The sequence below is a fragment of the Lathamus discolor genome, chromosome 6, assembly GCF_037157495.1.
Source record: "Lathamus discolor isolate bLatDis1 chromosome 6, bLatDis1.hap1, whole genome shotgun sequence".
NCBI lineage: Eukaryota > Metazoa > Chordata > Aves > Psittaciformes > Psittacidae > Lathamus > Lathamus discolor.
In genome coordinates, this window is record NC_088889.1 from 15,453,999 (window position 1) to 15,526,087 (window position 72,089).

At 45.0% G+C, this 72,089-nt stretch overlaps 1 protein-coding gene across 1 annotated transcript; it reads right to left on the reverse strand.

Annotated features, from left to right (window-relative positions):
• Nucleotides 1-20,243: 20,243 nt before the first annotated feature.
• BMP4 (bone morphogenetic protein 4) lies at nt 20,244-23,133 on the reverse strand. The gene is made up of 3 exons (XM_065685565.1): nt 23,010-23,133; nt 22,257-22,633; nt 20,244-21,304 (listed from the first exon to the last, which is right to left on the reverse strand). Exons 2-3 carry the CDS (start codon nt 22,624-22,626, stop codon nt 20,463-20,465), a joined length of 1,212 nt encoding a protein of 403 aa, XP_065541637.1. The 5' UTR covers nt 22,627-22,633; nt 23,010-23,133; the 3' UTR covers nt 20,244-20,462.
• Nucleotides 23,134-72,089: the final 48,956 nt, after the last annotated feature.

Here is a 72,089-nt window from a genome sequence, read left to right on the forward strand (position 1 = left end):
TGAAATACCCGTGTGAATTTCCAGTTTCCCATCATGTAAGGGGAGACAATAAATTCTGAAGTTACCCCGTTTGCCTTTGGACTTCACCACAGAAGAAGTAACCTCTTGTCTGTTTAGACTGAGTATCCCAGTGTCCCTCTGTGTGCCTCGCACCACAGCAAAGGTTTGTGCTGCCCGCCGGGGCTCACTGCGAGATCAAAGCTTTGGGCCACTCACAATAAAACAAGAGGGTAAAGCCCAAAGAATCAAAGAAACAAAGGAAAGGTTTAAGAGATAAGGATCAGCCTCAGATATGATATTTCATCCAGATCAGATCCGGTGCAGAAGTTCAATTCAAAGTTCATAAGACAAAATTACAAAGAGATCAGCTTTAAGGTTTTGTTGCTCTGTATCTCTCCATGCTCTCACCAATATTCCCATCTTCCAGGCAACAAAGATTTTGCCTGCATTATGCAAAACCATACAACTTATCTCATCTCCTCCCCCAGGCTATGCACCTACTCTAAAATATGTGTTTCAAGCATTTCTAATATCCTCACCCAGCCCTAAACCAAACGCCTCCAGCCACATCTTGCAAACAAGGTGTGAAGCCATGGGGCAACCAGCAAAACCAGAAATCCACTCCCTTCCTTGGAGAAAGGCACTTCTCCTTTCACTGAAGCTCATTATGAATACAGAGGAAGGACAAAACCCAAGCCAACATGCTGAAATTTCTGTAGTTTAATCCTTTAAAGACCAGGAAAAAATGAGAAAGGAGAAAAATCCTCACCTCTAGATTTCTCAGTGGTGCCAAAATTCTGTTTGCCAAACCTCTGAATACCAACAAATAAATTATATTTACGGATATAATTACCTTAGCTTACAGGGGAGTGCTTGGGAATTACTTGTTTGAAAAGTCTGTTTATCAAGAATTTGGGAATTGGAGGTTGGTGGCTGAGGAAGTCCGTGGGAGCTTGAAGGCAGAGAAGTCTGTTTGGAACTGAGATGTCATTGCCCTCTGGCAAGGTGCACACTTGGCACTGCCCCTGGGAGCAGCTCATCTAAATGATGCGAAAATATCACTGGTTCTTGGTTGGGAGCAAGCAAGACTACAGACAGTGCAAGGTGCTGTGCTCCAAAAAATCCTATAGCACTTCCTCACATTTATAAAAATACATCAACCATAGCATATTCCTCAAGGTGTTATAGACCCTTATCTTTTTTCAGCTTCACTTTTGCTTCATCCAGGTCCTTATTACAGTGTGAAATTCACCAAACCACAGCCAGAACCACCCAACCACATCTCATGGATGAATGGATGGATGGATGGATGAATGGATATTTCAGGGGTGCAAATCCCACCAGCAGGTCCCCCGGACAGACCCAGCTGCTGCCAGACCAACACAAACCCTTTGGGGCAAGCAGGTCAAAATGCACCTGCCAAAGCTGGGCAGTGGCCATCCACAGCCACACAGGAGAACAGCAGTGGGCGATGGAGGGATGCCTTGCGCCTGCAAACAAAGAGCTCTTATGGATGTAGTCTTTGGAAAGGGTTCCGTGTGAGTATTTACCTTGGTGTTTTGAAACAGCTACTGCCTGAACACCTATGTGAATATATAACTTGCCAGTTTCATGCAAGGTTCTCCGGACACACAATTATCTCAGACAGGGGGGATCAGGGCCTAACAGGAACCCAGGTCTTCTACCTGAACTCGCATCTAGAACAGCCTGTTCTTCGCAGCTTCAAACCCTTTTGCTCACTTTCCTCACCCCCTGCTCAGAGTCACCCAGTTTCACAAATATTTACTAGAAAATATTTACTAGAATACCTACAAGCTGTTGTTTTCACCTCATTGCAAAAGAGAAAAACTCTCTAACCTTATAAAGTACAAAATCAAAGACAGCAGTCAGATGCAGTAGATGAGGAGACAGAAGAATCTAGAGAGGTTTGCAAGGAGCGACCAGGACCCCTGTGTGCACAGCATGGAGTGAATGGTGCTGCTCCTGTTGGCTTGTAGGCAGAGCTGCACAATGCTATGGGGAAGAAAAGCTTGAAAAAGGGAAGAAAAAAGTGTTTAGAATAGTGCAAAAGCTAAAATAATTAGAAGATAAAATTCTTAAATCTGGGCTTGTGATCAGGTCAAGCCAGTTAAACACGTGCTGCATGTGGAGCAAATGGGTCAGGGCACAAAACAGCATCCATTCCCTTACAGGGATGCTTTTGGCATTAAAATGTTAAAAAGTGAATTGTCAGGCCTTGATGGGGTGGGAGAGTAAACACATCCAGTGATGATGCGACTGCAGTCGAACTATGGAATTCACACAAAGGGGGCTGCAGCCTTGAAGCAAAGTCACCCTGGTGGCACGGGGGCAAAGACAGGTTTTCCAAACTAGGATGCAGCTTTCCCAGGCACCAGCGTGGCTCTGCATTATCCCACTGCATTTCCATTGAGGAGGAATCTAGAAGTCAGATGCCAGTCCCTCCCAAAGGAGCCAGGCTGTACGCAAGGGGAGAACATGTTGCATGAAGGAAACCAAGTGACTGTTTCGGTAACTTCTGCTTTGACAGGTTTGTGAATAACTCACACACAGTCCCCTGGCATGCAAAAGCCCTGGAGAATCAGAGGCAGCCTAAAGCATGAAGACTAACCCTACTGCTGTTTATCTGATGCAGCACAAGTACGTCAGCTCCAGAGGTTTCATTTTGGCCATGGGGGATGATGGGTCCCTGTCAACACCACATACAAGTCGATTTACTCCAGGGTGTGGGGTTTTTTTCATTTTGCCTCAGAGATCACACACCTTCTGAAGTTTCCTTACAAGTTGTCTCATCAGCTGCTTTCACAACATCCACGCCTCAGACACATCAGCCAGCAACAGCCGAGCATAATTCCAGTCTCAGAAATCTTCCGGCAATTGCAAGGCCTCAGTCGACCTCCCTGTGAGATAGAACAAGCGCTGCATCGTGGCGTCATGATGGGATTCTTTTTTTCCTTTTTTTTTTTTTCTTTCCAACAAACCAAGGCTGTGAAATGACAACTGCGATGAGCTGGTCAATGGTGCTTCTCCTACTGAGCTGTGCTCTTAGAATCATAGAATCATAGAATAGTCAGGGTTGGAAAGGACCTCAAGATCATCTAGTTCCAACCCCCCTGCCATGGACAGGGACACCTCACACTAAACCATCCCACACAAGGCTTCATCCAACGTGGCCTTGAACACCGCCAGGGATGGAGCACTCACAACCTCCCTGGGCAACCCATTCCAGTGCCTCACCACCCTAACAGGAAAGAATTTCCTCCTTATATCCAATCTAAACTTCCCCTGTTTAAATTTTAACCCGTTACCCCTTGTCCTGGCACTACAGTCCCCGACGAAGAGACCCTCCCCAGCATCCCTATAGGCCCCCTTCAGATACTGGAAGGCTGCTATTAGGCTCAGGGGCGCTCCAGGATTTCAGTCCTTGCTAGTGACAAGATGGTCCTCAAACATGAAATGGAGAGATTCTGCAGCTGGCGTGCAGGGAGGGTCAGTACCTGGCACTTATACAACAGATTTTCTCATCTGCTTTTTTTCTAACTCATCTGTTTTTACCTGGGGTCTTGTCATGGTCTCCCACACCTGCTGGGCTTTTGAAAAGGCTCAAAACATCAGGTGGGGTTGAACAGAAGTCAGAATTTCAGTCCCCTGGAGATTTCCAATATCATGCCACCTGCTTGGATATTTGTTAAAAAAATGTAAAAAATTAAAATATCACAAAAAATGTAGAATGAAAATGTCGTGGAAATTTCTATATGAGAATCCCCACCTTTAAATTAAACTAAAATTTTTAATTTTGCATTGAAACAACTACAGCTTTCTGGAATTTCAGAAGAGAAGCAATACTAAATTTTTACATTTTCTCTGACCAAATCCCATCTTTTGCTGGAGAAAACGTCAGTTACAAAAACTGCAAGTGAATCTGTTAAACTGATTTCAGTCCCCCATGAGCAAAGGTGAAACAATATCCTTGTCCACAATCCCATGGAGCTCACAGCAATTACACGCAACTGAAGGAGCATTTGTAGTTACATACTTTTAGATCCTGAAGGATTTCATCCTTCCCAGCCCCAGGATACTGAACCAACCCTTCTATTCCTTATTTCCTAAAACAAACCACAGAATCATAGAATGGTTTGAGTTGGAAGGAACTTTCAATGTTCATCTAGTCCAAGCCCCCTGCAAATGAGCAGGGACATCTTCAGCTACAGGTCCAACCTGGCCTTGAATGTTTCCAGGGATGGAGAATCTACTACACCTCTGGGCAACCTGTCCCAGTGTTTCACCACCCTCATTGTAAAAAATTTCTTCTTTATATATAGTCTGAATCTACCTTCTTTTAGTTTAAAACAATTACCCCTTGTCCTATCAAGCAGCACTACTTGTGATCCACCAGGGACAGATGGGGGACTCCACTTATTCCTGAGAAAGGGAAGAAATCCCATATATCAAGAGCTCAGCCCCATGGCAGTGCTGGGTGGCAGCCAGGTAAGTTCAGCCGCATGGCAGGCTCTTGACAAGCCATCTTACTGCAAGTGCATCTTGGCTCGTGAGAGATTGCCACTGCTGGTCACCCCATAGCTAGGGAATGCAAGAGAGAGACAAATTACCGGATTTCACTGCCTGATGCATGCTTCCCTTACCAAGTGCTACAGGAATGAAGTCATGGGTACCCTGCACTCACTGCACAAAGCTCTCAGACTTTCCTCTTTCCCCGTCAGCAATGAAAAGCTGTTTGGGTTAGATGGGCAAACAGCTTCCTTTTGAAAGCTCTTCCTTCTCCAAACACATTACTGCGCTACTGGAAAGCGTTCAATTTAGCTAAGTCATTGAGTTAAGTCATCTGAGCACATTTTTTCAGAAAGAGGAGGCTGTGTGGTGGGCTGGTTTGGGAGAACAGCTGGATGTAAACCTCCCCAGAAAGAACAGATGCTGATGACATGTTGCTATCTAGTTGGTTTTCATGCAGCACCATCCACTCCAGATCCCATGTTTTACTGCAGCCATTTCACACCAGTGAAACACAGCTAATAGGGTGTTATAAAGCCATCTCTACATCTGCCCTCTGCCAAGGCTCATCCCAGAGCCCACCATGGGGGCCTCTCTCCTACCTGGCCCAAAGAAGAGTAGCTTTGGGGTTTCTCTATGTTACACCAGAGCAATGTGATTATTATCAGTACTGTTCAGCACAGCTGAGACATCTTCCTAACCAGATGTTTGCAGGATGTGTTTGTGCTCACTTCACTGATGCATGCAAATAGCCACAAAACAAGATGCTCAGCCCAGCCAGTATGCCACAGCCTAAATAGCAGCCTTTATTTCCACCTCACCTGTCCTCAAAACAAGACTTTTTCTGTGATTTCCTGTGTGGGTAACACAGCAGTGATTGTTGAGTAAACAAACAGGAAGCCCTTAGGTCTGATGATGTTGCTCAAGAAAGGCACAAAAGCAAAAATTCCACTTATCTGAGCATCCTTCCCAATTTTGCTTCCCACACAACCTTTTGGGAGATCACGTTTGCATCAGTTTCCTCAATTACCACTTCTATCACTGCTTTGATTCTTCAAATGACCTCCCAAGGGTACCCCAAAGATGACCTAGGGGTGGGAGGAAAGGGGGTGTAGTGACTTAGCTCTTGTTTTCCTGAGCACACCGGAGGCCATGATTTTTCAGCTCATGATTTAGTTGGGTTTCCTGTAAAGATAATTCCTCAGATCTTCAACCTACACCTTCCTGCTAGCCGTGCAAGCACTGGCAATAACCCACTGCACAGCAAAACCACGTGCTTGTCGCACATGCATCCTTGGGATGCCATCACCCTCTCTGGCTGGAAGGGTTTCCGCTGCCCATCTCATGGGCTCCCAAGCCCCAGGGCTTGCTGCACTGATGAAGGTGGCTGAGATGGGCAGGGTCAGAACATAGAGGAGGTGAGACTGAATTATAAAATCTTAGAATGGTTTGGGTTGGAAGACACCTTAAAGACCTATGGCAGTTCCAACACCCCTGCCATGGGCAGGGACACCTTCCACTCAATCAGGTTACTCAAAGTCGTGTCCAGCCTGGCCTTCAACACTGCCAGGGATGGGGCAGCCACAGCTTCTCTGGGCAACCACTCTCACAGGAAGAACTTCTTCCTAATATCCGATCTATATCTCCCCTCTGCCAGTTTAAAGCCATTCCCTCCTGTTCTATCCCTAAAGGCCCTTGTCAAAAGCCCCTCTCCATCTTTCTTGTCAGCCCCTTTAGGCACTGGAAGCTGCTTTGAGGTTTCTTCAGATCCTTCTCTTCTCCAGATTGAACAACCCCAGCTCTCTCAGCCTGTCTCCATTGCAAAGGTGTTCCAGCCCTCTGAGCATCTTTGTGGTCTCCTCTGGACTCACTAGAGCAGGTCCACATCCTTCTTGTGTTGGGGGCCCCAGAGATTAACGCAGTAATAGAGACTGAGCAGACCTGATGCATAGAAAGGGACATGCACTCATGCAAAGGGAGCAAGAGATCCAAAATCCTTGAGCGTGCTATGCAGCCAAAGGAAATCAGAGCACGGGGTTGAAAGACCACTTGGAAAACATTAACAGCTCATTACTGATCGTCTGTTTAAAAACCCACATTAATGTATACATATATCCCTGGACAGCACGTTTACCCCCAGCTAATGGTACTGAGTGGAAGCTGGAACAATCACTGCATAACGACTTCAGCAAACTCCCAGCCCTCCCTCATTTACAGTTTTCCTGCACAGGCTCCTTCTGACCTCTTCAAATCCCATCCCAATTACAGCCTCCCACTTACCCTTCAATGTAAATAAATCCTGCATGGTGGGGATTGCTGCTACCAGCACAGATAAAAGCAATGATGTTGATGGAGGAAAAGCGCAACCTGCAGCCAGTTCTTAAGAAGGGCAAGAAAACAAAGCACAGGCAGGCTGGTGAGGCTCACTGAGGCACAGGATGGGAGGTGACACCTGCAGGCATGCTCAAAACTTGGCCATGACTCAGTCCTCTGGGGGGGTCATGGAATCATTTAGGTTGGGAAAGATCCTTAAGATCATCGAGTCCAACCATTAACCCAGCACTGCCAAGCCCAGCTCTAAACCATGTCCCTAAGTGCTACATCTACTCATACTTTGAATACCTCCAGGGACAGTGATTCCACCACTTCCCTGAGCAGCCTGTTCCAGTACTTGGCAATCCTTTTAATGAAGGTGTTTTTCCTAACATCCAACCTAAACCTCCACTGGTGCAAATTGAGGCTTGTTTCTCTCATCTCATCACATGTTACTCAAGAGAAGAAACCAACCCCCATCTCGTTACAAGCTCCTCTCAGGTAGTTGTAGGAAGCAACAAGGTCTCCCCTGACCCTCCTTTTCTCCAAGCTGAACAACCCAAGTTCCCTCAGCCTCCCCTAACAAGACCTGTGCTCCAGACCCTTCGTCAGCTCCATTGCCCTTCTTTGGACATGCTACAGGACCTCAGTCTTTCTTGGAGTGAGGGGTCCAAAACTGAACACCAACCTTGCAAGGAGAAGCTCCGAAGTAGCATAAAGCTGTCTGTGCCAAAGAGATAGATAGCCATGAAATCCCTGCAGGACATCCATGCAGCTGGGACTTCACCTTTCTTGTATGCATAGGACATTTGCTTTGGAAACTGCCTGATTTTTCTGCTAAGATGCAAAGGGGCTGAGATGTCCTCATCCACAGCACATTGGAGGATGGAAATTCCAGGAGGATCATACAAGGTGTTGCTTCAAAGGAAGGATTTTGAACTATTTCCTCAGCAGATGCAGATCCCTACAATGCCAGTGGCTTCAGTGGTGTTATGCTGGTTTTACAACACTGAAGCACTGGATCTTTTTCCCTTGGGAAAAAAATGTTACCTCCTGAAATGTATTCAAAGAGGGCTCAGAGAAAAAAAGCTGGATCTCTATTAGCTTCCCGGAGCATCTTTAGGCTGCTGCTACACTAGCAATATTTTCTCTGTATTTTTAGACACTTAAGAGCATTTTTGGACAGAGGGTCTGGATAAATGCCAGATGAATATTCCTCCCAGCACAAGGCAAAAAGAAAGAATGAGCCAACCAAGCCCATCCAGGCTCTTCACTCCTCTGAAATCTCATCTGTAAATGTGTTTTCCTCAACTTGTACCCAGCCTCATCAGAGACTGGGCAACCTTGGCTGCACACTTGTCCTGAGTTGGGATGCTGGTACCTCACACTGCAGTTTCCCCACCAGTCATCACTGCCGTTGCAAATTCAAGTGCAATATCAGTGAAGCAGGTCTTGGGTTTTAAGTTGCTGGAGACTGGGGGTAGAAGGGAGGGGTATTGTACATTGTTTTTTGGATTTTTTCCTTACTTGTTGGCTTAATGCGGGGTTTGTCTACTGATCATGGAACAATTACCCTGTGGTTTGAAATTGTTTCTAGTGAGAAAGGACTAAATGATCTTAAAACGGTCTGGAACTGCCAACATAATATATGGGGCTGCATTCAGCATAAATTATAGGCAGTTTCCATGCCACAAAAGCCGCACAAGTTCACGGATCCAGTCAAAATATTCAGCAGAAAGGTCTGCCAGGCCGCAGGGCCCGTTTGCCAAGACATGCAGGTGTACACCATGGAGAGCAGCCCGTCGCCAACTGCGATGACTCCACTTCTCCCACCCAGCCGCCCTCTCCTTGGATCACCAGAGCCAAAGTGATCCCAGAAGACACAGAGGGGACTTCTGAAGCTGTGCCAGCTCTGAGATGACATGTATTCCCATCTGCAGGTGGAGGACCTCTGAGATGCAAATGGGGCACCTTGGCTTGGTGCCTTGGACATCACTGCAGCTTTGTCTGACTGCAGTGACATTTCTTTCTTTCTTATGAAGCATCATCTCCCATTTCTGGAGGGCAGGTCATTTGGATACTGAAATATCAGGGGACACATTTCACACACACGTACCTGAAGACAGGACGCCTAGCTCATGCACATAGACACAAGACATCTGACTTGGAGAGTTCCTTAACAAAGACCAAGGCCACTGCTCTGCCATCATAGGTCACAGATTTGGGGTATCTGCAATTGAAGTTCCTCCTTCAGACGAGATGTGTGAAGACCAGGATGGCAGTGCCTGCTGAACAGGCATTCTGCATGAATAAGCCACCTTCGGGAAAGCAGCTAAGCCATCTGCTGTCGGAACACTGAGGCTTTGCATGAGTTCAGTGCAAGGGAAATGTTTTTTCATGCGAGTCTGGGTTGTATTGTCATGTTTTTCCAATGTTTCAGAAGGGCGTGGGAACACTGGGAAGCACACCAGGCACAAATCTGTCACATTCACTCCATGGGATGGTGCCTCAAGTTCCACCTGTAATCCCCAAAACACCACCACAGGCAGAGGAAACCCCATCTGTGTTCTAACCACCAAGAGCTCAGGGGTTGCGAAGAGCTTGCTTTGTTCCTCACTGAGATGGGAAGACATCCCCAGGCTTGCTAGAGTTTAAGAGTCATTTGGACAATGCCCTCAATGACATTCTTTAACTTTTTGTCAGCCCTGAAGCAGTCAGGCAGTTGGACCAGACAATAGACGGAGGTCTCTTCTACCTGAAATTCACTTCTACTCCAAAGGACATCCAGAGCAGCAATGGGGAACCACCAGCAGGTAATGATGTCCCACCTCAGCATAAATGTTGGCTTCATACCAGCCTGGAGAAATAATGATCAAATAATCATTACTTTGATTGCACAAAGGGCACTTGGTTCTCTGCTCACCCAGGCCTACAGGCACAGGGTATAGACCAGCTGAGGGCTGCTGGGAGCCAGCAGCTTCTCTGAAGTCCTTCTCTGTAGGACATCTTCTCCTTGACCTCCCTCTTCTGTGCATGCCACAAGGATGGTGGACTCCAAAGCTAGGCAGAAACCCCAACATTTGGAAATGCTTCTTACCATGACTCCCCAGCAGTTGGGAAAGTGGTTCTGCCACCACCCAGCCTCGGGGAACATGGGACATGATGGAGTCACACCAGCATTTCATGGCCAATTTGTCCACCAAGTGGGGACTCCTCCAGATGGGGATGAAAGATTTGGGAGCATTTTTGTGGCAGATTCCTGCACTGCTTTGCCTGGCCGTGCCTTTTCCAGGGAGCAAAGGGAAAAGTCCTGTGTCATCATGCAAGAGCAAGGTCAGGAAATACTTACTCCATCTCTGCTCCTGGTTTTGCTGAGTTTAAAATGAGTTGTTCAGAACAAGATAAGAAACCAACAGCAGCGGATGTGTGCTGGAGGCCATGGGCTCCATGAAAACATCCTGTTGGCCTCTGCACTGTAAAGCAACAGGGACGAACACAGCTCATCAGAGCTGACACTAGACAAACTGTCCCATCTCTGCATCCCTTGTGTCAGGGACGTCTTTTATGATGTAAAAACTCCCTATCTGCAATCTCATTTGAGTAGCCTTAATTTCTGGGTGGACTAAGCTTGGTATCAAGGGCCCTTTGGAAACATTAACTCTGCAGCAGAGACAGCCCTCCTGAGGAACCAGTCCCAAAGCACAGGTAACGCAGTTAGCTCTTCTAGATGTCACAGTCCACGACACAAATGACACTTTCCTAAGGAAAACACTTCCCAGCCCTTCTCTTCAGCACTGCTAATCATCACTCTCTCAGCCTCTGGATCAGGCCCAAACCAATCACATCTGTGCCCAAAAAGAGAAAACGTCCGCTTGTGTCTCACTTACTTTTATGGGAGCGTTAACACATTTCAGTCACATAAAACCTTCACCTTCAAAAGGGAAAGGGGAGAGACAGAAAGGAAACCCTGCTGCATAAAGTAAGCAGCTTAGCCCCAATTACATGCTGACTGATACCAGCCTGGGAGGAGCTGACCTGATGCAGGAGGGTTTCTCTGCACGGTCTTCAGATCCAGCAGGAGTCTGGGGATGCCAAGTGGCAAACAAGGGGATAGAGAAACAAAGTCAGGACCATTGCACCCCGGTTGTCAACAGGATGTGGGCTATTGCCCCATTCCCAGCTGTCATGGCCATCCTGCAGCTGCAGGCAGCTATCACCACCCCATCTGTGGGGTCTTACGTTGGTGGTTTGGGATTTTCTTTGCAGAAGATGCTCCTAACCAAAACCAGATTTGATTCCCAAATAGCCCCAATCTCCTTTAAAGCTTACAAATCTTCCACACCTGTGTTTGCTCATTCTTGCTGCTCAGCCCTGCCTTGGGAAGGACAATGTTTATTCCACTCCTCCACAGTTATTTACAGTGGGGTTTTTGGATGGAGATGGAGTACATATTTGTCTAATGGCAACAGGGCAGTGAATTTAATTCTCCATGTTAGCAGTCATCAGCTTAATTGGAAGCAATAAAAGACTTTTAAGTAGCAGTTGCTTGTGAGATATTGTGTATCACCATTACTGTCAGCAGGCTGGGCGCATTCCTGGCCTGTAAAGGGGGAAACTGAGGCATGAGGCAATTTACTGACCCACGCTGGACCACAGAGATGGAGGTGGAAGAAAATCCAGCCCTCCTCTCTTTCGTCCAGCAGCCATGCTGTCCCAAGGCCACACAAGCCATATTGTTATTATAAGCAAATATTCAACCCACAGCATAAGCAATCTGTGAAGTATGCCATACAATGCTATTTTCAGTACCCAAGGGAGTTGCAGCAGGGCACCCCAACATCTTTCTGCATCCATAAACCACCTCCAAAATCTCTTTGTCTGGCTGGGGGCAGCAGCTGCCCCTTCTCATGTCCCTCCCTACTACCCATCAGTCCAGGAAAGGGCATTTTCTACCCCCATTCTGCCAATGAGAAATAATTTTGTCCGAGGTCGCCCCTCCTGTCCTGCTGTGGCAGCAGGACCATGACCACTATTCTTTTGACCACAGCCGGTGACATCCATGGTGACACTTGGGATTGTAGGTCCTCCCTGAGTGACTTTGACTTCCTGGGCCCAAACCTGCAGGGACCCACCAGGAGAGGACAGCTGCTCTCTGCTGTCCTGAGGACCGTGTTTTGCTTTCCCATTGGTAAAGAGGAGTCACCTCCAAACAAGGACAGATCTTCATCCTTGGTAGTCCTGTTGAAATAGCCCATCTGGGATCTTACATCTGATAGCTGGAATTTTTTTCCCAGCTCCTCAGATGTCCTTACTCAGAGATAAGCAGCCCTTCCCTCCTGTTGGGATTTACCCCACAACACACACACAGTTCCCTTCCAGCCGCAAATTTTCCTGGCAGAACAAGACCAGGCTCTTCTCTAAGATCATTTCATCTTCACAGCAGTCCAGTAAGGTCTGAAACATTACCATGAACGCAGGCATCAGAAACACACCCAGTATTTTAGCCCCGTCTTTGCCAGCTCTAGTGGAAAGTCCTCACTTCATCTATTCCGCGCTCTGCCCTTGATCTCTCTTGAGTTGTTTTCTGGTCAGCAAAGACCCCAGGTCTTTGTTTGCTGCTATGTCCAAGACAAGAGCTGCTCAGATCACTGTGCAACCCTTCTCACTGCACTTTGTTGCTTGTACCATCAAATTTTGCTCCCAAATTCCATCTTGCTACTGAGGCACATGTAGGTCCCTCTCAGTGCTAACATTGGTTAATCAAATTAAAAACATTCTTTCCAAACGATCCTTGGGGACTTCTTACTGGGAAACTGTCCAACTCCACAAACTGTCTTTCAAGGAAGACTGCATTGATTATTTCTAATACTTTTAAACACCAAAATAAATAACAACTATTCAAGCTGCATATGTTAAATCTCCTCAAATGACATCTGGAAATACCTGTTTCTGATGCCCCAAGTCCAGAAACATGAAAGATCAGCATGTTTCACAGGATGTCTTGCTCAGTGCCTCTTCCAGACCCGTTCATGACCCAAAGACCCTTGAGTAAGAGTTTCTGTGATGAGGAACAGAAGCACCATGCCTTGCTGGGTTGGAGCTCTTTTACTCAGACACCCAAGCAGAACCCGTCCCCATCTCACCACTGCACCTCACCAGTGCAGGCAAGTGTGTGCCAGGTTGGCCACTGGGCCCATGAGAATTGAATCATGAATAAGGGCGTGTTCTAGAGCCATGATTTTCCTTTTCAATGTAAACCAACAGCAAGGATCTCTCCTCCAGGACCAACCCAGCAGGATGGGTTTCCCCCATAGCAGATCCAAGGCACAGACCCCAGAGCCCAACCACAAGAGCAGCCAGTGCAGCACTGATGGGGCTGTGATGCTTCCACCAGCCCTACATTCAACCCACAGCTTCAGCTATTCACTCCTTCCTCCACAGAGAGTTTTTGCCAGCCCGAAGAGGCATTTTACCTTTGCTTAGGCCTTACCCCATCATGACAGGTGCAGACTCTTTTCGCAGCTCTTTCATGCTTCAAGCAACAGGTCCACCAGTGTGGTCACGGCCAAAGCTGCAGCAGGCAACGGCATTGTGACTGGTGCATCCTGCATGGTTGCCTTGGGCATGCTGTGCAGAGCTCAGCAGTTGCAAGGACACCCCCAGCAAAGGGACAAGCTTCTACACAGCTCCAGCTCTGTCACCTCACTGACCAGCAGGAAGAGCTGTCTGCATCGCACAGAAGCACTTGACAATTGAGCAGCATATTATAAGCACATACACCATTGCAACTACATGCTGCTACAGCATGTCGACTGCATCACACAGCTTGATGCCATTGGCAGACTTGCTGAGGGTGCACTCAATCCACTGTCCATGTTGCTAACAAAGGTGTTTGTTAAACAGTGTCAGTCCCAATGCCAATCCTTGAGGAATACCACTCATCACCTATCTTCACTTGGACATCGAGACATTGACCATCTTTGAGTGTGATCATCCAGCCAATCCCTTATCTACTGAGCAGTCCATCCATCAAATCCCTTTCTCTCCAGTTTAAAGACAAAGATGTCTTAGCTAATCCTGGCATAAAGGACTTACTTGACTTCAGTACTAAATAGCAGGTGTGCATTACAGCACAGACAAAATGAGCAAAGCCCATAAAAGCAATGCAAAATGCCTACCATTCTCCAGATAATCATAATCTCCATTTAATATGTAAAACAATGCAGCCTGTTTCAGGCAATTACTTCATAGCGAATAATCTCCCATTACTGGAGGAAGAGGTGAGGGACAGGTGGATTACTTGGAAAAGCACTTGCTCTTTGCCTGTGGGACTCCAGGCCAAGCATCCATTCAAGTGTGAGGGGAGTAATTCGTGTTACCAGACCACATTCACATGATCTGATCAGGAAAGGGCAGAGCTAAAACACGCAGGAGCTCAGGAGGGTTTTAAATCTGTGCCATAAATGCAACACAAAGGCAATAACCTGAGGGTGGTGTGGAAAGTCCTGCTCCAGCCGGAACACACCCAGCAGCATCACCTCCATGAGCAGCCAGCACAGACATCAAGACTGGCCGGAGAGGAGAGTGCAGGGGTCCCTGCCCAGCCCCAGACTGTCTGGGGACAGAGCTGGGAGGCAGCTGCCCGCCCTACTCAGCGGCCTGGAGGAGCAGAGGTCCAAGCAACACCTTCACCTGCAAAGTGGTGCAAATCCCTCTGCAGCGCTGCAGAGGAACTCCAAGCTGTATGTGCACACTGTTGTGTGCAATGGAACCGCCATCAGTCAACGAGGCCCTTCCAAATTTTAAGATACAGAATGATGCATTATTTTTTGTAGGCCCAGATGCCTGCTTTACAAATGCATTTTTATGATTTCACCAGATTTATTAACTTGACAAGGGACCTTATTTGTCTCCAACCTCCACCACCGTTGCCCAAACTGCCAGAGATGGCACTGCTGGAATAGCACTGAGAAGGGTGAGCATGAGCAAGGACCAACTTCCACCAAAGCAGAGAACTACAGGTCTTCTCGGCCTGGTGAGGGCACAGCAGAGGACAAGGGTGGCAGACTTGGCAGAGGAGATGTGATCTTTGGGGCAGAGAAGAGGAATGGGAAGCAGGGGCTCACAGTGTCCAAAAAACTACAAGAACTATGGGGCATGACTGTGAACTTCTAGGTGATGGTTTCAAAACTAATAAAAGGAAGCAGTTCAAAAGGAATGTACAGGCAAACTAGAAATCACTGGCACAAGATAACACTGATCTGAAAAACTGTAAGGTTTATAAAGCAATTCTGTAAGTTTCTGGAAGTAAAATTCACTCTGGCCTGTTAAATATGACAACCTTAATTTTGGCTCCAGAAGCTGTGATGTGTAAATGGCTGGAGGCTCACACGTGTGCTCCAGAAAAACATTGATACAGCCTTGCTGTATTCCTACCTTCTCCTACAGCACTGGGTGGACTTTTGGAGAGAAATAGCGCAGCCTTTTCCCCCCCCCATGAATGTAGAGTAACATCAACATTTTCCATCCATAATCTGCTAGAACTGGGAGCCAACTTCTCCTATTGAAACTGTGTACACAGTTTCCCTGCATCTGCACATCTGCCATCTCCAGGAAAAGGGGGAATCGAACCAAAGGAAAATCTTCATTTATAAACAGCTCATGTGCCAGCACCTGAATGAGAACTGGAAGAAATGCTGATGATGTAAATACAACCAGCCAGCTACAGAGTACCAAAGGCAGGTGAGCATGTTGAAGTGCAGCCATGTCTGTAGTATATGAACAGATCCAAAGCATAGAGCTGGGTTTGAATAAAGCTTTCCCTGGTTCCCTGATGTTGTGGAAGAGGCAGTTTATCACAGGTCCTTTCTAGGGTGAATCCTACTGGTGATGGCTTTCACTTATGCAAAAGGACCAGGCAACCCTTGTGGTCTGACTCATGGCTGATCCAGAGCTCCCCACGGCCTCATCCCTCCCTGAGCTCTGCTAAGGCACAATCACTAATTGATGGATTTTCCCCTTTACTGCTTGTGTCCAGGTGGATGTTCTGTGGTCAAATGAGGAGCAAGTTTGAAGTGGTCTTTAAGAAGCCAGGTGAAAATAATGTATTAAAACCTCTTTTTTGACACTTCCAAACTTGAATGCAGGATCCATAAGGGGAAGGAAGTATCCGGTGTCTGGGTCATTGCTGATACTCCCTGTCATTATCATGCCCGCCTAGAGAACAACATGGATGTTGTACCCTCCTCTTTCATTATATTATGCACTGGTTTGAGGTTAAGTGATGGATCTTCAGAAGACTCGAGACCAGATAAGAGTTTTGTGTCAAGATCACAGGACAGGGACTGAGGTGGTCAGATAGCTTTTGTGGCTCTGCCTGTTCTCCATACGTGACTGTGCTCAAGTCTCTTCATCTCTCTGTGCCCAAGATTCTTATCTATGGGAGGGCAGTAATATCTCCTCATGCCTGCTCAGGTCCTGTGATTTCAGACAGGGACTATGCACAGTAGAGGAGCTTCAGACCTGCTATTATGGTACACAGAATAAAAAGAACAAAGCATCTGTTGTTGCCAGTATTAAACAGGTTTTCAAGCTAGACTGCACTAATGGTTATTGTCGTAGTTTGACAGAGGTGTCCAAGCACTGAAGTGAAAATGAGACGGGCCTCTGTCTTCCTTTGCTAGCTCCGTAGCAAAGCCTCTGTGTTGGTCCCAGAATAGCAATGTGCAAACCTCGGCGCTTCTCTTCCAAACCAATTTGCATTTTTAGAAACCAATTTGCAGAGCCTCGGACCCTGTGGCTCTGAGCAAAGCCGGGCTGTCTGCGCAGCCTTCCGCAGCCACGGCACCTCCGGGACAGCAGCTTTTCTCAAAGCGGTGCTGTAAGCTTTGACCTGGGGGTGAATTTTCAACTGGGAGAAGAAAGTTCTTCTGGAAGACTCTTGGGATCCTATAAGCCAAGAGGGGAGGGGCTGGGGATGGGATCAGGATAACCACAGGTCTCTGGGGGGAGCTCCTGATACATGGCAGAGCCTGGGACCCCTTTTCCAGCACACCTTACCCCATGCCTTCACAAGTGCTCAACAATGTTATAGCATAATGCCTAGTGGCCCTCGTGAACAGCCACTGCAAACAGGAGCCAGAGGAGGTGAGTAAACCCCACCGAGGTATCTGCCTCATTTCCTACATCCATAAAGCCATACAGACTTCAGCACAACAGTACTTCTAGGTATCAAAAGTCACAGCTTTCCTGCCATAGGCACAAAGCCATGGTGAGCTGTAGAGCATCTACATCCAGCTCACACTTCTTTGGGTGCTGCACTGGGCCACAGCTGCCAGGAGGACACTCAGATGGGGGGAAGCAGCTTCAACCTGTTCGCTTTCATTCACAGCTAGGACTGAGTAAGAGCGGGGTTAAACTGATATGCCTTATCTCACACCTTCCAGGGATTTCTGTATCAGCCACGGCAAACAAAGCACTCGCTCTGAAATAAGTATCATTTGCAAATAATACATTCCAAGGTCACAGGAATTATTGAACTTATAAAGCAGATATATTCATCAGACTTTTAAGCAAAGCGAAACACTGGCTGAGACTAACCCTCCACTCCAGCTCTTCTGTGCCGCATGAACAAGGTAGTTTCTAGCACAAATAAGCCAGCAAGAAACCAAATCAGTATGTCTATGTCAAGCAGTACTCGGCAAACAGGACCAGCCACCACACTAATTCCAGAGTGCAGGATTAAACAGCACGACTGCTGAAACAAATGCACAAAACAATGGCCAGAAACACTGCATGAAATTCCTGTGTCTCCCCACAGCAGTGCTTAACTTGCACCTTTCCAAAGCAACCCCTCTCCCCCTTGCTGGGGTGGTGAAGAGAGCTCTGATTATCACCAGCAAAACCCAAAGTAGTGGGAAAAACACTGCTGGCTATGAGCTGGAAACTAGGAAGGGACCTGGACCTGCTTTCCCTGACAGTTCTATTGGATTTTCCTACTTTTAAACAATTCAGGGGATGAAGGATTTTGCTAAATGCCACATGAGACCAAACAGAGCCTGCCACCAGTGTGGCACAGAGGGCTGTACACACACGGGAAGGGGGGAACCCTCAGCCCCTGCACTCTGTTTTAGATGCAAAAGTTTAGACACGCTCCACTGAGTAAATTGCTTAATGCATCCATGACTATTCTGTAACACATCATACTTTTACTGTCAGCTGGTTTGTATCCACAGTTTAGATTCTTAAACTGAAATACTTTGATTTTTGTTTTTATAAAAACAGTTGGGATTTTTCCTCCGCTTTCCAAGCAGAACACCCCATGTAGGATCTCACCAACTCACAGCCCAACACCAGGGCAGGAAGACCAAAGCAAAGGAAAATCACCCGAAGGCCATGCACACATCAGGACTATCTCTCCCCTCGCAGCACCTGTAGAAAAGCAAGTCCCTCCATTGGGCTGGGGCTTCGATTTCATCAAGATGCAATGCGAAAATAAGTACCTAAATGAACAGATCCATTAAGCAGCAGAAACACAGCAAAGTGGTTGGAGACTTCTACAGTGAGAGTGATCTACACCCAAGAGGCGCCTGTGCCGCTTAGCTTTGTAATACCCTCATGGCCTTCAGCCTCTGGGACAGCCTGGGATGCACTGATGGACCAGGAAGCAAACCTGGGGGAAGCCTCTTTCTTGATTCCTTCCTTTTGGAAGGAGCACGGTGATAGTTTTGTTTTCCAGGCACCCACAGCCCCCAATCCCAGGCTGCAGAGGGGCCCCGGGACCCCTTTTCCCGCAGCAGCCGGGGTTATCGGCAGCAGGGCAGGTCTGTGGAGCTGTAATTGCCCTGTCAGGCAGCTGAAAGGCGCTCACCTTTAGCTGATGCCACTTCAAAATGAAATTCTTTCTTTAGCATGGCTATGTCTGATATGCAGGCATCAAAGGGGAGGCAGCAGGTCGCCGATGCCCCAGGCCACACATTTCCTTTCTAAAGGCAGGAATGAGAGTGTCAGCTCTGGGCCGAGGGGGCCCCCAGAGACCCGGCAGCAATAACCCCGGCCCCCTACACAGCTCCCCAGCCATGGGGTGATCGCTCCATCCACCACAGCCCTGTGAGTGCTGTGCATCCCTGTGAGCACCCACACGGAGCCCTGCCACACTAGGGACAGAGTCAGTCCCTGTAGCAAGCACCCATTGCAGCCTCGTGCGTGCCAGCAGTCTGTGAGGACCACACAGCACCCAGCTGGGGAAGCACAGAGCCACCCTAAGGCTCTGTAGCGGTGGAGGGAACTCTGTAGTCTGCTCCTGTGCACCCAGTGAGATAAGGGGTGGAAACACCTCACTGGCACAGCAGAGGCTGAGGGCTGTTTTTCTGTTTTGCAGGGCCATGCCTGTCTCCCCCTGCAGCTCCCATCTCCTCTCTCCACCTGCACTCTTCAGGGAGCCAAGGCTTTTGGCAAGCTTTCCACTCCAGTTTTTACTGGTTTCAACTAAGCTGCCCCTTTCAAGGGTTGGAAAGCTCCAATCATTAAAGAAATAAAGAAGAAAACAAGCATCATGCACCCTCACCCTCCTGCCCTCCCTCCCCACTCCCCCAGTGGTCAAGGGCACAAGCCCCATGCACATACCCTGCTGTGCCACCCAGCCCAGGGCACAGCTCCCCACTTCCCAAGCCGAAGACAGTCAGTCAGATGCATTTGAGCCAGAGCTTTCAGGCCCTAGATACCTCCAACCGTACCTGCTCAGGTCTGATCACCTTCCTGCTCGGAAGCAATTTGGAAAGGACACAGTGCAGGTAGCTATTAGCAAACACATATTTAACTGCTGCAGATATCTTTTTTTCTCCTCTCTCTCTTTTTTGGCATTGTAATGGGGCGATTTGATCTTCAAAGGACCCGTGCAAACCTTTGAAGCTTCCCAAAGAAGTCAATCTCCAGTGGGAAGGGGAAAGGGGGCTGGGGGGGTGGGGGGGGTGGGGAAATGTTAATAGTTTTAAAACCTGGGGAATCCTGAAGACAGAGGAAGGGTATAAAACCCAGTGGGTTTAGCATAAAGCCCTTGGGTAAATCTTCACCTTCTTTTCAAATGCATGTTTGGTGGGTTGCTTTGCAAAGGCTTGGGCCAGGTTAGCAAGGTCGGCTCTATCGCCAGCAGCCGGGAGAAGCAGCTCTTAATCTCCAGGGACCCTCATCTCCCACGTGGCGCAGCCCCAGCACAGGGGGATCCGCGGTACCTCGGCGAGAAATAGAAAGACTGAAATTTGCAAAGCCTTTAAGGAGAAAAGGGATGAGGGGAGAGCATGGGGGAGGGAAAGGGGGAAGAAGATGGAGAAGATGTTCCCTGCTGCACTCCCAGCCAGCACAGCCGCAGCAGCACCCTGAGAGGGGAGACACAAAATGCATTTACCTTTAAAATAATGACTCATTTTATTTTTTTCTTTTAATATGTAGTTATAAATATATTTTGTCAAAATATATGATCATTATTGTCAAAAACATTTGCACATAAAGTCATAAATAAGGTCAAGGTGAACATTTAGTTTAGAGAAGAGTCCAGCTATAGCAAGCAGTTCTGGGGTGGGATGGGAGGGTGAGAGAAGGGGAGGAGAGGGTGGCAGGGAAGGGGGTCAGCGGCACCCGCACCCCTCCACCACCATCTCCTGGTAGTTTTTCAGGACCACCTTGTCATACTCATCCAGGTAGAGCATGGAGATGGCGCTCAGCTCCGTGGGCACGCAGCAGGCCTTGGGGATGCTGGAGTTCACGGAGTTCACCAGCGTCTGCACGATGGCATGGTTCGTGGAGTTGAGGTGGTCGGCCAGAGGGAAGGGGCAGTCCCCGTGGCAGTAAAACGCCTGGTACCCCGGGGGTGCCACGATCCAGTCATTCCAGCCCACGTCGCTGAAATCCACATAGAGGGCATGGCGGCGGCAGTTTTTTTTGTTCTTGCGGGAACGCTGGTGCTTGGGGCTCCGGCGGGCTCTGCGGGTCAGTGCGTGGCCTCGCCCGTCGTGCCCAAAAGTGACCAGGAGCGGCCGGAGCTGAGCCCAGTCCCCGTGCCCTTGAGGTAAAGATCGGCTAATCCTGACGTGTTTGCCCTGATGAGTCTGTGCATGGTGGAGGTGCGTCACCTCGATCACCAGTCCGTGGTTCGGTTGCTTGTCCTTGGTCCACCGGATCACAGCCGGGCTCACATCAAAGGTCTCCCAGCGCGTCACGTTGTGGTGCACCAGACGCGTGTCCAACAGGCGCGTAATGGCCTGAGCGCGCTCCGACAGCGGCTTCATCACTTCGTAAATGTTTATCCGGTGGAAGCCCCTCTCCCACGCCGCGCTCGGCTCCTCCACCTGCTCCCGGTACAGCCGCAGCTCCGCCGACGAGATCACCTCGTTTTCCGGCACACTGCTGAGGTTGAAGACGAACCGGATCCTGGGCGCCTCGCTGGGACCCGGCACGGTCTCCAGGTGCTCTGGAGGGGAGCAGGACGGGAGGGAAGCGGTACAAAAACCAAACAAGAGCACATCAGCCTCGGGGCATTCAGCCACAGCCTCCGGCGCAACCACAGCTCGCACCCTCGCTTCACCGGCTCCTCTCTGCTCCCCAGCGCATCCCTCCCGGCCAGACCCGGAGCAGATCCCGAGCCAGCACCGCTCGCTCACGCCCCGCATGCCTGCGCCTGCACCGGGTCACCCCTTTCAGTCTCACTTCCCCTTTCGGGGAGGCTTTTCCCCTTTTCTTCTACCCCCAGTCTCCCTAAAATCACCTCCCCGGCAAGGTGCAGTGCCACGGAGCACAGAGGTGCCTTGTTACAGGGCACAGGGGGAGAAGGAGAAGCAAATTCCAACGCAGTAATGATGCGGCTGGATTAATAATTCAGATTTACTTTGGAAAAGAAACATCCGCTAGGAAACATTTGGATCAGATTACAAGGGCCTATTGAATAAACCTTATAAACACACAGCTGTAAGTATTAAATTCGAGTAGGGTTTTATTTTATCCCCCCCCCCCCCCCCTTAAGAGCAAACCCAGGCAGCAACCGCTTTGAGAGTTCAAAAGAAACACACCAGGGGCGAGATCCCGCCCTCGCTTTACTCCTGCATCCGATCCAGAACCATTAAATCCACGCGAGCCCAGGGAGTGACCCCGCGGCAGAGGCACTGCAGGAAACTCGCTGTTGTCAACAGAAGCGAAAGCACCTCAAAATACGGTCAAGCTCGGGTTAAGCACAGGATGCTGGAAAACACAGGGAGCAGCGCGCCTGTCACCCGCACACGGCAGCCGGGGGCGGGGGGGGGGGCGGTTTTCCTCCCGTAAATTTAGGGCTGGGGTCGTCCTGCTGCTAAAAGCATTTGTGAGCTTCCAAACGCAAGGAAATCCCGATCGCTACCGGGGCTGGGGATTTACCTCCTCCCATCACTGACCTTCATGGTGGAAACTCCTCACGGTGTTTGCCCGGCTGGTCGATCGCTCAGGGTACTGCAGGCTAATTTCCTGGAGACTTTCCTCCTCTTCTCCAGACTGGAGTCGATAGAGATCCAGCATGTAACTAGGAATGACGGCTGACTTGCTGGGCTGAGGCCGCCTTCGCAGCCCAAACATCTGCAGCAGAGTTGTTTCGAAACCCCGCAAGAGTTCATGGCTTTGGGCAGAGCGGCGTCCGGATCCGGCTTGTCCCTGAAGTTCTGCGACTTTCTTCCTGCCGGTCTCCGGTATCAGACTAGCATGGTTCGTACCTCCTAGCAGGACTTGGCATAGTAGGATGACCATCAGCATTCGGTTACCAGGAATCATGGTGTCTCTGGGGGGTAAAAAACGCAACAACAAACAACAAGTAAAGTCAGCATGAGAAGCAACCCCCCTTCCTCCTCCTCTTCCGAATAAACTTCAGGGGCAAAACGACACTAGAAGCAGCCCCGGAACAGCCGTGCGCCGCCCGGAGCCCCCGAGGGCCGACGAGTCTCCGGCGCATCCCGATGCCGACCCCACCGGGTGCGGACGAAGCTGCGGCAGGGCCCCGGCTCAGCACGCAGGGCGGCCACAGGTTCGCGTCCCGGCGCCGGACCCCGGGAGCGGGGACGGCGACGAAACAAAGTTTTGAAACCCCCTAAAATCAAGAACCGCGCTGCAAGCCAACAGCGAAGAGCGGAGCCGAGGAAGAAGAGGGCTGTACTCACTGACAGCAAGCAAGGCATATCAGCACAGTCCATGATTCTGGAGAGCCAGCCCGGACCCAGCGCGCCGAAAGCCTCGGGGCAGCGGCTGCCGAGCGCCTCCCGCGATCGCCGCCCGGGCGCAGTGCGGCCGCCGCCGCCGCCGGCCCCGGTTTTCTGCCGGCCCCGCAGTCACGTGGAGCCCCGCTCCCCGCCGCCCGGCCCGGCCCGGTCCGGCCCGCCCCTGCCCCCGCCCGGCCCGGCCCCGCGGGGGACGGCCCGGCCCGCCCCGCCGCCCGCGCCAGGCTCCGGGCCCTCGGCGCCCGCCGCCCCGGGGAGGGGAGAGGCGGGGAGGACCGGGGGCGGCCGGCAGGGGAGGGGGCTGCGCCCGGGGTCGGGACCCGCCGGTGCTGGGGCTGAGCGGCGGCGGGTGTGGGACCCGGCAGCGCGGTCCCCGGGGTGGGGAGGGGGGAGAGAGACCTCCGCTCCGCTCAGGTGCATCCCCGGGGGACCGGCGCAGCCCGCGGCCCCTCCTGCCCCTCGGTCTCTCCGCAGGACCGCGAGCACCGTCGGTGTGGGGGCCCCGGGTGCGATCCGCGGAGGAGCCGGGTCGGGAGGGGAAACTGGCAAGAGAAACTCGGGCAGCGCCTCTCCCCCGAGGAGAAAGGGGGTAGCGCCTGCGAATGAGAAGCAGCTGCACGGAGGAAGGGACGGCGGGGGCTGCCGGGGGCTGCGCTGCCAGGCCCGTGGATTATCCCTGCTCCTTGCCTGGGTTCCCACTCGCCCTCTGGGTTTTCCCACCCTCCTCCTCCCCCTTCCCTCCCTGGATGCCGCAGTAACTGTCCCCGCTTCCTGCCCGCCAGGTTCCCAGACCCCTACCTGGATGAGAAGCCGGCGCCTTGCCAAGCCAGCATGGGCTGTGTGTGGGCACGACTTAGCTGCTCCAGAGGGGCACGAACAGGGGTCTCTCGGAGGAAGGATGCTCTACAGTTCAACCCCAGCGTTGCCCTGGGCCAGCTTTGGGATTGAGACCAACAGCCAGGCTTCCCCAGGCTGGAGGCTGCTCACAGGTTGGGTTTGGACAGGCTGGTCTGCCACTTGCACACATCAAGTGGGCACGCTGGAAGTGATGTATGAACAAGACATGGAGAAGGCAGGTCCTGGACCAGAGGAGGTAATGAAGATGCTCAGAGGCCTGGAGCATCTCTCCTATGGAGACAGGCAGAGAGAGCTGGACTTGTTCAGCCTGGAGAAGGCTCCAGGGAGACCTTAGTGTAGTGTAGTTTGTCAGTGCCTAAAGGAGCTGACAAGAACGTTGGAGAGGGGCTTTGACGAGTGCCTATATGGATAGGACAACGGGAAAGGCTTTAAACTGACAAAGTGGAGATTTAGATTAGGTATAGGCACTGGCACAAGTTGCCAAGAGAAGCTGTGGCTGCCCCATTCCTGGCAGGAATTCAAGGCCAGGTTGGACAGGGCTTGGAGCAACCTGGTCTAGTGGAAGGTGTCCCTGCCTATAGCAGGGGGTTGGGGCTGGATGAGCTTTAAGGTCTCTTCCAGTCTAAACTGTTCTATGATTCTATGAAAGACCCCCTAATGAAGAGCACACACTTTGGAGAGACAGAGTGGACTGAATGACCCACAATAAATAAAGCTAACTTCACCAGGGCATTAAAATATTGTCTTTCTGCCCCTTTGTGTTGGGCAAACTGTCATCCACAGAGAGAAAAGTTAGTTAATTTATGAGACCAAAAGATATGATCGTGGAGTGGCCACAGGAACTCCTAAGTTCATCAATTAACCACAACCAAAAGCCAGCTCAGAAACAATGACTGTGAACCAGCTGGTTCCCACAAACCACCAGGCCACTGTGCCCAAGGGCGCGGAAGCTCACAGCACTCCCTCACCACACTGCCCCAGAACTCACACACAATCAGATATGACTTCTTTTAATATTTCTCTTTACTTTGAGCTCCGACCTGACCCATGCATTAGAAAAGCTCAGGGATGTCACCGAAAGGACATGCACAGATAAAAGGCAGTGCTGACACTATAATATCTCTGAGTTATTCCTATACCGCTTGGAGTTTAAAAGAAACATCTGTTAGCAAGGTATTTGGACTATGAATCCATCAAAATTTGTGAAATATTGCTATCGCCATTTCAAATGTATCACACTGTGTGTTATTTTTAACAAGGAAAAACAATTTTTGGAGTAGCTGCTGTGCAACTTTTTAAAGTTAAATAACATTTTCATTGAAAATACTCCAGTCTATAAACAACGTTTACGCAAGGGCCTGTATAGCACTGCTCTTAAAACAGACCTCTGGATCTGGAAAAGCAACTTGCTCCCTCTTTGTGGGAGCAGCAGCAATATGTTACATTCTTTGTCTAAAGACCTTGGTCAGACTTTGTTAGGATCAGAGAGGGGTCGTGTTTGAAACGTTTGTCACTGAGGAATTCAGTCCCATGGCATCCTGCGCCTGCTCTCCTAAGCCATGCCTTTAAACCCAGATCCAAAAAGTCACTGAAGTAATGCTGGTTAACCTCTGTGCAAGGAGGTGGCCAGCTGGGGACAGAAAGCCAGAGGAGAGCAGTGTGGTTTAGGCTCTTGTAGGAGGCAATAGCGTATTTGAGTAGCTTATTGGTTACTAAGAAGTGTTAGTCATGGGGAAAGCTGTAGTATTTATTCCGTAAAATGTAAATACATAACCCAAACCACAGAGGAATAACCGTGGATGGAAATAGTGTAGCATTTACGGAGGAAACTGAAATGAATTCCTACAGAAGCTGTATTTCCTCAGCCCCATAGAGAGTAATTCACCTTGAACGTTGCTTCTGCTCAAGCCCATGGAGTTACACATAGGCTGAATTTGGTCCAGGCACACTAAACAACCAAGTGTGTTATATATTCCAACCCAAAAAGTGAATGCCAAAATAGAGCTAAAAATACAAATGTGGAAGGTTTGCAAAGCAAACACTGCTTAATTCAGAGGCAGATACAACATTGTGCATTTTAAAGATCCAGCACATCAAAAATAGAGAACATTATGTCTATGCCCAATGCAAGACATACCACCCCCCTGCACCACATCTCGCGTGGGGGACAAGGAGGACTGGTGTGGCTCTTGCCTGTGGTACAGTCCCAGCCATATTTAGGGTTCTGCTGACAGGTTTTTCCTTCTCTGACTTTTGTGAAAAGCCTTCTGAGAATCTCTGTGCCTGGCAAGACCATTGGCCTCCTCTGGAAGCTAAGCACCAGGTCACTGGGGATGTCACACTGCGAAGAATGGCCAGAGAGCTGGTTCAGGTATATACAGAGCTTGACTGTGACAGAAGGCTTGCTTTGTAGGTGGGAGCAAGAAGCCCAGGAGCTGGCAGGTCTCCTGGAGTTCACGTACCCAGCTCTGCTTGCAGGGCCCACTAGCTGAGGGGCAACTGTTTGTTCTCTTTCGTTTTGGCCCAGTAACCATGGATTTGCACAGACATGTTCCTGATAAAATCCCATCGACTAACATTTGACCTGTTTCCAGGTTTCATGTGCTCAGGACCCACCAGCAAACACTGCAGGTTGATGTTCAGCACCTGTAAAAATCAGGCCAGCTCTGTTTACAAGGCAAACTTTTCTCCTAATGGCAACATTTCAGGAGATGCCTCTGGACTAGGGCAGAGAGAGACCTTCCCAAACCAGTTATTGCATCCTATGTTATTTTTAGAGCAGCTGCACCTTTTGGGCTCCAAAGTTTGCAAACAACCCGCCTTGGGAAAAAAACTTGTCTCACCAGATTTGTGCTTGAGCAGAAACAAGCCTAAAACCATAAATAAATAAATAAAGACAAATGTCAAAGATGTTTTAATGACATGAATTACAGGAGGAGATGCCAATAAGTGTGCTAAGATCAATTCCCTCCTACCTTTCCTTTCAACTGCCTAAGCTTGTCAATTAAAACAAAGGGAACTGAACAAACAACTCCAAGGGATTACATTTTCCAAAGCAGCTCTTCACTAAAGAGCTGGACTACAACTGGTGAAAACAAGTGCAGCTGCTTGAATTGTGAAAGGAAGGGACTTTTACAATCACTCTGAGATTTCCATGATTGCTCTGAACACTTCAGAGATGGTCTGTTCTACCAGAATTTTCTGCCTTTGCTTGAATAAAGACAATCATACTTCTCCTGAAACACAGGACTGGGCCAAGCTTGGGCTTTATTTCTCCTTTAAAGTGTCTCTGCTGAGGTGTCAGGTCCATGTCTAGAACCACTCCTGAGCTAAGAAGAGAATCAGGTTCAGGATTGCTGTTTTATCCCAAACAGTTGTTTGGATTTTGTTGCAAATACATAAAAAACCTCTGTGTGGGAACATTAAAACAAAAAATGTGTCCTTGATAATGAGCTATAAAAATTGAGTCCTTGATAATCAGATACACAGCAGCCAAAACAGCAGGATTGTCTGCTCTTTTCTGGTTTAAAGTTTTTAAGGATTATTTTTATTGTTTTTCAAATGCCATTAAAAGGTTGTCTGTCCACGCAGAGAGAATCTTTAGTTGCTTTTACTTGATTCCTTCATTTTGTCACTTTTCAAAGAGGCCCAAGACTGAGCAACCCTAGAGATGTCACCCTTTGCTTTTCATACATATGTTGTCTGTCTTCTGCTATGGGAATATAAGGTGTCTGCTGCTAAACATTGTTCCCTAAGAGACACTTGGGCAGTGCATCAAAACTAGGAGGCCTGGGTCTTAGGGAAGTGCTTCAGCAACATGTAAAATCAAGGCAGAGCCACTTTAATGGTCTGTTATTAAAATTCTCCTGAACTGTGTAGGGAGCACCTCTTTAAGCCAGCTGTTATAAAATCATCTACGCATCAATTGGTTTCCTTGATCAGCGTTACAAGAAGAATATGTAGTGGTCTCACACAGTTTCTGGAAAGAAATGTTGACTTTAGAACACATTTGCTTCTGCACTGTATTGCTCCCCGCTCAATCAAAGCCTCATCCCTGAGAAGCAAGAAGGACCTCCAGATGAAGAACGCATTCCTCCTGCTCTGAAATTATAGCAGGTACTAACAAAGACCGTCATTCTTCTAACATACACCATACAGCCATGTGGCTATCGTTTTGGATCTGCTGAGTCATTAATGCTTTTTGAGAATACCACAAGCGCTGGCAGCTCCCTTACCATACATACCACTTCAGTGTGTCTCTAGCACTGATTGTGCCTTTGTTTGAGTTCAGCTGTGACTCTGATATTTCAAATGCTTTGCTGTTTCTCACTGTCTAGCAAGACTGCCAAAATCTCCACACAACCATGTAGCACCTCCAGGGTGCCAACATTTGTCTTTGTGCTTTAATAGTATCTTGAGATCTGCTATCATCAGAAGCTTTTTGTGTTCGCAAATAATCATCAGACCAAGGATCATTCTTAGAAAGTACTCACAGAATAACTTTACACAATGAATGTGTATGAATAGAGCATGAGCCTCCCACAGACATGTGAGTTTCTGAGGGAAAAGCTCCTTCTCCACACACACATATGAGGTGAAAGGTTGCATGGGTTTTGTAGGTATTCCTTGTCAAGCCACTGTCCTACTTCTCACTCATATGCACTTTTATAAATGTTTGTGCATTTAAATGTGTACACACAAAACCACACAGATACACACGTATTCACCACGTTCAGCTAAAACATACTCAGAGCAGCAGGATCCTAACCAAGGTGGGACCTTGATGGGTTATTCTAGTATGAAACAAACCATGTTAGTGCAGCAGCTTTGTCAGAACAACTCAGTTCACTGAGAATAAACCATGACAAGTGCAAGGTCCTACACCTGAGTCAGAGCAATCCCAGGCACAGCTATAGATTGGGAAAGAACTGATCCAGAGCGGCCCTGCAGAGAAGGACTTGGGGGTGCTGGTCAGTGAGAAAATGAACACAAGCTTCAGTGTGTGCTCACAGCCCAGAAAGCCAACCGTATCCTGGGCTGCATCAAAAGGAGCGTGACCAGCAGGTCGAAGGAGGTGATCCTGCCCCTCTACTCTGCTCTTGTGAGACCTCACCTGGAGTATTGTGTGCAGTTCTGGTGTCCTCAACATAAAAAGGACATGGAAATGTTGGAACAAGTCCAGAGGAGGCCACGAGGATGATCAGGGGACTGGAGCACCTCCTTTATGAAGACAGGCTGAGGAAGTTGGGGCTGTTCAGCCTGGAGAAGAGAAGGCTGCATGGAGACCTAATAGCAGCAGCCTTCCAGTACCTGAAGGGGGCCTATAGGGATGCTGGGGAGGAACTCTTTGTCAGGGACTTTGTCACTTTGTCACTTTGTCACTTTGTCACTTTGTAGTGACAGGACAAGGGGTAATGGGTTAAAACTTAAACAGGGTAAGTTTAGATTGGATACAAGGAGGAAATTCTTTCCTGTTAGGGTGGTGAGGCACTGGAATGGGTTCCACAGGGAGGTTGTGAGTGCTCCATCCCTGGCAGTGTTCAAGGCCAGGCTGGATGAAGCCTTGTGTGGGACGGTTTAGTGTGAGGTGTCCCTGCCCATGGCAGGCGGGCTGGAACTAGATGATCTTGAGGTCCTTTCTAACCCTAACTATTCTATGATTCTATGATGCTAATATCCTACAGGTTTAATCCTTATGAAAGGGGTTAGGCCTTGTGCAGCAAGTGTGGAGCTACAAGAACCTGCAGTCCTTCCTGACAAACCTTTTACTAGGACCTACTTCACTACCGTGTGGCAAGGCTCTCTGTTTTATTATTGATAAAGCAAGCTAACAAGTGAGGTGTTAGCTGGGTTTATTTTCAAGGTAGAGACATTCTTAGTTACTGTTACATGCTCTGTTCTGGGGCATCAAAACCACTTGTAAGCAGAATCAAAACCCACCTCCTCTCCCAAAAAATTACTGCCCAAAAGCACCTGAGTGGGGGCACAGTTTGTGTCAACAGCAGTGAAAACTGACTTCTTTTTTTGGCTCTTTTCTATATAAGCAATTAACTATTTTTCCCTGCACTGCTTCCATCATGCATAGACACTGACTCAACAGCCCAAAGGAGGCCTTTAGCTGCTTGGGAAGTTCAAAGGCAATGGATTTGGTGCAGTGCTGCAAGTACTGAGATGCCTAAAGCAAGATTGGCCTAATGGTGGAGTTGATTTGGACTTCAGAAGGTCTAGGTTCATTTGTGCTTCTGTGATACTGGCTGAATCACTGGGAACCTACTTTATCCAACTGACTAAGCAAATGCTTTACAGTGAAGAGGAATTTAAAGAAATGGGGAAAGGAGGCAGTTAGAATTAAAAGCATGTCAGTGCCTCCATTCCAGAACAAAAGCATTTTGCACCATTCTTACAAATAAAGCAAAAATAAACATTAGTTCTAAACAGGTCCTGAAATTCCAACCCAGCAAATAAAGGTTTTCAAACCATTTCAGTGGGGCTCCCATGTTATTGGGAAGAGTAAAGTGACAGATGCTGTATGATCTCTTATTTACAGCATATGAAATGAAAGTTGTACTGCCCCATACATTGTGGAGAGACATGCAGCGATTCACATCTCATCTACAGCAGAAAGACCTGGGCTGACTCTCTCCTGTCACACCCACTTGAGAAGGAGAACTGAAGGGAATCATTGCTGTGGGACATTCTAAAAACTCCATAAGGAAGAAGCAAATGAATATGCCTGGAAACTAGGAATTAAACACATTGTAGTCAGAGGTGGGTTTCCAGCGATTTCCAGAAATAGTCATCAGGGCTTTAGATTACTGGCTGGCTGCCACACAGCCCATGAACTGAAAAGAGGCCAATTTCTTGACCTGCAGGCTTCAATGCAAAGACAGTCTGTACTCTCTGATACCTTATCCAAACGATGTGGGCAAACCAGCGTTGTACGTGTGTACCGTGCTTGTCTAATCCCAAGGCAAACTGAGCTTTCTCTAAAGGCCTTTTGAAGGATCTACTTATTTTATTTTTTTCAATGCCAGTCACCAAATAGCTAATGGAGGAATAAAACTGAGGAACAGGCTCATGGAAAAGGGAGAAAGAGAGCTTTTAGGAAAGGAATATCTAAAAATCAGTTTTAAGAGGAAAAAAAAATGAAATGGCAGAAAGGGAGCGAATCTGAAGACACCCCCTATCTCCCTCTTATGTTTGAAGGGAATTTAGAAGTGAGGGGTTGCTCAGCCACACAGAGGTCAACCTGGGCAGAAGAGTTTATAGAGCCAGACCCCAGAGGATAAGCAGGAAGACTGAAAAGGAGAGAAAAATGATATGGGAAAGAAGTGAAAATCAAGAAGGCAAATTCAGTCTGGGCAAAGGGCCAAAGCAAGGCCAAGTGCAATTCTAGAAAACGGGACTGAAGCCAAAGGCACCAAGGTGTCATGATAGGCTGGCACTGGCCTGCAAAGACAACCCAGAATGACGCAGCTGGCAGGTGCACAGCATCACCTGGACATGAAAAGAAATAGGCTTAAAACTAGACTTTTGGACAAAAGGCTCAGGATGAAGGGGCTGAACCAGCAGTTTCTACTTGTACAGGATCTAGGGTTGCACAGGTATCTCCCAGGACCAGCACGTGGGCACACCGTTGTTACGCTTTGAGTCACAGAAAGCAGAACTAAGTTGCAGCAATTTCCCAGAGAACCTCTTTGTTCCTCTGGTTGCACCCTGCAGTCCTGCATGTTCCATCTCTGTCCTGCTGACTCTGCTGCCTTTTCCCACCCTCTGTACCCATACCTGATAAGACAACAAGACTCCAAACCAGATATTGTATGTAAATGACACCACACCTGAATTTGAAGAAATGTTGCAAAGAGCAAATATACAATGTCATTCATAGAAGTGGCATCACCTTATCAACATTCTTCACGAAGACCCAATACTGAGCTAACTCCATGGCTGCCAGAAACACAGTCACCCATCATGCCTCCAGAGGCCCTCAGCAAGTCACCTCATTTCCCATCAGTCTTTCCTCACATAACAGTTAGGTGCAGAGGCAAAGCAGAGCAGGAAATCCTGATGTCTGTCCACTTCAGACCAGGCTGAGCATGTGAAGGACAGAGAAAAGGCATGGGGATGGGTATTGAGAGACACTGGATTAAGAGCGAAGATTAATATCTGAAGAGCGAAGAATAAAACGAGAAGGCCAAAGAGCAGTTACAGTCAATGAGTATTGACTTAAGTCAGGAAGAGTGGAGACAAACCCCATATCCAAAGCACAAAATAGCAGCCACCCAAGATGAGCCTGACAGAATCTCTCCTAGTGTGTGCCATAAAGAGAGCTTGGACTTGCAAAGATGTTATGTGGTTCATTTCCCTCTCTCAGGACCACTGGCAGCCACCAGCACAGCTACTATTCCTTTTTCAGAGGTTCCACAGGTGGTAAGACACAAAGAGCCCAAGAAGAGACCAACACAAGGAGGTGTCTTGAAATGGATGGCACAGCTGGATCACTTCCATCATGTTTTCTGCTAGGTAGAGCTACTTGAAGCAGGTGCCTGAATACTCTGCTCTGGTGAGACCTCACCTGGAGTACTGCACTGCAGAGCTGGAGTCCTCAGTACAGGAGAGACATAGGCCTGTTGAAGAGGGTCCAGAGAAGGGCAACAAAAATGATCAAAGGGATGGTACACCTCTCCTATGTGGAAAGGCTGAGAGAGTTGGGGTTATGCAGCCTGGAGAAGGGGAGACTCTGGGAAGACCTTATTGCGGCCTTTCAGCTCTTAAAAGGAGCCTATAAGAAAAACAAGGAAAGACTTTTTAGCAGGGCCTGTTGTGGTAGGATGAGGACTGATGGTTTTAAACTGAAAGAGGGGAGATTCAGGCTGGACATGTAGAAAAGATTTTTTACAAAGAGGATGGTAAAATACTGGCACAGGTTGGTGGCGAATGCACCATCCCTGGAGAAATTCAGGGCCAGGCTGGATGTGGTTCTGGGCAACCTGATTTAGCTGAAGAAGTCCCTGCTCATTGCAGGGAGATTGGGCTAGGTGAGCTTTGAGGGTCCCTTCCAACCCAAACTGTTCTATGATTCTATGTATTTAAAGGGTTGAGAATGGCTACAGCCTGGGGGCAAAGCAACAGTCACCAGGAAAGTGAGGACCTAATTTAGTGTGCCTATGCTTGCAGGATATGTAACTCTGCTGTCTCAGAGGTAGTTCTCAATCCACTATCAACCCTTTTCAGGATACAGAATTTATCTCACCTAGCACCATCCATTCCCTGTTCACACAGGATCACCCTTGCCCTGCTGGGCAAAAACTCCCTTCACCCAAACCTGCAAAGCTCAAAAGCCCAGTCTGAAAAAAAGAACCCAAAACAAGAACCCCAAACAAACCAAAAACCACAGCCAGTGGATGAAAGGCATCTCAAAAATAAAAAACAAATAAAGGCTGGGCTGTCTTCTGTTGTTTGAGGCATGTAAATGCTGTGTTCATACATTTCAGACTCTTCCCAGCAACAGAGCTCCCAAAGCACTTGGTCCCCACAGAGTGAGCAGCTCCATGTCTCCCATGGCAGAGGGCACACATAGTGATCTGGCTCGCATTACTAAGCAGGATCAGATGATAGGTGACGATCCATGATGCTGAGCAGCAGGCACAGCTGGTCAGCAGCTTACAGGTCAAAGTCTTTTCATTCTGTCTGAAAATCCTCCAGCACCTTTCTTTTCCAAGGTAAGTAGAAGCCCTTCCTTCTCCAAAGACTTTTGTTGCTACCAAGCTTTATGTAATTACACATCTCTGCATGAGCAAGACTTCAGCACAAGGACATTGGCACACTATGTTTCAGCTCACACAATTTTTTTACAATCAGTTGTTTTGTAAAGCTGTTCATTTTACTGCCCCATGAGAGATGAATAGTAAATCCAGCCAAAAAAACTTGCCCCATCTATGGGTCTTAGGAAATGTAGATTTGTCACCCTTCACTCTCTTTGTATGGTTAGATTTTCTCCTTGTAATTTTATGCTGTTCAGACATCTAATGACCTAAGTGGTCCCAGGAAAAGGGAACTGGCTTCCTCTGCAAAAAGCCTAGTATTTATTTGCAATTTAGCTTACCTGACTTGTTTAAAGTGTTATCAGAATGCATCCACCTACTTTCTTTTCTTCATTTTCACTTGATATCTAAGATTTGCTTGAATTGAGAATGCTTAAAGCCTCAGGCATGATCCTGGGTGTTCTCAAGACTTAAATGCCACTGCTTAAAGAGTTAAAGATCTAGATGGCTGCACTAAGAGGATGATAAACTAATCACTCAGTCACTGCTGGTGAGCCTGGTGTCATTTACTGAAACATGGAATGCATTTAACAATGTAAAAGAAACTCCATGCAGTGCAAAAGCCAAAGATGATCATTAGATTGTCAGGACTTTGGAGAAAGTCCTTGGTCTAATTACCTACTTTTAAGCAACAGAAGTATTTTGCCTCTTGTTGAAGAAGTTAACATTTTCTTGCCAAGCCAATGTTTGGTTTTGTTTGGGACTTTTTTCTAATGTGACTAGGGACTGCAGATTCTGTTCAGAGAACTGCAAAAATTTAAGACAGGGACTAGGTAGAAGTAACTCTTCTAGGGAACAAGTAAGAAATGTTTCTGATCATCATAATCATAAGAAAAGTAGAAATAATAATTACAGTACTAGCAGTTCACATTTACCTATTGATTGGTGTCTTCCAGCGCTGTGAAATGGCTTGAAAGAAAAGGACAGCTCTTGGCACTCGACAAAAACACTTCCTTAAAAGCCAGCCTCTGTTTTGGTGTTACAGGAAGAAAAAGCTTCAAATCACTTTCCCTGCAATCTCTGAACCACCAACGAAAAGAGAAACCAGAGCCAACATTTTGGTTTTGCATTTTAGAATTTGGTGACCATTAGCATTTTTTCTCTAGCATTAAAATGAGATCTCAGTTAAAGATCAAGATACCAAAAAACTAATAAAACATCAGGGGGTGTTGTGGGGCTCATCCAGTGAGCATCAAATAATATCCTTCTATTATCTTTTACTCTATTAAACTTAGAACAGTACAATTCCATTGTGCTAAGCAACTGGTACAGGACACTTTCCCAGCACACCAAATCCCAGAGCCATTATTAATGGAAACCACCAGAAGTTTTTCATTGATGGGGAAGTAAGGCCCAGAGTGACAAAGGGTACTCCCAGAGCAAAATGGTGTGACCATAGCTCATCTTTGTCACTCTGACCTAGAAAACATAGGCAATAATAGACAATGCAACAACATGAATTTAGCACGTACTGACAGCTTAACAATTCTCCAGAGACTCTGGATGGGTACTGTGATGTTGCCATAGCGCATCTTTGCAGACCAATGTCAGTTTGACCTAGTAAACACAGGTAATAATAGAAGAGAAAGCAGTATCAGCTTAGCAAGCATTAACTGCTTACCAGTTCTCCAGAGACTCTAGAAGGCACTCTGCTTGCTAGCTTGGACAAAGCTTGTCCCATGGCTCTGGTACTGTGACCCAAATGACTTCCAAGGAGGAGGTAGAAACACATGCATTCTAATGACACCTACCTTCTTGACAAGCCTGACAAGATGGTGCATGACCATTTTCCCTGCTGGGTGATAGCTGATGGCTCAGGCGGTTCTGCTGATCTTGGTTAGGGCAGTCTCTGGAAAGGAAAGATTCAGCCTGAACCAAGGGATCAAAATCCAGCTGTATGGCTGGAAATTCAGCCTATCAAATGGAGAAATCTCCAGCATCATCTCATCCTGAAATGAACATCAAAAATAGATCAAATTGCTCAAAAATGGTGTCTATTTCCCTGCATGCCTAAAAAAAGAATCCAAATTACTGACTCAGGTGTTGCTGTATACATTGTAGAGATCTAAAGGCAGAAAAGATGAATGCTATTCAAAGGAACCTGCTGTTCCTGTTGTGTAAACGTTTCCCTCTACAGAGGCAACATTTACCCTAGGAACTGTGTCACACTTGCCTCACTGCACTTCATGAAAGAAAGAGCAAACACTTTAGAATCAGTGGGACCAAGGAATGGTTCTGCTGCTAAGAACCAGGAAACTTTTGAAACACTCATAGCTCCACAGACCTCAATTGCTACTGCAAAGCAAAGTATTTCTGCCTCATCTATATGTGCATGTATTTTAAGAGTTGAAAAACTGCCTCTCATGCTTCTCAGCAGCTAATAAAAACCCTTGTTAGCAACAAGGGAACCTTGCAAAGAAACATGAGGTATTCAATAAGTTTCTGTAGTGGGTTCATCATCAGTCCTCTGAGGACTTCGATCCAAAGTCCACTGAGGTGTTGGGGTGTTTTTCCATTGACTTCACTGGGCTCTGAACCAAGACGTAAAGCCTCCCTGCTGTGTTTTGGACATTTATGTGTGTTTGATCTGTAATAAGATCTTTCATTTCTCTTATTCCTGTAAAAACAAATAAAGCCGTAGTACAAAGAAGCAACTAAACACATGCTTACCTTTAAGCATATCCCTAAACCCATTCACTTTAAGTCCTTAGTTCTATGGACACCTGGGAGAGAAAAGCACATGCTTAAAATTAAACATGTGCTCAAGGTCTTTGCTAATTAGTGATGGCCCTGTGTCTTACAGGGACCTAAACATATCTTAGAGCATCTGGGGCTTTAGGGTCCATATGGGAAAGATTACATGGAGACATTACATCTTGGAAGTGCAACTTTTAGTATTGTATCTAATCTTAGAAGCCTGACTTTAATGGCTATAAGACTGATTCTGTTACAATACCATTTACAACTAGTTAAAGGAAGTAGAGTTTCTTAGATATTTTTAAAAATAAGAATATCTAAAACCAGACCCTTTTCTTGGCTATTACTACAACACAGTCCCATCATGACAAGCAAACGCATCAAAGTAAAACTGCATTTTGCAATGCATGTGTTTACTGGCATCTCAAGAGCAAATGTGTCTCACTTCAGCCAAAATATTGTCCCTGGCCTCCTTCACTTTGCTTAAAGGAAGTCCTTGTGCATCCTTTAGAGTCTGGTTCTTGGAAGATAAGTGAGCCTTTGCCATTGGGTCAGACAGCAAAAGGAAGACCATTCCAGTAACCTGCCAAGAGCAAAAAACAGTTTACTTCACCACGCCTTGTTTATTTTGGACCTCTGCTAAAGGGTGTTAGAGCCCTCAGCTATCTTGATCACAGACAAGGTTTGAAATTTAACATGTCTGACAGGTCAAATCACTGTTGTCTCTAGTAAGTGAACACTTGGGAAGTTCCTTTGCAAAACAGTCCTTTCCATAGGGTTTTGCCTGTCTGAGAACCTACTTGCACTTTCTACTGGTAACTTCACAATCACATAGGTATAACATGCCAGCTAATATGAAACCTTTCACCTTTCAGCATCTCCTGTGCAAGGACTGAAACCTGTGTTTGTGGCTTCTACACTCCATCTCTTTTTCTTGTGGCATATCTTCCTGAACTCCATTTTCAAGATGCAGCAATGCACTCCAGGATGCTCTTGGCCCTTCATTGCTCTCTATAAAAGTTTATGCTGTTCCATGTTTATAGGTTCATTGTTCTGCAGGCTGAGCAATGAGGCTGTGTTTCCGTGTCCCTTAATGAGGAATCTGGATCAGATGTTAGCACACAACATTTCTCTCAAGTTAGCCAAAGCATGCAGTCTGGTGCTCCTGCTGGCTTTACTATTTATACAGGCTGTGGAAAGACAGGTGATATCTGAACCCAGCATAAAGCCTTCAGAAGAATACTTTTTAAGAGAAAAATGATTGTTTGAATGCTTTACATCATGTGGCTGCAGTGTCTTTGATCTGAAACTAGATTTACCACAGCTTCACACTTAGCTCTAAGTAACAGGGAAGTTGCAAGTCAATGCATTGACTGAACCACCAGGAACAAAAGGATGCTGCAGGCTTTGCTTGACTAGAAGCATTAGCAGCATAGTCCTCCACAGCCCAGAATTTCAGAAAACACATAAAATAGCTTCAGCTCAGGCCATGCTGTTCTGAGGATGGAAAGGAGGATAAACACAGGAAACTTCTCTTTTTTTCTGCAGCCCCTAGTCTTTAAATTGACAGCAGTAATCTCCTTAACTCCTTGATACTTCAGTGCCAAAGGCCCAGCTCATGGTGAGTCTACAGAAGAGATTAAAATCTTGTAAGCAGCATGAGATCCACCTTCTCTGAAACCTGAAATAGTAGATCCAAAGCAAAAGGGCCCAGGATGTCCATCTAACTATAATCCATTTTTGGCCATTGGCTCTAAACCACGAGGCACTCTCCTAAATCAGCTATTGAAGAAATATAATGTGCTGATTGCAGAATCACATAATTACTGAGTTTGGAAGGGACCTCTGGAGATCGCCTAATCCAAACACTTCTTCAATGCATGGTCAGCTAGGGCAGGTTGCTCAGGAGCTGCTGGATCAGTATCTTGATCCGACACCTCCATGCATGCCTGGTCTAGGACAGCTATTCCATGTTCCCTCAGTTTCATGATTCAGTCAGTGGTCAAGAAGATGTAGAGAATTAAGCTTTTAAGAGGACCTGGTCTGAGCCAGTTGGGAAATGAGTGGGATATTATACAGAGGCTAATACTCTAGAACTGATGGAGCAGACAAAGCTTAGACTTCTGGGCTCTGGTGGATGGCTGCACTGATAGATCAGTAAGAGTCCTCTCCTTGTGGGAAAAAAAAAAAAATCACCCTCATAGAGAGAAATGGTGGCAATTCTGTTTTCTACAAAATAGGTATTCAGATGGACTACAGCCTTCGGCAGTGTATGTCTTTGCAGCTGAAACAGCTGGTTTTGGTGTTTGGTATTTCTAGTGCTGTCTGAGCAGCTCATGTAATATCATAACCAAATCAGAAGGTAAATACTCATCAGCATCTCTGTGTTGAGTCTCTGGTCCAAGAGTTATGACCCAGTTTTAAACTACCTTTTGGGGATGACCTCAGCGTTACTTGTTGGAGAACAAGGGTTGACATCACTGCAGGCAAGTTGATTTTAGAAATTCTGCATGAAGGGCGTGCCATTTGATTAAAAATTACCTCCCTCTGCTACCCTGCTCAGTGCTTTCAGAGACCACTTTGCATATAACCTGTGGAAATGAAATACTGGTTTCCTTCTGGTAGCAGATATGTAAAACTTTCCCAAGGAAATCTGGGGAAAGAAAATTTTGTTCAATGTATTTCCTAAACCCAAAGAAGGATGTAAGGCTTTACTCGCAACAGACCTCAGAAAATTCACTTCTTTCACCACCAAATTCCTGTTCCCAATGCTAACTCTAACCTCTCTGTTTCCCTTCCTTTCTACACAAGATTGATTCACAGAACTTGATTTAAAGGATGTTTATTTCCGTAACAAAAATGATCAGGGGTCTAGAAAACATGACCTATGAGGAAAGATTGAAAGAATTGGGTTTGTTTAGTCTAGAGAAGAAAAGACTGAGGGGGAGACATGATAACAGCCTTCAACTATGTAAAAGGTTGTTGCAGATAGGAAGGTAATAAATTGTTCTCCATGTCCACTGGGTATAAGACAAGAAATAATGTGTTTAAATTGCGGCATGGAGGATTTAGGTCAAACATTATACACGTTTCCTAAGAGGAAGGACAGGTGAGCACTGGAGCAAATTAGTCAAGGAGCTACAGACTCTGTCACTATTAAGGCAAAGATCTGCCAGGAATGGCTCAGACCTGGCAAATCTTGCCTCGGGGTAAAGGGATAGATGATCTTCCAAGGTTCTCTCTGCCTCTTTAATTACTACTATGTATTTATACAAGTCAGTATATATACAGGATCTTTGTTCCATAGTGGGGAAGGACAAAATCTTTCTTGAACACTCTCAGAGATTTTTACTGCTGGTTTCATCTATTGTGGCAGTGCGTTTGAAGGCTTCCACATTTATTTCTATCTAGACAATTAATTAAACTACATTTTTTTTATTCCCCCTGCACATATTTTCTCTTATGGTTGATACTATGAAATGCCATGTCTGCACCGCATTCAAAAGCTTTCCTCCAGCTAAGAGATGTGGGTGACCAGCAGGTCAAAAGAGGTGATCCTGCCCCTCTGCTCTTGTGAGAGCTCACCTGGAGTATTGTGTGCAGTTCTGGTGTCCTCAACACAAAAAGGACATGGAACTGCTGGAACAAGTCCAGAGGAGGCCAGAGGATGATCAGGGGACTGGAGCACCTCCTTTATGAAATAGGCTGAGAAAGCTGGGGCTGTTCAGCCTGGAGAAGAGAAGGCTGCATGGAGACCTCATAGCAGCCTTCCAGTACCTGAAGGGGGCCTATAGGGATGCTGGGGAGGGACTCTTCATCAGGGAATGTAGTGACAGGACAAGGGGTAATGGGTTAAAACTTAAACAGGGGAAGTTTAGATTGGATATAAGGAGGAAATTCTTTCCTGTTAGGGTGGTGAGGCACTGGAATGGGTTGCCCAGGGAGGTTGTGAGTGCTCCATCCCTGGCAGTGTTCAAGGCCAGGTTGGACGAAACCTTGTGTGGGACGGTCTAGTGTGAGGTGACCCTGCCCATGGCAAGGGGGTTGGAACTAGATGATCTTGAGGTCCTTTCTAACTCTAACTATTCTATGATTTTATGACTCCCAGATGGGTAGATCCTGTCCTGTCTGGAAGTGGTGCCTGTAGACCCAGCCAGCATGAACATCATCTGACTGTGGGGGCGTCCTCCACCTCAGATCCTTGGCTCTTACAGCCACAACCATACGCATCACCTACCATGCACTGCTCAAAAAGAGAGTTTTGCAAGATGCACATGGAATGACACATTCAGAGAGCATGCGCTGATGCTTAACCTTGGCAGACAAGGTCCCTCTCCTTGTCCCTTATATAGTCTCTCATAGCACATGCAGGGTTTGCAGTTTGAACACCAGCTCTGCTAGTATCAGTTGTGTCAATCCATCCGGTTCACCTCCAATGCAAAGGACAATGGAATTGATTTTTAAAAAATGCATTGCAGCTTCCTGCCATTGCATGCAATCCTCTGCCATAAAAAAAAAAATGCCCCCTCAATAATCACATGCAATAACCAATATACACAAACAAGGGGATGCTTCACCACATATTCACTGGTTCAAGACAATCATTGTCTTAGACACACAGCCAGAAGAGTGAAAAAACAACCTGTATGACTAGTGAAGTAAACACATATACAGTGATGAATGGTGAAATACCGTGATTCAGTGGGCAAGAAATCTCCATCTTACAGCCCCAAGCAATCCAAGACTGCTTCACAACCTAAAGGAACATGAAAAGGTTAAAAAATACACTGCAAAGCAAACGATATAATTTTCACATCTATCTTTCCATCTTCCCTCCATTTCCACTCTTTCAGAGACAGGAGTTGCAGCAAAGGAAACATTTTCATTTGGCACTAAACCTTATGGAAATAAAATGCTTCTGGATCTACCTGTGACTTTTTTGTGTCATCTGGAGAGCAAAATTAGCCAACCTGAGCCAATATCTTCTGCATTTACACCTTAAAAAAGTTTTTGTTATTCAGTTTCTTTTATTTTCTTCCAATTTGTTTTCAAATGGCATTAAAAGTAACTTATCTGTGGAACTCTGGGTTGCTTTCTTGCTTGAGGACAACCATCACAATATTTCAAATAGCTCCATTCACCAGAAAACACAGTTTTAGAGTAGTCAAGCCTACAGCTTTACTTGTGTCAAGTCCAGTGACTGTCTACCCTCTGCAAGAAACAAAAAAACGGGAAAAAACCAAGTTTTTTGGGGTGAATTTTTTTCAATGTTCTGACTCTTCATCTGAAACTAATTTCTGAAACTGTTAGCATAGCTGCATTTTTTAATGTATTTTATGCATACATGCATCCACATACACATGCAACCCACCAACAATAAACATTTTATTTAGGTCAATTATTAGTATGGTACCAAGAGATTTTGTTTTTAAGAGAGCTTCCTTTATCCCTAAGTTAATGCCACTAAACATGTTCAGACATTAGTTGCATACACAACATTGCACAAAAGATGTTCTTCCTTCAGTTTTCCACTTTGGCTTCCCATACAAAAGTTCTACAGGTCTCACCAGACTGGGCTGGGCTGGTAACAGGGTTTGTCTCCCTCTGCTGGCACTGGTTTAGTTTTTAGTGTTTTGAATGGCTGGAAAATACTAGTATTTTCCAAAAGATTTGAGATAACCATGAGATACTCCTCACTTAGTTCTTTAATTCTTAATTGTTGTTACTGAGAACAAGCACTGGCTGTAGGGCTGGGTGCAATTAGGAAAAATCATGTTGATATATTGTTGCTGATGGGGAATTGATTTTTTTTCTACTCACATTAGTTTAAGATTCTTTTTCTGCTATTGGTTAATCTCCTTCTCGAATCAAACCTACCAGGGAGACCCAGGGTACAATCTCTACACCATCACCACCCAAATCACGCAATAACCAAGTAAACAGCCATGTGCAGTGTGCATGTGCACAGGTCTGTTTAAACCAGAGCCCACTGAATGAGGACCTTAAGTCAAGTTTATCTTCACATTTTCTCTCTCTATAACTGGCATAGTTGAACTCTGCTTTCATTTCATACATGAATGGATAATGCTCTGCCTGTGGACCCTGCAGTCCTGGCCAGGTACCACAAATGGCAAAATAAAAAACAGAGAGCAAGTGCTGATCAGTTTAGGACAACTCTTCATGATCCTGAAGCTGGACAGCTACTGTAAGTGATCCTAGTGAATGCTGGGGAACCAAGTCTCATAGGCATGAAGCACAGACATTCAAGTTCAAGACTTGCTCCTTTGACTTTGAACTGATCACATAGTCAGGAATAATCCCATTAGAGAACACTTCTTCCCTCCACTGATGACAAAGTGTGACAAGTGCAGGGATGGACACCTCTCATCCTGTCATCTGAAGTTAGGAAAGGCAAAGCTCATCCTGTATGTCAGAGATATTAATTGCAACCATGGGCTTCTACCCTCAAATTACCATAAAATTTTTGTCTTCCAGATATATTTTTTGTCTCGTGAGGGAACTATCCCAGAGTCTCTCACATCAAGGCACAAACATTTACAGGGATCTGGCAGCACATCTAGAAGTCAGGAAGCTGATACACAATACTGTGCACACACCACATGGTAGGACTCATCTTACCTAACTCTATCTATCTACCTGAAAGGCAAGCATCAGGTCTAAGCTGGTTATACTAGCTCCCTGAATAGTCAACACAGATATGCGTTTCCAGAGGGCAGTTTATTCCATGACTTTCAGATACCTATCCCTGGCAAGATAAATCCAACCACAAGAAAAAGTTATCACATTTTTCATTTCAAAATAAAAGATCACTGTCAGCCTTCCCACCTGGCAAACAGCAGATCAAAGCTGTACTCATCGTTCATCTGATGGACAACAGAGGCTCTGGAGAAGGCAACAGAAATGCTCTGAATTACTTCAGCTGAAAAACTATAGTCATTTGCCTATGTCAGAACAACTACCAATGGTCCCTTGGCCTAATCCTACAAAAGCTTTGCATTAATTTAAATACCTTTGCCAAAGATATGTAGGGAAAACTAATCTGAGCAAAGCTTCTATGAATCAAATCTATTGCTTTCAGTGTGAAAAGAGAATCCTCCTTGGAGCAGCTCCAGCTAAATCTCCTTTCTGGGAAATTAAATGTTACAGTTACACATTAAAGCAAATGGCCACTAGGATGTTCATTTCCTGGGTATAGGCAATACATTTTAATGAACAATATTCTTGCTTAAAAGAAGTCTCCTGGTAACTTGTTTCACCAGTGATTCTAAAGATGATGACAATTTAAGTCATGTGTCAGATCCTAACTTAGGCTGCATTTACCTCTACACTGAAGTGCACACATGCACATAAAAGCAGCCATCAGAGGACCATTACATCAAGAATATACTATTACATCAAGATTTATTTAACTGAATTCCCCATAATTAGGTCATAACATATGATTAAGCAGTTGTTAACTGTGTCATAAGGAAATCTACAAAGGGAATGAAATATTTAAAACAGTAATAACATACCTATCCTGCTTTGCTATATATGCACAGTTAAACACACAAAAACAAAGGAGCAACTCTTAATTACAAGGACAATTTATTTTGCTGACCTTCTTATTGGGACACATGCCAAACCCAATGGGGGTTGGTTTGTTGGTTGATTTGGTTGATTTTGCAGCAAAAATGTTCTGGCCCATTGTTAGAGACACTGCAGTTGTCTGCCTGGAGAAAGCAGAGTGTTTTGCAGTGCTAATTTACAGCCTTCTCGACTGGTCAAGGGCAGCAATGAAGTATACAAATTACAGTTAAAAATAGAAATGGCTTTACAGAATCTCATTCCAGTGGCTTCTAAAGGTGCAGGGCCAGGAACCTATATGTCTCATTCCACGCTGCCTGTAAGTCCATTTTCATCTTTTTACTTTTCCCCTTGGATCCTGAGTTCCACTTCAGTTTTGAACTTACATAGGAAGGCAGGAGGTTAAACCAAACTAACTGTGTCTCTTCAAAACTGACATTTAATACAGGATATAAATCACTGTGGGAGCCTGTTATTCCTTCAGGAATGCAATTACATAGGGTCAAATAAAACATGAAAGAACCCAACAAGTTTTAAAATGTAGTATGTTCTCAAAAGCAGGCAAGAAGGAATGCAAAGCAGTCCAAATATGCTAACATCCACATGTTGTCCTGTATGAGGGGGATTAGAAGGAAAGGTTTCTGTTCTTTAATGATTATGTTGTTAAGCATAGGTATGTACGCAGGTTCAGGGCTCTCGCTGAATACCAGTCCATTCAAGGAGCTTTGGGCAGATTACTGTATTTATTTAAAGCAGGTGTCTTTTATGTATCTCATTATTTTAATTGCCACTGTAGCCTTGTTTAAGATACCACAGCCATTTAGCACACAAGTGGGATATGCAAAATGGACATTCACCTCCTCTTTCAAGGATCTGGGCCCAGAATGCAACCCCCATTCATTGGGACCATAACAAGAGAAGCTGGCAGGAGAGAGAGCATAGTATTGCAAAATCATCTCTTTGATCAGCAAACATCTGCCTCGGCCTCATTTAGGCCACCTCAGTCTCAGTCTCTTTGGTTTGCTTTTGAAGCAAGGATGGAGAACAACAGGCAAATACATAAATATAACTTCATGAAGCCTGTTAAAATCTGATGGATGGATTCAGCATCTTCTATAAAATCACTCACTGGCACTATCCCAATTTCACTCCCATTTCTCTGAGCTGAGAACAATCCTTCTCCTTTCACATTTCAGCAGTGTATTTGAATAGCCTAGAAGGAAAAGTCTAGAGATTCTGCAAATTTTTTAGGTCAACTTTTGCCACTCTCCATTTCATTACTCTGTATTTTACACCTTAAATACATAAACTAAGCAAACTTTAAAGTTTCTTAATTGAAAATCTGGGATTTCTTGAAGGCAACTCTTTTATCTGCAAGTAGTTTTTTTTAAGCTAGATGGGATTTATTTTTTAATTTAAAATGAATTTATGGAAAAATGAATTTATGGAAAAATAAAATTTTAAGCATCTTAATTTGAGATCAGAAATAGTGCCTTTTCTCTTTTTAAAAAAGTGACTCCTCCTCAAGAGCTAGTGATGTTTAAAAAGTACATATAAGAGAGAGTACTGGGCTTTTCCGAAACCTTAAATTTTTTAACTTGCTTTAATCTTTCTTTTTGAAGGTCTTTTGTCACATTTATAACTCAAAGTTTTGCTCACTAACCCTCTCCTTAAGAAAGTAACACAAATAGTAAAGGTAAAATAAATAAATAGCGTTTTACTTACTGTTTTCCAAAAAAAACAAGAGAAAGAAGTAAAAAAGAAACACATTAAATTACTGATTTTTTTCTTTTTAAATCAAGAAGAAAAGGTGGTAAAACCTTAACAAACTGGAGAAAATGTAGGAGTTTCCTCCAGATCTTTTCAAAATTACTTTTCTACAGCAAATTTCCTAATGGTAAAATAAAATGTGCAGATTTTTTGGTACAGACTTACTGGTTTCACCTCCACTAGGATTGCTGGAACAAAACCTTAGAATTTCTCTCACTTGTTTTATAGCAGCCCACTGCATTACAGTTACATGGGTCACTGGTCCTGCCAGCACTTACATATATTCTCAGAATGAAGCCTGTGAATAAGCTTTAGCATAAAAAAAAAAAAACTTTATTAAAGGTAGAGGTAGCACTACTGTCTATTATAAATGTTATTAATTGCTTCCTACTGTAAGAATATGGCTTTAGTTACTTGAAATGTAGCCCTACTCCAGCCATGCAGGTGAGATAACTCGTGTTAATCATGAGCCTCAGGGTTGGGTTTTGTGCCACAAAGATTTTTTAATCTATTTTTATGCAGCTGGAATGACTGAATGTTTCAGAGAAGGAGGTCTGAGGAACAAACACTGTGCAAGGGTTTTCTCAAACAACCCCTGTGCTCTTCGGTTTGAAATGTCCTAGTGTCCTAATTCTTTGCAATAAGGGCTTAAATATTTCTAGCAAGGAAGTCTCCTGACAAAAAAAACAGGCCTTTTACTCACTTGTCACATGAAAATATTCCCAAATGCAACCAAATTACAAGCATTTGTAAAACTGCTGCTTGCACTTATGTAAAAATTGAATGGTGTGACTGCAGAGAGCCGGGGGTCTACAGCACCACTTCCCAGGCAGGGGAGAAGATTTACAAAGAGTAGCTCTAGAAGAGAAAGAGAGAGATAAAAAAGCAGATAGCAAAATCTGAATTTCACTTCCAATCCGAAGCTATCTTCCATGCTTTGAGGATTCCCCCTTTTTTTTTTGTTTCATTTGGAAAAAAAAAAATGTAGCGAGGAAAACAATATCCTCACAGAAAGTACCCAGAAAAGCTGAGGAAAAACTGGGTTTGTCAGTCTGGGGCCATGGCTGGCAGGATGCAGGGTTCCTGTGGTGCTGATAACCTGAAGCATCTTGTGAGACTCCAATGCTGGTGCCTGGGACATGCTCCAAGCATGACACTCTGCCACTCTTCCACATGAAATTAGCTTAGAAGATACTAATAACCTGGAAGAAGTTTAGATATTTTTCACCCTTTCTAGAAAGTCATCATTCCTTCAGCTGAGAAGGTTATCATCTCCTTCAGATCTAGTTTCTTAAGCTTTCCTCCACTGAAAAAAACTCAGCCAGCATACAAATTTACAACAATTAGAGATAACATCCCTCCCTCTGTGATAAATCCAGTATATTCAGACTGTGCGTAGACTCCTCTGCATGTCTTCAGAAGGCTTACCCTGGTTCTCAGTCATTTGTCTGCCAGTTCATGACAGAGTCACTCCTTTCACAACAAATCACACCTTATCATCCAGAGAGGTCTGATGTAGATGTGGTCTTATTTCAGTCACGTCAAATTAACATCGGTTTGTCTTCCTTAGGCAGTGTATCCTGGAAAGGTAACAGACTTTTCGTACACTTGACTTGAAATATATGAAACCCCCAGATATTAAAGCGCCTCTTTAGCAGATATGTGAAAGGCTTCCTTCTCCAAACATGGAGCTAACAGAACAGTGTTGTGTCCATTTTGTGTACACCTGAGCCTGTTTCAGCAAAAAACTCCACACAGGAGCCTAGTGACAGTGAACATGCTGCAGAGATGCTACCTGACTGCAGGGAACCCTTTATTTAAGGCATGCCTGTATAGTCAAGACAGAAGTTGAATGCTGTGTTTGTACAAAGTTAAAGTTTCATCTTTTTAGCTGCATTTGGTACATCCCAGTACACAGAGCATGCAGTGGTCCCTCTAAGAGTAATATAGGAGTTACTCGCCCATTAGTATTTAGTTAAATACTAAATGTGCTTGAGCTGGGAGGAAGCAATGCCAATCCAGGTCTGAACACTGAAAGAAGTAGCATGTGGAACTGCAAATCTGGTGATAAGATTTATTGTACTGAAACTGATACATTAGAGAAAAGAAAATTGTGTGCCTTTATCCTTCATTTAAGGACCACTCACAGGCTCACAACACCAGTATCAATATTATACAAAGCTTCAGAAGAAACATTGAGTAAAGAATAAAGACAGCAGTGGCAAAATGTGACATAGGGAAAAAACTTGAATCTGAGTATAACAACATCAGGCTTTTGTACGAGGCTACTCTATACAAATATATTGCTATACAAAATTACTAGTTAAACTATAGAAGACAGAGATAAGACAAGTGTTGTAGGGAGGATAATAAATTGGCTAAAATGCAGATGATTGATAACGTTGTACTGACAGAGCAACTGAACTGAAGGGAAGTTACTGGACAAATTCTCAGTATCAGTTGTCGATGACTGCATTTAACACTGCCTTTACCAGCAATGCTGCAAAATGCAGAAGTATTTCTAACTGAATTGCCTGAGGCACAGAGTACAAAGACATTATCAATAACAGGAAGATCAGAATATCATACATGAGGAAACGATATACAAACCACAAGATGACTATGGGACTAATACAACATCCTACTATAGTCATGGACATTGTGTAGGGCACTGCTGAACCCAGGACATCTTCCTCAAGAATTCTCTGCTCATTCATATTTGAATGAGATTAATTCAAAGTGAGATAAAAGTGGAAAACAGCTCAAGAGGCTGGTCAGGATACAGGAGGACTAACTAGGCAAAGGTCAGCTACAGCAGCCTGGCTTGGTGAAATCTGGTGGATCAAAGACTCGGAGGAGTCACCTCAGGGGGAGTAAATGCAAGGTCAATGCTGGCAAGTGATACCAGGAATAAGGAGGGGAAGGTTTCTAAGGATCATGGTAGCAGGTTTCACAAACAGGACCCCAAAAGGAGCATCAGAATTCTGATGCTGCACCCTCATTAGGTTAGAAACAGTTATAAAATGAGGCTGATGGCTCCCATTTATGGGGAGCTCTGCTAGAAAAAGGGAGAGAAACTTAATCTCAAAAACCTGATAAAACCCACACTAAATATGGCTATTCACCAGGAAGAGAAGTGTTGAAAGAAAGAACACGACTTGGCAAGCACTTAGAGTTGAATATCTGTGTTCCCTGATAATAAAGTTGTGGCTCAAACTCTACTGCATGTTTCTTAAACACCTTGAGTAAGCACACATTTCAGAGTAACAATCAGATGCACTATGTGTTACACAGGATTTCCATCCCCTAGGAAAAAGCCAGCATTGAACTAGAACTGCCCCAGAGATCAGCAAATTCATGAATTACTAGGCATTGTTATCTTAAGAATTAAAAGAAGGTTCTGATTTGGAAAATCCAGGTCATCCAGGGTTTCAGAGTAAATCATATATTATGTGCATTGGCAGTTACTGTGTACTCCATAAACACAGCATCTAAACTATAGGGGCAGACCCTGAGGATCATATTCAGCTGGTGCTTGATCTGTCTTATCCCACTGATGAAACTGGATTTGGACTAAGTATTCTGCTAGAGAGCCTCATTCCACTACACATGTGCTCACACACGCGTGCATTCAGGCAGGCAATCTCATAAACTTTAACTACATGCAGAAATTCCCATATTGCCTCTTGGATATGATCCAACACATGAAGGGGTGCACTGGTGGATGATCAGTACCCACCAGATACAAAGCCTCTTTTCTCTCTGTATTGAGAGCTGCCCTAATGTCTTTGCAATAAAACTCATCAAATTCCACCAGTATAACGAGCTGTAGCCCTTCTACCAACCTACATCTGCTATTTAAAGCAGTCCAAGAAAACAACCAACGATGTCAACTCCGCTCCTCAGATCATTAGCTCTCTGAAAACAACAAAATCTGAAAGGCATATGGACCTTCTCATAAAAACAACAAACACACAAACAAACCCTCAAATGAGTTTCCCGAGTCAGCAGGATCTGTCTGCTAATTATTACTGTGCAGAAGCCCAACTGTCCTGTAGCCAGAAATTACCCAAGAAGAGAGCTGAATTCTACTGTCCAAGCTGGGCCATTCAGGCAGGCTGAACTCCTTCATTGCTGTGGATAATGCACGGGATTTAGCTCCCCAAACCAGCACAGCCACAAGACCTAAAAGGATAGTATGGGACTGGTGGGGGCTGTTTTTAGCCTTATTTTCATGCCTGTGCCTCTCACATGTAGACAGCATGGACTCTGAGGAGATAGAGAACCCCTCTTAGGCTCAGGAGCCCTTGGGGAGAGGTTTTGATCTGCAGAGAGAGAAATATGGACAGGTGAATGTCTGGAATAGTGCAGGCTGGAAAAAAACCGAGGGAGAAATGTCTGTAGGCACAGACAGTTTTGACCCTGAAGTGCTCTCTCCCTCACCAATCCCCTCTGCTAACTTCAGAGCTTCCAGGGAAGCGTGCCCATGGGGCATGGGAGAAAGGAGACAGGAACAGTACAAGGCATCCTACAGCATCCTACACAAACATGAACTTCCCTGCAGCCCCGCCAGGACCTGGTCTCTCCTCTTTGTAAATGGCAGAGGAGAATGATGTGAATCAACAGGGCAATTATCTTCAGCAGATGGGCCCCCTGTGCAGCCCCCACAACTCAGAGCTGCTGCCAGCCCTCTCTTCAAGGGAGAGGACAGCACTCACCTCCCCATCCAGAAAAAAAGTAGCATCTGTGGGAGAAAGACATATGTCTGGCCTCCACCGTGAACCCTGTGCCTGGCAGGAGAAAGCGATGCTGATTCCAGCCCCAGCTTTTCATTCCTGTTGTAACAGTCATAAACGCCTGCTGAAACCTAAGAAGAACAAGACTGTAATCCTAATAAAACAACATTCTGGAACCCTGAAAACTAGATGGAGGCTTCTCAGGCCAACTTTAAAATTATATTCGCTTTTCCAAAAGCTGCACTTTCTGTGTGCCGGCTGGATGGATGCTGTTGGGTTGACCCCAGGAAGCACTGTGATGTGGTATTTCAGCAGGAAAGCACAGAAGGCAGTCCCTGCTGCACAGCAGACATCCTGTCCTCAAAATATAGGGAGAATCCCCTATGCCCAGGGTCTCAAGGATCCCTCCTTAAAGAAAGCCAGGATCTTTGTCTCCAAAGCCAGCCTTCTTTTCCAGGTGACCTGAAAGCCTGACTGTGCTTGTTTGGATGCAAAAGCTGGGGCAAAGGCACAGTTTTCCATGCTGAAATGTTTCCCTCCCTATTTGGATGTTGTGTTGAACAGAAGCTATAGGACTTCCCTTTGTGCACCACCCCTAAAGTGAAGAGCAGGAAGAAAGGGGGTTCAGCTTTCCCTCCTCTCTGTTATGCAGAAGGCAGCTCTTTGGGGAGACAACACTGTGCTCACTAGCTGGCATGTGTCTCCAGCAAGGCACCACATCAGCTACTTCTTCTGACTGGTCCTTAAAACGCGAAGAAACTGCCCAGCAATGAGCCAGATGGTGGCAGATCCTCAGCAGCCATAAATTTGCATCCTTTCCCTGGCATTGGTAGAGCTGGAGCTGTACCAGCAAAGGAGCTGCTCTCTGGAACGTCTGTGCATCGAGCTGTGCTGGCCCTTTCAGAAAGAAAACCCCTCTGTTGCCAACTCTTGTGATTTTGCTGCAGATCTTCTCTGATGTTACGTAAAACCCAAACTCCTGATGTGCCATTGTATCCAGCACTTTCACTTTAAGGAAAAAATCAGTGGTACTTATGGTTTTAAACAAAACACAGTTTAGGAGATGGCCTGAACACATGCTGAAGGCTAAAAGTAACATTCACAAAATAAAATCAACTCACTATTTATAAAAGACTTTTGCAATTCTAGAGGCCCCAATCCCTGATCTAGGGACTGACTGGCTATAGAGAACCCAGCAGCTGATTGGGAAACTGCACTGTCTGATGACAAGTATCGGTTTTGTGGTGGTGGGAAAGCATTTGAGAGTCATCTAGTCAGCTCTACAGTAATGACACTGTAGTAATGACACGAATCAGTCCCTGCAGGGAATAGTACATTTGAATTGCCCACAGGGCCCTAGTAATATTTATCTGGTAAACAGCATTTTCTATCATCACGTTGTCTTAGAAGCATCAATTAAGTAACTCTACTAACTCATCAGTTAAGTAGGAGACCTTTTGCTAGGCTGTGGCTGTGAAGCTTTGAAGGTGTATAGAGACTCCATATCCAGCCTCAGGTCAGTGAGGCTATCAAGGTCGGGGCTGGCTTCTTAACAGCTCAGCACTTAGACAGAGGATGAGCTTCCCTGAGTAACCCCATGTCCACTGAGACACAACAAGGAGTGGCCATATTTTCAGAAGAGCTCAGCATGCCCTTGCACACCATGCTCTGAAAATCTCATCACAACTGTCCTTGCTGGAAAATGAGGGGCTGAAAATCTGCTCCCAAGACAGAGTGCTGGGCTCTTGAAACCATACTCTGAAAGGCTAATCTTGGTGCTGACACTGAGGGCCTCCTTGGCCTTGGGTGAATCATTTTACACCCACATAAACATACACAGATACCCAGCTACTCCCCATGCCACAAGTCATTACCTACTCATTACATTAAGATCACTCCTGACTTCCTTACTTGGCCCTGTCTGTGGGTGCTGAATTCTTAGAAATCTGGCCCTGAGCTATTTTGGATGAGCCCTGCAGAGCACAGCAGGAAAGACAAACCTCAGCTCATGTGTGCACTTAGCACTGCACAAAAGGGGGCAGATCCCAACCAATTCACAAGAGCCTCAAGCATGGAAGAAAAGAGAAAAGATCTGCCTGCAATAATGCACGGTTTCTGGTTTATTTTGAGTGTTTTCTGAGTGGAGCCTTTAATCCCTGCTGAGTGGAGCTTTTGTGAAGGGGGTCTTAAAGATCTGGAAATAAATCAACAGACATAGGCAACATCACAGATCAAAATAATAGTATGTATTATAGCTGGCCACAAAAGAGTGAGAGCTTCTGAGTGCAATACACAGATGGAGCAGATTCAGCTACCAGTGTCTTTCACACTCTGCATTTTCCCCACCTTAGCCAATATAGGCATTTCCCCTGCTTCTTTCCCAAGATCTCTTCTGCAATGGAATATAAGCTGCATAAGTCGTATTTTGCTTTCAAATCAGCTAACTAGAACATTGCATGATATTTCAGTCTACAGAGAAGGAGAAGAGAGCTAGCACTTTGCACTTAAGTAACTAAAAGCTTCTAGTGTGACACAAAGGCAAACTTCACTAACCTTTAATTTTCCCCACTTCTTAACTGCACACAGATCCAATGAAATCAAATGAGATAATCCCAGCCTGGTGCAGCCTGGAAGCAGGGGTGAAAACCTCCCAGAGCTCATGCAATCAGAATGGAGCTCGGACATTGTCGACTTCCCCCTCAACTATTTCCAAATAAAACACTTCTGTTGCTTGGCTGCTCCTGCCAAATGAGCTAACAATAAAAGAAGGAACTTGCAAAGCTTCCATCCACAGGGGAAAAAAAAAAAAAAGGAAAAAAAAGTTAAGGATCTTTAGGAAAAAAAACAAAAGAAAAAAAATCCCAGGAAACTATAGGCCAGATCCTCTGGCTGGAGTAAATCAGCACAGGCCTAGCTCTGTCGCTTTACCCCAGGCAAATTATGGGCCTGGTGCTATTCTGCGTTTCTCAGGGGTAGGGGGTGGTCTCCACTGGAAGATTGCGACACTGCAGGATACTTTTCCATATTAAAAAGGCGCTTTTTAGCGTTTTGTCTATTGCCAGGTTTTGGGTTTATTGAGGACTCATTTGGCAGAGCCATCCTGGAAGAACAATACAGATGTTTTATGGAGAAATAAACTGAAACTTGGGCTGGATTCTTTCAGTGCTGGATTCCACCTAATTTGGAGGGAGGAATGTCTCTTTTAATGAAGGGTGCAATCAAAACCTGTAGGAAAAGCCAACACGCCCTGGGCAAAGAGAACACTAGATACACTGCCCCTCTCTGCTTCAGCAACCGAGTAAATTCTGGTCTCTTTAGCACAGCAAAAGCCTCCATCCTTACATACCTCCTCAGCCAGGGAATCAGAGTGCCATGACTTCATCATAGCTTCTTCTCCATATCCTCAGCTGAGTCTCTTGGAAGGAAGGGATGGCTTCTCAACAATGAAGAGTCTTGACAGACGAGATGTGCTACATCTTTATAAGGAGCTGATCCTGTGGAGACAACAGGTCTTTGTGAGCTCTCCCTCTCCAGGGACATGCAGACATCTTCTTAATTAGCAGCGTTTTTTAAATGGCAGCTCCTGGAGCACCTAGAGATGATGTAGGACCTTCACTCGTGAAAGATTGTAAAGGAAGAGTTGAAAAATTTTGGCTGTCCACTCACAGACAGCTATGGCTGGACAGGTTGGCCTCACTTCCCTGCAAGGAAGGCAATGCCAAATGACTGGAAAATTCACATTTATAGTTTATTTTCAGCTACTTCTTTTCACCCAGTCCTTCTGCCATGAGTTGTGCCTAATTAAAACCTCCAACTTGGTTCACTACCTAATCCACTTTGTTCAGTCTCCACTTTATATACAATGAAAGGAGCATAGTACCTGTTAAACCATGGCAATTGTCATCTACAGAAGAAAGTGTTTGCCCATCTCCACAGGAATGCTAAGTACTCACTGTACCTTACGTCAGATCAAGTATGAGGAAAGCTGTAGGCCAAAAAGCCTTCTTTAGCTTGCCTTTGGCTTCTTCCTTACTTCATATTACACAAATTTTGCTCTTTGCATCAACTATCCCTTCAGATATTTTTGTGGAGCTCAACACTTCGGTTAGCAAAACAAAGGAAGAGAGACCTGAGTGTTAAACTGACATGCTTTCCCTAGGGTTATTAAACATGGCAAGATGTGCTGGGCTATGCTATAGAAACATCCGCAGCACAGCACTTCAAAAGTGAAATACTGGATCAGAATTTACACAAGTTCCTAAACACAGTACTGCAGGACACCGCAAGGTACCAGAAAATAACACACAGCCTAAGCAGCTCCAAGTAGGTGACAGTTTGCAAGTCAAAGGGTAGGCTGATGGAAAGGAAAGAGTTTTTAGGAATTGCTTTGTGCCAGTGTTTAGCAAAGTAGATTCAAGTGTCTGCTGATTCAACACAAGCTTGTATCACACTTTGTTAGACCGAGTCATAGCAGTAAAATGAGCCCACCTTTCCAGCTGGAGGTTTCTGTTTCCAGCACCTGCTGAAGCTGCATGGGGTCAGTGCATCAGGCACATGCAGGGACAGAAATCTCTTATTCTGAAACCATTTCTAACTTCTTCTAATTTATTTTCCTCTCTTTTGAAGTAAACAGCCAACTTTTCAAAAGCACCTGTGAAATTTACCCCTCTAGGAGTGGCTGGAGACATGCATGCTAGCTCTTCCAGAGCTAGGATTCACTGACATCTCTCTCAATTTCTCTTTCAGTTTGTATTTTGAACAGTACATAGGGGAGTTTTTACCTGTCTTTGGAAATTCGGTTTAGAGGAAAGCTAGGTTTGTTTAAGCTGGAGTTTCTCAGTTCTGGAGTAGAATGTTCTGCTTTTAAGGGAAGAATAAAAGGTCCCTCAGAGTCCCATAGGAAGCTTGTTCAGGGGATACAACAAGGGATGCAACAAAGACAAGGAGATGGTTTTGCCTAGCAGTTGAAAACAACAATACTGAAGTTTATCTGTTACCACTACTTCAGACCTAAATACTTAATTTTTAGCTACCAGTCACAAGACTAAGAACTGTACTCCCTGATCATTGCTGGGTTAATATACTTAATTTCCTATTTATCTGATGAAGGCAATGATAGCCAGTTATATGCTGTGCTATATGCAATTTTTGGCCTAAATTCCTTTGTGGTCTCTGTTTGCATTTGCATTAACCTGGGAGAATTAATCAGGTCAGGTAGACACCCAGGAACATAAACCGATTCAAACACCCAAAAGACACACCACACTCAGAATCAACACACAGAAACCACAGGATCAAGTGCAGTATCCATCTACCAGATTAATCACATACATGCTCAGGGAGTCAAAACATAAAACATCTGATTCCCACCAGTCTCTAACTATACAAACCTGAGTAAATATCAAAGCACCCTGAGACATGACTGGCTTATTGCCCCTTCCAAATATGATGTTAGCCCCTTGAAAACAGAGTCCTGTCCAGGTAAGGAAATTACTAGCCATGAAAAGACTTCTGATATGACCAGTGGTCTAAATAATACTGAATGCTAAGTCATGCAAGGTTCAGCACTCCCCAGGAAGCAGCCTCCAAAGTCTATATCCTTTAAGCCCAGGTGTTATAATCCTTTCCACAAACATGCCAAGCTTGTTCTTACAAGGTGCTATTTGTCCCCAGCTGCTACTGGAAGGTTGTTTCAGAACCTCCCTGCTCTGCATAGTCACAAACCTTCCTCTCGTTTGTGAGTCAGACCAATTTGTACCCAATTTGCCTTGTGTTCTTTAACTTACATAGCTAATTTTCCTCTCTGATGTTTACCATTCTGCTGTAAAGATGTATAGCCATGACCCTTCTTCTCAGCTTTCGTTTGTCTAGGTTAAAATCTTAGCTCTTTCACTCTTGCGAAGGACAAGCTCTCCATCCTCCCAGCATTTTCACCATCCTTTTCTGTACACAGCCCAGGGCAAACTTACACCTCAAGAAAACTGGAATCAGAATTGTCCATAAGATGCCACATGAGGATTCTCCAGTTCCTGGGAAACGGCATACCTACCTTCTCCTGGAAGAAACACCTCCCGGCGTGTATTTGAAGTTGTATGCACCTTTTTCAGAGCCCATCCTGTGACTGAGCTATCCACATGTATTTCTTCTCCTTTGCCATCTACAGCTGACAAGTCTCTAGTTTTTAGTGGAAATTGTTATTACTCCCTAAACTCATGACTTCGCATTTTGCACTACTGGATTCCATCTCATTTCTATTACTCCAGTGTTCAAGGTCATCCAGTTCTTTCTGTATGGCGTGCCTCCCAAGTTTGTGTCATCAGCACACTTCAGCAACACGCTATGTTTTGTGCCAAGGTCATTCATGAAAATATTAAATAAGATCCGTCCCCAAGATGAATCCTTGAAAAACTCCACTCATGTACCAAGCCAGATACTTTCCCTTTTAATGCTACTAGTTGTTGCTCAGTCAGTTCTTCAAACGTCATAACAGTACTCATTCTAATCTCCAGTTTATGTGATAAACATGCAAACAACACAACATTAAATGATTTGCTGATGTCCAGATAGGTAGGACCTATTGCATTCCTCTTGCCTGGAAAGCCCAGCTATCTAATCCAAGAAAGCTGCCAGGTTTGCAGGAACCTCTCCCCAGACTTGCACAAATTATTCAGGATGCCGCCTCACTCTGTGACTCCTCTTGAAGGACCCACAGGTCTGCTGGCCTCAACAGAGATCCCCCCACAGAATCAGTCCCCTGCCAGCTGGCCCATGGCTGTAGAGCTCATTTCCCATAGGAGCAAAATGACCACGAACTTCAGTGCTACAAGCATGAAAGGAAAATAAAATACAACCTCACCCTTACAGAGAAAGGCTGTTTGAGCTCTCCCACAACAATGCTCCCAAGTAAACTAGCTCATAGTGAACCAGTTTTCATATGACAACTAAGGGACTATGAGGATGGTTCAACTTGTTTGTAGGCAAGATGCTACACCGGCCCACCCTATGGTGTAGTGCCAGGTTCCAAAGAACCATTATGTCATTGTACATTAAAATTAACACTGTTAAATTAATGTTATTAAAGCATGAAGCAAGTACCACTAATGAAAAAGGTGTTGGCTGAGTTACTGTAATTTTGCCTAATGCAGTAACCCTGTGACAGAGAGGCATGTGGTTTGGTGCTCATGCAAATAGATGGCTTTGTGCACTAGCATTTTGTTATTGATAAAATCCACCAACTGCAGTACAAACTTGTACCTGTTTTTGTCTCATCTTATGCAGGGAGGAAAAGAAAATTACCTCAGTCCAAAGGGAATAAAGATTATGCTACTTTCCTTTGATAACACTGGGAAATAAGCAGCTTGCCATTTGGGATTCATTGGTATTCACTGTAATAAACACACTTCCTGATGTATGTATGTGATAATAATGAGCACTGTGCAAAAAAAGACACTGTAATTTAGAGACAAACACAAGTGATGTAGTTCAAAGCTCCCCTGCACTCACTGGATTTTTGTTTGATTTTCTGTTTTGTTTTTAACTGATTCTCTGTGCCCACAAAAGCAAGGATAGCCTCAAGGGTTGCCCCAGCTGAAAAGCATCTGCAGTGATCCCCGCTGACCTTTCTTTCTGATAGCACCCCGCCTGCCTTTTAATGGAGGCCTGAACCGAGTCAGAGGTGAAACAGATAAATGACTGAAGATCCAAATGTTTTCTCAACAGGCAAGTTCCCACATGCTCAATTTTCTTTTCCTCCATGAAGAACAAGAGGGGGAAAAATTGCAAGTGATTAGCTAATGAACATCTGGTTTGCTTTATTTGTGCTTCCTTGCAGCCAGGGGTTGCATTTACTAATTTTTATTTCCTACTAAAAACAAAAAGGAGCATTTTTTTTTTTCCGAAGAGGAGTAGGCTCTTTGCAAGTGTGGCCATTCTTTCCACCACTGTGATTACCTGGCCCGCATGCCACGTCCTGTGTGGTTACCTTCTGTCCTGAACTTTTCATGTGGTTTGACATGTCTTTAATTTAGACAATCAGACCACGTCTAACCTGAAACAAAAACACTCTTTGGAGATCCTGAGCCCTTTTTGAATCCTACAGATGTCAACCCAGGGGGATGTGATGTCAAACTGTTAATTATGTGTGTAAAGAGGGTCAATGGTAATTACACACTAAACACAAATATTATCCGATGTAAATATAGACTGATTGTGCTTTTGCACTATTGACTGCTAAAAATAGCTGATTTAAGACCCAGCTCTGCACTGACTTCAGATCTGGGCAATGCCATTGATTCATGTCGATTACTAGTGCGTGTTCACTTCAGCTCCTGAATTCATCTCTCTACACGCTTATTTTCAAGGGGTTTCACAGAACTGAACATTTGACCTTGCGTGGGTATAATCAGAGATGTTTTTTATGAATAAACGCCTCAGAAGAAAACAATGATTTGGAGATCTGCTCTCCCTCCACTTCACAGAAACCCAGTTTTCCAAGAGGGCTTAAGCACTCACCTGAACTTCCCTGGCCCTTTCAGAATATTGCAAGCAGGTTCCCAAAATCCTTCCACTTTAGGGAATTACAGCCTTTCTTTGCATGGTCAATTAATTTCAGAGGCAAGTATAGCTTCTTCATTGTTTACTGTTGCCCAGCATTGAATGAGGGGTTAAGGAATGAGCTTGCTAGCTATAAACTCTTTAAAAACATGTTTTAGTTTCTTCCTCCCACTCCCACAGATTTACCTTCCACTTACTTTGCCGATGAGCTGCCCAAAGTCCCCAAACCCTCGACAGCAGATTTTTATTCAACAGACTAAATTCCAAAATTATTAAAAAGGCCATTTATAGCAAATCTTCAAGCTGGATCCAGAGCAAAGTTGCAGCAATGTAAATCTGGAGTGACACTCATGTGACACATGTAACTGATATCATACTCTGCCCTATTTTATCACCCCCATCTTTCTTTATCACCAGACTGTCCAACCAACTTGCTCTCCAGAGAAGGATCATAAACCCACAGGTAATTGCAGGATGGCCACACAGACAGAAAAAAGAAAAAGCCTGCAGATGGGTTGTTCAAAGAGGGATTTCTCAAAAAACACCAAACCACTGGAAGGAGCCAAGCTGCGTCTCATTTGTGTATGTAGTGTGTATCTGTAAGTTTAGTTAAAATCAGCAATAGCTGCAATATGCAGCGCCTATCAAAATCAGACATTTACCCACAACTGTGGCTTTTGAAAGATGTGATTTACTTCAGAACTGAAGAAGAAATAACAGGGCTTTTAGACAGACTAATAAATGTATGGTCCAGATACTTTTCCAGTAGCATATTTATTGTCCAAGGCCTCCCGTCAGTAGCACACTTAATTTTAAGCACATGCTTAAGCGCTTTACTGAACAAAGCTGAAATGTGGACCTACCAGGCAGCTCAAGAGAAGTAGTTTCACATTAGTCATCCTTCATGAGCAATGATAGCAACTTGAGCTTTTTACTGTCATATGCACAATCCAAGCTTAGAAGCAGCTTTTCTCTTTGCAGCTGTAATCTAGCAGAGAAGACAGCAACCTTGGAGAGTAAGAAGGGCTTTCCTTGCCTCTTAGGCTGCCCTAATACGACCACTAGATGATCCAGCATGGAGACCTGAAAAGGTTTCATCCAGTGTTGCAGGGGACAAGCAGCTGGTGTTGAGCTTTCAGAGCAGACTGTGGTACTGATTTACAGAATGGTAAAGGAGGCAAGATTAGGAAAAGCTACAATAACCACACTGTTATGCCAAACAATTTTATGCACCTGACAGTGTTAATACACATCTGACAAGGTCAGAGGCTCACCAAAGTCTGAATATTGCTTAGTATCCCACCTACCCCAGCTCTCTAGTTTGGGAGACAAGGAAAAGATCCAGGGTGACCATGTACATTACAGATGTGTGAAATCCTCCTTGCTTACTGAAGGCACTGGGTTAATATTCTCCTCCAAGGACTGTGTCCGAGAAATGGACTGTTGGTACCTCTGCAGCTTTTAGAAGAGAAAGGAAAAGCAATAACAATATATTGTTCTATCAGATCTGTGGTAACAAATGAAACCTGTATCAGAAGACTTCAGGGTTTATTTTGATGTAAGAGACGATTTCAGAAAATAAGATGTTGACATCAGATACAGATTTCCTGCAAGATAGAGCAATAGCTCCTCAAACAGGACATGGGGCAGGTAGGAGTATTCATTTGCTGAGGACAAGGGTTTGCACAATGTTGGGCAACTACTGGCACAAGCAGTTCCACAGACTTGTCATTAGCCTGACCTTGCTGATGTCACTTCTGCAAGAAATTGCTTGACCTAATGTGTCTGGAGATCCCCAGACTGACCCTCAGAGTCAGAAAAAATCCTCAGAGAGGAAATTGTCATCACTGTGCATCATGCTAAACACTAGAGAATCCACATAAAATTGTTTCTTTAATTGAAGGGTGGATTCTCCGGTACCCACTTGCCTTACACTGTGTTCTAACCATTTCCTGCGCTCTTCCATTTTCTGATGTCTAACAACAGCTGAGCTTAGCTTTCCCTGTGCTAGGAGGAGTAATTAGGTCTCTCTCCAATGCTAGGCCATATATTTGCATAAAGCCTGTTAGAAGTGAGACTTTTGCAGATTTGGGTGAAACTGGACTGTGGGTAGAAAGTGATGGGGGCAAAAAGCAGGGATAAGGACTGAAACAGTCACACAGAGCATGACTACATAAATCTTTCTTTCCCCTTTACATATCAGGCTAAAAACAGTGACCAAAATGCAGGTGTAACTTGTCACATTGCATTCTCTTGCTCATTTGACAGTCTCTGTGATGTGTCTGATGTGTGGTAGTGCTTGGAGGACTTGGCAGCAACAAAGTCCATGCCAGGCTCCACTCATATGCACTGAGGAAACAGTTCTTACGTTCACAGAGTTTTAGTCTAAATAAACCAGATAGGTAGGAAGTTGACAAAATTTTCATTTCAGAATATGCAAGGATTCACATTCACAAAGATGTCCAGACACTTCTATTTATTTCAACAGGAATCAAGCTACAAAGTATTCTTTGCATATTTGGGCCTCAGTAACTTGTCCACTATTGTTGTGGAATTCCAATGTTGGTCTTGCTCACGCACATGTCAGTTCAGAGCCTCAACTGCAAAAGCAGATCTTTTTCCTGAGCAAGTCATGTCCAGCATACCAGAACTGTAGAAATCCTATGAACACCCCAGTGCTAGCATGAACTCCTGCAGAGTGAAGCTGAGCCTTCTGACAATTTCTCTGCAGTGCTAAGTCATACAGTATCTAGAGATACTGTAAGAGGTAAGGAGAAAGCTGGTAGTTTTAGAACCTATTTAAAAAGTCATCCACCAACACCTGCACACACTTTAAATCTATGCAGAACAAGGACAGCACAGACGTACATGCATAGGTTTAATAAAGTGGCTGACTACAAAAATGCAGGGCAGGAGGAATTATTAGGAAAGGCAACAGAGGAGACCTAGTTTTTCATTTGTTGTATAGTTGAAGCTCCTCTCCCTCCTACCCAATGCACAAAAACTAGGACTCCACTGCACTGGTGTTGTGAAACATGGAACTGAAAACCAGTTTTTCCCCTCAAAAGCTCACAGTCTAAGTAGTTTTTCTCTAGCAAAGAACACTAGATTCCATAGAAGTCTCTATTTTCATCAGCTGCACTGAAGAAATCTGACCCTGTCTGATTCTCCAGGTCACTTTTCTGCATTGCCCACACACCTCTGAAGCACATGGAAAAGGGGCTGAGACTCACATAGCTTTACAGACATCACATCACAGCACCAAGGAAATGGATGCTGCCCATGGACAGCCAATGAAACCCCAAAGGCACAGAGGTTTCCAGGGTTTCCAAGGCAAAGTAAGCAAAAATCTTCCCGCTGATTCCAATGGCTTGTGGATCAGAGCCTTACAGCCCTGCCCCATGCCTCAGATCCCAGACAGCAGGGCCGAGGAGTGATCCCAGAACTCCCAGCCCTCATTAATGCCTGTGAAACTTAATGATTTGCAGAGTTTACTTGCAAAGCCTTTTAGAAGCAGAGACGAGTAAACAAGAGTGAAAAGTTAAACAAAGGAAATACATTTATGCTTGTACTGTTTTCAAGTTTATGCAAACAATCCATTTCTAAAGCTGTCACTGACACTCCTGGCACGTTCTCATTCCCCAGCTCAAAGCCATGTTGGAAACTGAAATCACAAGCATTTCTGAGATGCTTTGGGCAAAATACCTCCCTCAGCTCCACCAGCTGAAAATCAGTGAAGTCCACTGCAACCATGGAGCCATGGCAACATCCTTGTGCACCGACTGATTGTGGAAGAAGAGGGAGAAGAGTCTTGAATTTCTTTGGCCCAGGTGGTTATGGAAGAAATTGGTATAGAGTTAGCTAAATGAATTACGAAGATCAGTTTAAGAAATAACAGCAGGAAATCATCAAGCAGAGCAGGAATTAGAAAATATTACTTTCTAGCTGGCCAGGCAGTTAAGTGGATCTGCCATAAATGTAACTTTTTAGCTCGTGACTTGACCCAAGGGAAGTAGACACAGACAGCCTGCTCTCCACCAGCTCCACGCAGGAAGGGAGGTCACTCAGCTAGACCCATGCACTACCACGAGAGTCAGTACAGTGTGTTCATTTCTCTGGTAGCTGTTCACATTAATTCACCTCTGGATGTTGGATTCTGCAAATTGCACAGCAAGACAGGGGTATGGAGGGAGGGATGGATGGGGTTCCCATTTGGAAAGATAGGGTTGTTTCCTCAGCAACCTAGGTGCCACAGAGCAGCTTTGCTTCTGTCTTGTAACAGCAGGATTGGTGGCGAGTGGGGCCAAGAGAGCAGCCAGGGCCTGACTCCTCCCCACACTCCCCATGCAGCCTTACACAGTAAAGCGGACGAGTCCTTCTGCCAGTTTTCACAGCAAAAATAAAATGTCACTTTCAGCACTGGCTTCCAGGGTCAGAGTCCAATGAGGTGAGCAAAGCCACAGTTTCCCAAACTATGCCTCAAAAAGTGGCATGGATTTATTTCAAAGTGAGAGCGTGCACATTCATGACAGGCAGCACAAGCTCTGCCTCAGCTAGAAGACAGCATAGTTGCCATTCAGATGCCTCCTCGCCCTTTTTCCTTCCCTCCATTCAGCTGCACGAGACAGCACGTTTAACAGCTGATCCATCTGGAGGAGAGCCTACAAAGTTAATTTCTAGCTTTGAGATGGTTGCTGGTAATTGTAGGTAATTTCAAATATAATTGCACTTGAGTTGAAAAAGCTCTGTTTGCAATGTTTATGCTCATCACTCTAATTTAAGACTTAGAATGCTGGATATGCTGCTCTTCAATACACACCCATTTTTCATCTTCCTGATTTTACCACCAGTGATCATAAAAACAGCCCCAGTAAACCACAGTCTGCAATGCAAGACAAATGTTTGAAAAGTTGCATATAAAGTTTCAAGCAAGGCTGCTTGAAGGTTAACGACGGAACATGTTAATGATTATCAAATAGACAAGGAAAGCCGCAAAGCGCTTCGAACACAGAAATGCAAGAGCCCCTCAAAATAAATGGTGGCTAACCTTGTTTAGAATAAAACTTCTCTTCAAAGAAATGGAACTGTTGCATGTCGCAAATATGTCCACATGTCGTTTTAATACAGGAATAATTACCCATGGCATGTTTGTTAGTGGAAAAAGCAAAGGTTTCCTATTACTTACACATAATAAAACCTGCATTGTTTACCATGAATGAGTTATATGAGACTGGTAATAAATAAGTGTTGTAAGAAACTTTCGTGCCCAGGCCTACAAACTGTTCTTAATATCTGCAGTTTGGTAGCACCTAGAGGCCCCTGGTAAAATCCGTGATGCTGAGTCTGCTGCAGAGAAAGAAATTGCCCCTGTTCTGAAACACATAAAAGACAGCATAGGTAGAGTAAAAAGATTCAAATCCCACAGCAGGGTGACTCAAAATACACAAGCATTTCCAGAAAGCCCATCCAAGAGGGACACACCGCAGGTGGCCCTTCCGCTGCCTCCATGATGTGTCCTGTGTGTGCAGCCATGTGGGTGGAACCCAGGCAGGGGACAAAGCAAAAACAAAGGTTGTGCTTCAGCGCTGAGTAGACATTACCAAAGAAACTGTATATGCAAAGCTACTCGTATCTGCAGCTGCTGACAGGCTAGAGAATCTAAGATGACCATTTTAAAAGCCAGGCTACACTCTTGAAGTCAAAATTAACATCTGTGTGCTAGCTTATATACACGTAAAATATCTGATTTTTTTGAAATACATATTTGGCTTTCTATAGTTGACAAAACTGCTTCGTAGTTTTTAGCTCTTTAGTGGCTAAAGTTGCATCTGCCAAACCTGCGCATGTATCAGAGTATCTCTATCCGTACCTTTATTGATAGTTCATCTCTATGAACATGTGCCTCTTTGAAGAAAAAAAAACCAAACCAAACACCTTAGCTTGCCGTACTCTCATGTCAATAAACCAAGACAGTTAAAGAAACTATGTAAAGCTGGAACTACTCAGGAAATTATTTGTTTTCTTATGAAAATTCCATAGGAAAACGGGGGAAAAAAATCCTTTTCCTTAACATTTTCCTATTTTTTGTTTCAGAATGAAAAAGTCTATTTCCTTAAACTATTTTTGTTGGGTTTTGGCCACCATTGAACCATTTGAAAACGGTTGCAACAGAAAATTATCCAGCCAGCTCTACTGAGAGCATCAATTCTGCGAAGATTGGAACACTTGCTTATTCCAATGCAACCCATAAAGGTAAGCCTTTTTGCAGAATTAGGTCTGAAATGCTGTACTTAAATAATCTCTATATAACATACCTGAAGCAAACTTAAAAACCTTGCTTTAGGAATGAAATGCACATATTTTAACTTCTCAGTAAGTTTCTTTCTCTAGGGAGGATGCAGCTGTGGGATTACTAGTAGATGCTACCCATGATTTGTAGCTGTCCACCACTTGACCCAAGGCGGACATCACTTCAGGCAGCATTAGCTGTTCCATCACTCACCCCAAGAAATGCAGGCCCATTTTCCTACTTATTTCTCTTTCTTCACTTGAAGATTAAGCATACCAAGTCAGTGAGTCTCATGGCAACCTTGCAAGTAAGCAAGGCTCCTCCAGACTTGTGCAGGAGAACGCCCAAACGCTTGCTCCAAAATAATGCCCCAATCTTACAGGCATCAAACCCATCCCAGTGAGCTCTGCCACTCCACAGACGCTTGACTTGATGTGTTAGACCCACGACCCTACGCAACCATCTAGTATATGTGGAAAAAAGAAAAGCTGAGTGTTTTACCCTCAGGAGTAATGCTGGTGGCCACCAGGACTCCAGATTCATCAGCAGAAAGTCCCTCACACTTTGCCGTCACTGAACTCCAGCTCCTGCTCTGCATGCATCAGGGGCCAGCAGGCAGTAACCATGCAACAGGACTGAAGCTTCCAGCTTCTGACAACTGTTTCCACTCTATTCTTTCAGACTTGCAAAGCTTCTGCTCTGCTGTCTGTGACTATAATATCATATAAGGCTTCACTTAGGAGGCAAAATAATAGGGGGGCCTCAGAAACATGGTAATCAAAGGCAGCTGTATGCAAGACATTACACTAGCTCTAAGAATAACTATTAATTGTTTGCATGGGTAAAAAAAATTAGCTCCCAAGAAAAATTAATATCAGTTTAATCCTAATGGGAGGATGGTTAAACATAGCAGAGAAATAGCAGTAAGGGAGAAAAATTCAGGCCCCTGACTCTGAGTGCCTGGAGTGACCAAACCTGATGGTGACACTGACACACTGAAGTCTGATCGTAAGGAGTTCGGCTGGTTAATTTTACTAATTCAGTTTATGGGTCACCTTCATGTGATTTTTTACAAAACTGCACTCCTGGTTCTCTAGGTAGCAATTAGACCTGAAAGATAGTCTCACATTATGCCCTTTAGCATCCCAGCACAGTCGAGGCAGCAGCAGCTCAGGAGTTCGAATGTGCCTTGCTAAGCAGCATCTTCTTTGGTCTGAGGGGGCTGATGGCACTACAGCACCACAAGATGGAAGACACTCTCCTCTTCATGTGTGCTTAAGTTAGTATCTGTTAGCCACATGCCTGTGAGGAAGATGGCAGAAGATAATCTGGTATCATGCACCATTTGAATGAGATGTTACTCTTCCATGGTGAAGAAGTATAAAACTAGTGAGGGAACTTGTTCTTCTCATGAAACCTTCCCATTTGAGTTCTGCCATTCAGTCTGTGAAAAGAGGGAATGGGTAATGGATTGGTAATCCCCAAGGAGCACCAGCCAAGTTCCCAGACTTATTTTTCAAATGCCTTGCATTTCACTGTGCAAGTTGGAATACCAGAAAAACAACCTTTCTTGGTAGCTGTTCTTCTATTCCTGGAACTTGGCAAAGAGACACTCAGTGGTGCTGGAGATGCTCTAGTGTTCCACAGGCTAACAGGCAACACAAAATACTCGGAAAAAATGCAGCAAATGCAGGGCTGAGGAAAAATATTTCTGGCCACGAAGATGAACCCTAATCTTTGTAAAATGCATGTCACCAACAGTATTGTTTATTATTACCAACTGCAGTCCTGCTGATGCTTTAGAGCGGAGAACTGGTTCTGATTCATATTTCATCTGTGTTGTTCTGCATCACAAACCTCTGTCCTTTTGCCTACTGCCCCAGTGAGAAAACTTAACTCCAGTATTTAACAACTAATCCATTGTATTTAGGATCCGCTCTTCATCTTGAATCACTTGCAAAAAATATCACCTTAATTTCAGTACCTTACACAGAGATTTTGCTGTTCATTGGAATTTTCCAGTATTGCATAAATACACTTGAATTATTGATTTTGTCTGATCCCTGTATCTGGTAATTGAGATATTCATATTTGCTGTGTACTTTGAGTCACCTGATGTAGTTACTGTTTCTGATTCAGTGACTGAAGCTATTTAAATAGAAGGCGCTTTCCAGAACTCCTACAATTTGATTCTTTCTCTGAAATCACATTAGTACTTGTACCGTAAGTATTTAATTTCTCGGCACTGCCTTCTAATAATTAATTCATTTAAAAGACTCAAAAGCAAAAAGGGATGCAATTCCTGGCTAATCAAATTCAAGACCTTTGTTTAAACATAAGCTTTCTGTCCTGAGGAACCGTATTTAAAATTATATTTTAAAATATATGCATTTAGGCTTCAAAATCGAGCACTGCAAGTTAAACAGATACTTCACTACAGCTCTCTTGTGCTTATGTCTCGCGATGGGGTCTTTAATTACAGCATCATTTCAGACCATGTTTATGCATCTTATTCACACACAGTGAATAATACTGAATGAATGAGTGGCTGTTCAATATTTTGCCTCTCCTCACTATGCACTATGTCTCTGTGCCTTCTTATGCAACCCAAGCCCTGCTCCAAAGGCAAGATTAATAATTTCTCTCTAGGTTTTTCAAAAGAGCATTTAAATGTAATATATGAGTGCTTGCCCAATATTATCAATTGCTGTTCACCCTGCAAAATGCGGAAGTAGTACACTTCCCATTTTATAGGCAAGGAGCTGAGGCACAGAAGGTCAAAAGTGCCCATTAATTTTCAGAGCCCGATTTGATATGCCTTGGACATGATTATTCACGGTACTTAGCATTATATCCTACTTTATACACTCAGCATACTGCTCTTGTTGCATAAAGTGGCTGCTGGTGGTCCTTTGTTCTTTTGCATATCAAATTTGTAGGATCATAAGTCAGGAAAACAGAAGGTGAGCAACTTACAAACAGCGACCCCCAGGAAATGTTCCATGAAGGGACTGCCCTACCTAGGAACACAGAAGCCCCATTTTCCCAGGCAGCATTACAACACCTTAATTTTGGGACCATCCAGTTCGTCATTCATCCCACTATTCCTGGTTGCTGCACCCGCAGAGAAAGGAATCTCGCAGAAAACAACCACATTACTAGGGGAACAGTAATTGTACATACAGACATTTCTCCCACCTACAAAACAAGGCAGTGGTCCAAGGGCAAATAGCTCATGGATTTACACCTAAAAGTCTCTGTCCCACTGCAGATGTAGAGGGGAGCAGCATCACGGGCAGCTTGATGCTGATATATCCTTTATAGTTTGGAGAGTTGCTCCAAAAAAAACTTTTGGTTTGTCCCTTCAGATTTGCAGTAAAACATGCTCAGTTTTTCCTGAGGGGATGAGTTTGTGTGCAGTTTATGAGACTGTTAAGAGGGAAACAGTCCTGAGACAGTTGAGCAACTGTGTACCTGGGCTTGTGCCAGTGCCCATTGAGAAAAGGCCATGTGTGAGATGATGTATTTCTAGCTGAGTCTTGAAAACTTCCAGGGATGAAGATTTCCCTCTTCTCCCCCTCCTCTAGCAGCCTGTTCCAACATTGCATTCCTCTTCCAGGAAAAAAGTTTTGCCTAATGTCCAGCATGAACCTTGCTCCCACACTGCAATCCGTGGCCACTGCCCCTTGTTTTATCACCTGCCACTGCCAAGAAGTGTTTTGATCTCATCGTCTTTGCAGCTGCCCACAACAAAAAGTTGTATTAAATCTCCTCTTACTATCCTCTTTGCTTGGCCTCAACCCTGAAAGAAGCCAGGACTTTCTGTATGTTCTCCAGGGCCCAAATATACTCTTGGCCCAGAACAGAAGGCCCTGCTTCTTTCAGGGTTAAGGCCAAGCACCTGTACAACCACCCCAGAGCTCCCATCTGAGCCACAAGCTGAAGTTTCCCTTCCATGTAGGCAGCTGGGAAGGGTTATTGACCTCTTTGATATGGACTGGGGACACAGCCAGAGTCGGCATCAACAGAGGAAAATTCACATCAGTGTTTTCTCTGAGAACAGAGAAGGCAAATATAGTTTCTGACGTGTAACTGAAGTGCATTTCTCTGCTCTTAGGTCTTTCAGGCTCTAGCACCCAGGCAGAGTGATGGAGGCACACTCAGTGTGTTCCCAAGACCATAGGCCGGCAGAGACGCCATCCTCACCATCCTGCTAACCACTGAGAAACTAAAAACGACCAAAAGAGCTGCTTTCTCCAGGTACCATTACATTCTGGGAAACATAACAAGAGGCATCCAGGCAGGGAAGGAGTTTAGACCAGGTACAATAAGAGAAAAGGCTGAGCTGGCTGTGGCAGTTAACCTCTGACAGACAGTCTGTAACATACCTGACACAGAAAACAAACCAGGTGGTGCCACTGCTCGGAAAATACAGACACGCAGCAGGGGGGGACTGGGACTGGAGGAGGGAGAGAAAGGGAAAACATGAGCAGGGGAAAATGGAGAGGGCAGGAGTCGTTAACCCCTGATAGCAAGTATAAAGTATTTTACTCCCCATCTCATTCATTAGACCGCGTCAACTCCAGAAGGACTACATCCATTCTCGCACATAAATCTAGCAAGTTTCTCCTTTAAAAAGGCCAGACACTGTCTTTCCATGGCAATCCAGCTGTCTGGCCAGCTGCCTGCCTGCAAACAGGACCGCAAAAGCTCAGCTTTCTAAGATGAGGGCAGCACTCTCCCAGGGGCTCCCTGAGCCCTCTGCCCAGCTCACCCGCTGCCTCCCCGCAGCCCAGGGTAGCGAGAAGTCCCCAGGGGACAGCACAGTCCTGTCCCTCCAGTTGGCAAAGCCAGCCGACAGGCAGAGGCAGCTCTCATCCCCTCAGCATAAGCAAAGAACTAACTCGCAGAAGTTCAAAAGAGCTCCAGAGCACCTTTTTGGATTACTAATTTCATCGGTCATCCAGCATCAGTAGAATGATCAGTCCAGCATCCTCATAGTCCTCTCAGGCATCTGATCATAGGAGATACGATGCAGGAAAAAATAGACCTCTGATCCTCTCTGAAGAGCCACATCCTTAACAACCCCAACGAACAAATATCATCTATAACCCATGATTAAATCAGGGTACAATGTTGAGAGAAAGGAATTATGCTGAAGAGCTTGCATCTGATGCTGGTTTGAAGCTTATCTCTGGGCTTTCATCTTGAGGGCTCATAGTCACGGACACAGAGGGCCCCCATCCTGCCCCATTTTAAAAGCTGCTCAAATCAGTAACCACCTGAGCAAAGCTTTGGGAAATCTAGGAAACAGTTCTGTCCTCAAAATCCAACCTGAATTTAGATTAAAAAGATAACAATTCCAATAAAAGAAACAAGGGCACAGAATCAAGCTATTTTTAACACATCTGTCTATGGTTAAACAACATTGTTTTTCTATGTAAGAACTTGGTAACATCAGGAAAGTTGGATAGCTTTCCTCGAGCTGAGGTATTACAGGGCATCTTGTGTACCTTGGCATTGTGCGGCTTTCCAGGACATCATTTTAACACTTCACAAATCAGACTTTATGGACATTCTCCTATCATAAATCCATTGCAAAGCAAACACAAAAATTACAAGCTATATGTAGCCAGGTAAACTGCTCAGAAGATCACCAGTGAGCAGTGCATTTCTTAAATGCATGGAACCATAAAGCATTTTTGGTGTTTTATGATGGCAACATTTCTGTCAGGGCCTGATCCAGTCCTCTTTTAAGTCAAACAGAGTCTTTCCATTGACATCAGAGGGTGTGGGATTTGTCTCACGGCAACTTATACCAATGAGAACAATATTTTGCTCTGAAGTCATTACTTTCTGCCACGGGTGTTTTGAAAAGAGCTCGTCACCTGACAATACAACCTGAAGGTACTGACAGTCCATGTGTTTTCATTATTTAAAAATGAGACTTGTAACAGGCTCAGCTGTTTAGGGGAGGTAATATTTTTCTTAAGAACACCTACTATAAAGTAAATTAGCAAAAAAATCTTCCAGCCATAACTAAAACAGAAGGGCACAGCTGCCCTGGAGGAGTACAAGGACTCCCAATGTAAACTCCACTGATATCATCACCATCAGAAGGTCATAAAATTGACTGATTATAAATACAGTCCTCATTTGTTTACAGCTTGCATTTTTGGGTCCTGGGTAATTAGCACATTAGCAATCTCTCAAAGTGAGTGCTTACAGGTGCCACTTCGAGATAGCCAAAGTGGAAAAATGCACAAGAGGAGCCTAATTTTCCTTAAACAATTGCAGGATGGATGCATTAGGACGGAGGGGAGAAATGTCAGTTATGTAAGTGTTTAGCTACTTGATCACACCTACCCAGGAGCCAAGGGCGTAAGAGGGCATTAAAATGACCTGTTAATTTCTTTCAGCGGTAAGGTAGCACCCAAAATATGAGAGACATGTCAGCAATGTGCGGGAGATACCCTCTTTGTGAAGCCTGCGGCTGCCCAAGTCTTTTAAGATTCTTTTCCCTCCACACAAGGAAGATAAAGATCACCCTATTTGTGGTAACTGGTACTTAGTTCCTTTTAGTTACAATTAAAATAAACTGTCTTCTAGTTCTCAAAAGGCTTCTGCCTTCAGACACACCACTACTGAGCTGTAAGCCAGCCACCTTCCTCTCAGCCCATCTTGGCTCCAAGTTCATGACTACTCTGTG

Bases quoted from the DNA above. Each gene is read 5' to 3' on its own strand.
- BMP4 (XM_065685565.1), bottom strand. From the start codon at position 22,626: ATGATTCCTGGTAACCGAATGCTGATGGTCATCCTACTATGCCAAGTC. The intron at 21,305-22,256 runs GTCAGTGATGGG...GCTCCCCTCCAG, and splicing joins GAGGAGTTTCCACCATGAAG to AGCACCTGGAGACCGTGCCG.